The 70,957-nt window shown below is 43.3% G+C and overlaps 4 protein-coding genes across 4 annotated transcripts; all 4 read right to left on the bottom strand.

Moving 5' to 3' along the window:
- Positions 1–21,492: 21,492 nt before the first annotated feature.
- HOXC8 (homeobox C8) lies at positions 21,493–24,128 on the bottom strand. Its single transcript, XM_032210982.1, has 2 exons — positions 23,621–24,128; positions 21,493–21,942 (listed from the first exon to the last, which is right to left on the bottom strand). The coding sequence occupies exons 1-2, from the start codon at positions 24,054–24,056 to the stop codon at positions 21,650–21,652; spliced, it is 729 nt and encodes a 242-aa protein (XP_032066873.1). The 5' UTR covers positions 24,057–24,128; the 3' UTR covers positions 21,493–21,649.
- A 7,561-nt stretch (positions 24,129–31,689) lies between these two features.
- Positions 31,690–34,716, bottom strand: HOXC9 (homeobox C9). Its single transcript, XM_032211247.1, has 2 exons — positions 34,158–34,716; positions 31,690–31,949 (listed from the first exon to the last, which is right to left on the bottom strand). Exons 1-2 carry the CDS (start codon positions 34,714–34,716, stop codon positions 31,690–31,692), a joined length of 819 nt encoding a protein of 272 aa, XP_032067138.1.
- A 13,226-nt stretch (positions 34,717–47,942) lies between these two features.
- HOXC10 (homeobox C10) lies at positions 47,943–52,647 on the bottom strand. The gene is made up of 3 exons (XM_032211393.1): positions 52,074–52,647; positions 51,774–51,962; positions 47,943–48,220 (listed from the first exon to the last, which is right to left on the bottom strand). Exons 1-3 carry the CDS (start codon positions 52,645–52,647, stop codon positions 47,943–47,945), a joined length of 1,041 nt encoding a protein of 346 aa, XP_032067284.1.
- Positions 52,648–64,882: 12,235 nt separating this feature from the next.
- HOXC11 (homeobox C11) lies at positions 64,883–67,315 on the bottom strand. The gene is made up of 2 exons (XM_032211911.1): positions 66,616–67,315; positions 64,883–65,115 (listed from the first exon to the last, which is right to left on the bottom strand). The coding sequence occupies exons 1-2, from the start codon at positions 67,313–67,315 to the stop codon at positions 64,883–64,885; spliced, it is 933 nt and encodes a 310-aa protein (XP_032067802.1).
- Between the last annotated feature and the right edge of the window lie 3,642 nt (positions 67,316–70,957).

Here is a 70,957-nt window from a genome sequence, read left to right as displayed (position 1 = left end):
AGGAAAAGAACCATAGAGAACAGAAATCAGGATATTTATTCTTTTGAGTAAATACCTTGCTTAATACCTCTAACAACTAAACAGCGCAGAAATTATAGCCATAAATCTGAAGTATGCATACAATATTAAACCATAAATTCTCTTTCCCTTCATTAATTTACTATCAGTCAATAAATGGGGAATTAAATGCTAGTGCCCCCCCCCAAAAAAAACAATCTTGAAAAGACAGGCAGGGAAAAAAGTGACAGTTGGATAGAGACCGTATCTTCTTGGAGAGTATTCCTGGACTTTGGAATGTGAAGAACTTTTTCTGCAAGCTCCTTCTTTCATTCCTTCTGGCCCCAAAATTCAGAGCTGGCTTTATTAATCTTTACATTTAACATAATTTAATCCAGTATTACTTTGCTTCAAGGGGGAAAAAAAGGGAGGAAGAGGAAGAATTTGTCATTGTATGATCCTGTTTATGTTTGTAGCAAACCCCCACCCCCCTTTTACATTACCTTCCCTTTTATAGGGAACGATGTGGGTTAGAAGGAGCACCTCGTGTTTACATTTGCAAAAATAAAAGGTGGGGAGCAGAATTTATGGCTTCAGATATCTGTGGCTGATTAGAAAACTTCCCCTTGAAATATTTGCTTAGATTAGAGAGTGGACTGTATTCTACTCCTTTGGTGGATTTGCCCCGACACACTAATTGAAATGAAGACAGCTAATCTCATTTTAATTTCAATCCAGGGCCATAAATTGCCCCTTAAATGTAAAATATACCTGCTGATGTGTAAACGAAGCAAGGCTCCCTCGTCCTGCTATTGGTTTAAAAAATTCAATTAGGGCTAGGAAACCTGGGCCTGATTTCCGCGGCTTTTGTTTAGCTGCATTAAAGGGAGAATCATAATACTATATGGAAGGGTCCATAAAAAGAAACCAGACCCACCTCCGATTGAATATCTTTACATTTGCTTCCTCCCCCCCCCCCCCCCAAGCCAACACTTTGAACATCCCTTGTTGGGATGAAGTAACTCTCCTTGGTGGGCTGAGAAAGAAGCAAATCCCTCCTTCTGTGATCACCCCTCGGCTCCAACAGGAACCCGGATGCCAAAGGATGCCAAAAGCGTTTATGGTCTTTTTCCTCTGTTCAACAAAGCAAAGTAATCAGAGGCAGTAGTAAAGCCATAAACCCGACCGCAATAGACAAAAAAGAAGGCAGAAGTAGAAGTATTCATTGTGTCCAGCATTAGGCGTTTCTGAAGAGCTAGCATTTTTTAAAAAAAAATAATAGTACACTTCTTGCATAAAGCCGTGGAAAGCTTTAAAAAAAATAGGAAGAGATTGGTTTAATGGGCAGGAGACTTACAGATGCCCACTACATTTCCCCCCACTTTTCCCAGCTTGCAATAGTGTCCCCCAAACTTTACATTATAGACTAGGATGTATTCTTTTTAAAAGTGGGGGGAGGGGGAGGGAAGGAAGGAAGAAGGACCAAGATGATCCGTTTCCTACCTAGATCCACCCACCCACCTCCTAGGAGGTTTGCTTTGCAAAGCATTTTATACGGGGCATACATGGAGGAGGATGGGTAAACCCATAATCTGAAGGGATTTAGTGAAATTAATTTCAATCCAGGATTATTTGAAAAGTTCCGAGGTGGCCTGTAAACTAAATCAGTGTTCTAGGCACCCAATCCCCTGAATTGACAGAAGTAACTCCCTTTCCACTTCCTCTTTAATAAGAATTCGCCTGTGAAGACTCTTCAGTGAGTGAATTTATATTTATATTTAGAACGGTGGTCCTTTAAAAGAAAATGCTCTAGTATAAATCAGGAATCCATTAAAAGTCACAAAGCCCCCATAACTCTCTGTCCTCCCTTAATATTTTTTTCTCTCTTATAGCAAACGCTATTTTTTTAAAAAAGGACTTCTTTTTAAAAGTGTTGTAATACTCCTAATCTTGGTTGAAAGAGCTGAGATTATGTGATGTAAACAGGTTTATGGTTGGAGGAAGGGAGGGAGGGTATAGTGGGCTATTTAGGTCCTAAAGAGCTGTTTTAGAAAGACCTGGGAAAGGATAAAGGAATTTGGGTTTATTACTTTTCTAAACAGAAGAGAAAACCTCAAAGTTTGGTTGTGTTATGAGGATGAAAAAACAGCTGGCACAAAGAAATGTGTCACAAAACCCTTCCTCAACATTTGGTTGGATGGATTTAGGAAATGCTAAAATGCACACATGTACACAGTACAGAAGCAAGCGCATGCACATGCACACGCACACACAAAGTTCAAGATTTTAAAAACTCACATTTTGTCAGCCATGTATTTTAGTGCAAGTGAGAACTTACTGGCCTGAAATTTTACACGGGTGTCTTGGTCTCTCGGTCTGCGGATGGCTACAATGCATTTAAATCAAAGGTGGTATCTCTTCCTTCCCACCTTCCCTGCAAACCTATGTAGCAAAATGCCTCGGTCTCTTTCTATACAAATTAGTCTGCAAGCAATTGTGTCATCTCATCAGCAGAAGCAAGAACAGATGTTTTATTAAAACTGCTACACAGCAGTGAAAATATGCACAAGTCCTGGAATAGTTCTTGAATAGCAGTTGGGTCTCTCCCCTCCCCACCCCCTGGAGCTAAAGTGCCCAAAGAAAGCTGTAATAACATCTCTGACTCATAAGCTATTTTTCCCTTTTTCTCCCTTCACCCCTCCTCCCCTAGAGTTTACCTCTATCTTGATGCTAAAGGAGAAAAATATGTCTCATTATGATTCTCTCCCAGCAATAATTGGCAAATTGATGGACTGATTTAGAGGAAAGCTTCAACAATGCACACTCCACACATGTTTCCTAGCCCAGAATAATGTCTGAAAGGAAACAAGTGTTACACCTTTGAGCTTTTCCTTCCTTCTTTTTCCTCTTGCCAGACTCTGATTTTGTGATGTGATCTTGAATGGAAATCCAGACGCATTTGTTTACTTGACTGTTTGTGGAGCATGGAGGGGAGAGGGAGGGATGAATTCTGTGGGATGTTAATGACTGGAAGATCAGCTGTTCACGCAAGGGCAAGGGGGGGATCCACAAATTCTCTCCTAGGCTGTGATACCTGGGTGTTGAAAATGGATTATTCCTAAATGCAGGGTTTTTTTTCTGCCTGGTTCGATTTAAATATGTATATATTAATAGTTGCCTTAAGTCAAATGCGTTGGTTTACAGTTCATATGTAGGATTAGGTTGAACTTCTGTGTGGAAAATAGTGTATTATTATCCCTTGATAAATAGATTAGAATCCTTCACTCCTCCCCTAAACACAAACCATGCGCACACTGATGAAGCACAGATACATACAGCCCATGAGTCTTCACTCTTGTCTATATAGAGAGATCAGTGTGGCTAGTTATGTCCCCTTTGGGTTCCTTTTATAGGTGGATGAGACGAATTAGTGCAGTAACCAGATCCAGGACTACATATCCATGTGATTTCACCAGTGCTGTAAAACCCTGTCCACATCCACGCATGTTTTACACGTCATTTCATAAGTCACACGTAGCCACGTAGGGGGAAAAAAACCCGAAATCCTAAAGGAAGATATTATGTATGCATCTCTTGGAAACAGGAAATCGATAGATAATCAGAATACCACATAAGCATATAGCATGAGATCATCCTTTATGTGGAAGTAACATGGGTTTTAAGGTGCTCTATGTGAAATGCTCAGGGCAGCATAACCCGTCTTTTTTTTCCATTCGAGCTGATCTCACCTTAGATACGTTATCTCGGCCATTTTGGACTTGACATTTATTACAGGCAAGGCTTCTTGCTTCCCAATTATTTATTTAGAGAGATTACACTGCCCCTACCAAATAAACTTCTTAATCAAATCTTGACTCTTCCCATAAATAACACAACAACAACAACGACAATAACAACAATGATCGGTGGATAAAAATGCCAAATTCAGACTAAACCAGTGGACTGGGTAACTAACCATAATAAAAATACGACTAATAAACCAGCAAGCAACCAACATCTCTCTATTGCAGGTCCTTGGGAAGGACTAGGGTTAGGTGGATAAAAATGCCAAATCCAGCCTAAACATCTGGCGGACTGTGTCATGAACCATAATCATGTTTGAAAGCTAACCCAAAATACATGGCACATAAATACCACCAACCAATTATGTCCGAGGAAGATATTCGCCTTGTTTAAAAGTGTCCACTGCATAACAGTATTTACATCTTGATTATTTAAAATACATATACTTATTACTTTCCTTTAGTTTGACCCCCTTCTGATGTCTGCCATTACAAAACTGAAATATTTATTCCAATGTCACCGGAAAAACCAATCTAGAACAATGGAGTTAAATGCCATCAAAAGGATTCTTGTTGGTAAATTATCTAGACCAGCGAGAATTGCAAATCTGGGCTTTCCTTTCTCTTTCTGCCTTATTTTATTTTCTTGCTCATTCTCCCCAGATCAGTAGCCTTTTCACTTCGTTTATCACCGAAATCCCATTTCTACATTTCACAATTCAATTGTTTCCATGTGAAGAAAAACAACAAAACATGCAGCTTTATAAGCAAGCAGAATATAAATGCCTTATATTTAAACCAAGTCCTGCTTGGTTATGATTGTGTGGTCCTACCAAACTAATGAAAAGACATACTGTAACTTCTGTTCTTAGACAATCGGATCTGCAGTTCTTCACACTATGGTACAGGACAAGTTCACACATGCACAATTACCCAGTATTAGGTGAATACTAGTATGCGTATATATTTATACATGCACATACAAACAGATATAGTCATATACTGGGAAGATAACCAAGAGGTTTAAAAAGGAAGCTATTCCCAGAGGTGGTGGGGAGGGGAGGGAGGGAGGAAGCCAGGCAATGTGTGGGAGAGGCAAAATCTAAATATTGCTTGCATTATGGAGGATGGGAGATCTGGGGATAAGCAAAACTCTGCAATGATCAAAAGCAACACTAATTGGACCTGAAGCAGGGTGAGAGAGACAGAATACATAGTTTTTAAACAAGTTGGAAATAAATGTATTACCCTTTCTTTACCAGATTTCAAGTTCTTTTCTGATTTTCTTAAGCATTTCTGCAGATTTCCTACCCCTCAACCAATGTTTAAAGCCATTGACAGCATGGTTTTCTCCACTGATGTTTTTCTTTCCCCCCCCCCCCAGATCTTCTTGCTTCGCAAAATTTGAAATCTCTCACGTCCACAAAGGAAGTTCGCCTTGAACCATATCAAGTAAACAATACAACTTCACTATCTCCAACATTTACCTCCCCCCCCATCTCACCACCTTTAGCTCTCTTGAATTAAATCTTAATTAATTAAAGGCATGTCCTCTACAAGCAACTCAAACTAAAGATTTCTCTTGGTTTAATTAAAGCATGTTACTGTCAATATGTTTGTGATAATAATTTAATATCATTTTGAAATAATATGAAACATGTCTGCTGATAGTGGGGAGGAAAGGGAAATGAACTTTTTTTTTAAAAATGAATTATGTAGTTGGGTTCTTCCACATAACATCCACGGCAGTCCAATAACATTGCACATTTCACCAAGGGATGTTCAGGTTAGAAAACTTTATGGCTAACTTTGATTACATTTTATGGCATGGAAATGTTCCCTCTAATGCTTCCCCTCTTTCATTTTGACATTTAAAGGAGCAGGGGCCATGACGTCACACTGTGCTGTCAAGGACAATAGTTACTGTCTTAAAATTATAAAGCATAATATTATACAGTCACATAAAATATGGTTGTAAGCAACTACTTGTGCCTGTGAACAAATTAAACAAAGAAGAATAGGAGTTTAATATGTTCAGGAATAATAATTCAGCAATGAGAAATGGTTGCCATTATCTATGAGCTCTTATTTTATTTTATTGTTTGCACATGGTGGAAGGGGTGAGGGAAAATTCATCTCCAGATGCTTCAAAAAAGGAAGGGGGCAGGGAAAGGCAAGGAAGAAAAGAAGGAAGGGAAAGAGAGAGAAGAAAGAAAGATGAAGGAAGGAAGGCAGAAAGAGAAAGGGAGGGAGGGAGGAAGAAGGGAGAGATAAGGGAGGTAGGAAAACAGAGAGAAAGAGAAGAAAGAAGAAGAAAGAAAGAAAGAAAGAAAGAAAGAAAGAAAGAAAGATAGATAGATAGATAGATAGATAGATAGATAGATAGATAGATAGATAGAAGAAAGAGGAAGGAAGGAAGGGCAAAAGCATCCAAACCACAGTATTAGTTACTGCAATGTGTGGTTTTAAAAAAGATAAACACTTAAATAGAATTAAACTATTTATAAAATTCTTTTTCTGCATTTTTAAGAAACTACAGTAGTCGGTTTACATTGCCTTTCAAGGGAGCGCAGCCTGATATTTTAGGATTGCTTACGTGCATTCATTTTCTTTCTTTCTTTCTTTCTTTCTTTCTTTCTTTCTTTCTTTCTTATTTCTTTCTTTCTTTCCGCTAGGAAAGTGATTGGGGGCTGGGACAAAGAAAAGAGGGGTGTCTCGCAGCTGATGCGCCGTATCTATTTTTATGAACACCCTGATCGTGTAGTGATTTAAAATGCCGTGTTCCAGAGCGAGAGGGGAGTGTGTGCTGCGGCCGGCCGGTCGAAAATTTCGACAGCAGCCAACCGAGGAACTTGCAGTCAAAAGACACTCCATTTCAAACAGCCGACTTCCAATAGCTTTGGCAGTTCAGACTTTTCCTTAGTTGCAACTATGCAGCCAAGATCTTACCAGGAGGCTGCTGAAAATTCAGCAATAGGGGCTGTCTTGGGCCCTGGCTTGGCTGACCTTTACAGCCGGCCGGCCGGTTCTTCTTCCTCCCCTCAAAGCCGTTCAACTCCCTTCATTTATGAAATAAGATTATTTTGGGTTTCGTCCTCCCCCATCTCATCTTCTCTTCGGGAAGAACGGGGGTTGTGGGGGCGGGGAATGAGCGTGGGGGAGACGGATCAAAAGCGAGAGAAGAGAGTCTGGATTGGAACAATGTTGGAACAATGTTGGATTGTCAGCTTTCAGTCACTTGGTGGCAGTATACAAAACAAGTAAACAAAAATTGTGGTTTAAATAAAAGAATGAAGAAGGGGGAACAGAAATTACTACCAGGATTAAATAACACAGCATAAAAATGTATGCATTTATCGGAGTGCAGGTTACTGCACACTCACGTTTGCACACTCACCTTGTCTCTCTCTTACCCACAACCTCCGTGATTATTTAAATCAAGGACAATATCTAAATAATGCCCAAGCAACCCTGGTACGCTCTAGATTAGACTGACCCAGTAGGGAATCCAGTGGCCAAAACAGAATTATTTTTAAATGGAAAGCCGAGAAACAACCTTTGAACTGAATTCACACAGTTGAAAACCAGGGAACCCTGCTTCCCTACGTTGAGGAAGGCAGCAGAAGCAGCCTCGGGTTTCTCATATTAGATTTGCATATATTAAAAGAAGAAACATTGACCAAAGGAATGGATTGCTATATAACCTACCCGGAAAATTATGCTCCTGGAAAGCTGAGCAATGGAGCCAAGAGACAAGGGAGACTGCAGAAATCCCATGGAGATCAACAGAAGTATTCCACTAGAGCTACTAAGAAGTAAATTGCACCCCATTGTTATGGAGTAGTAGGTTCCTCCCTTATATGCTTAGGTAATGTAATCACATCCCCTATAGCTTAAAAGATGGTGAATTGGAAGGAAGGAAGGAAGGAAGGAAGGAAGGAAGGAAGGAAGGAAGGAAGGAAAATACAGCCAAACTAGAGGGGAAGTCAGCAACCTGTCCCATGGCTTCTCTATTTGGTATATTTTAAATCTCTTTGTGTCCATTGAACCACCAGATTTCCTCTCTCTGGGACAGAACCAAAATCAGAACATCAGAGAAGGAAAAGGAATAATCCCATCTGAGCACGCCAGAGAAGATGTTGAGAAGACGTTTCCCAGCACCAGCAACGAACATTCCTCCATTCCCAGTCAGCCAAATAATGAAGGAGAAAGAACCGTAAAATCCGTATCAGATTGAAACTCTTAATTTAACTCGGCAAGACTGTTCCAAGTAAGACACTGAAAGATGGAGGTGCTGCTAAAATGGCCAGACATATAATATGTAGCATATATCACACAGACGCATGAACATACATGCATATCCATTGAACAATTATTAGAACCATAGATGCCTTCTGCAAATACATACACACATACAGCTATACGTAGAGTTCCATATTTCCGTCTCTGATTAATCTTTTCTTTTACCCAGCTTTCGTTTTGGCCTCTGTTGTTACCATTTTGCTTAAAGCGCCTTTGGGGTGACGTTTCCTTTGGTTTTCTTAATTTGATTCCTCTCTAAAACCTCTGGGCTCATCTTGAGACATTAAGCAAACATTTCAGCCCTCATTCAGTTTTAAAAAAGAGAAAATAGCTTTCCGAAATGAACTTGCATTGAAAATAATGGAGGTTAATAATGCTGTATCGCAGAAGAAACACAGGCCAAATATTTATATTCCCAAAGCCCCAAATACACAGAACCAATTCCAACATACATTTTAAAAAAAAGAATGCAAGTCCCGATAGCCATAGACAAGGATACACATTGCCAAAGGCACCCACGCTAACACCCCGATGTTGTGTGGCGCACACAAAGAAAAGCGAAAGCTGTCTTCTCTTTGCTTTTTCTCCTGGCTCTTCCCTTGATACGCTTTAGAAAGGAAAAAAAAAAACTGAGGCCTTATGATTTTGGATATGACCCAGCCTGCTTTTCAGTCTGCACGTCTTCCTTCTGATTGTTGTTATTTTAGAGGCCCTGGATTTAGTGACATTATCTAAGTCCCAAAATCCTGACTGCTCATGTGCAGAGCTCTAGGCTCTCACGCTTTCTCTCTCTCTCTCTCTTTCTATCTATGGAATGGAATGTAAATCGGTATATGACACCCTTCAAAGTGGATTGTGACTCTTTTTTTCCGCATTTATTTATTATTTTTTATTAACAAACATGTAAAATACACACACACAAAACCTAGACGTACAGTGGATTATGACTCATTATTATTACAATTGTCATTTTACAAAGCTTTGCAGTTTATCATTCCCCCACACACACTCTCAGCCAGCATTCCAACTCCCAGTCAGACCCTTTCTTCTCTTTCTCTGTTTCTGAGCTACAAAAGAGCTACCAAGCATCATTTGAAAATTATTGTTATGGTTATTGGCTATAGCTGTAGCAGTATTTTCTCCCGTGGGTTTGTTTTTGCAATTGTTAACGAAACATGTGAGGTTTTTAGTTGTGATGGTCTGACCGTGAAGTCCTTTGCATTATTTTAATGACTGTTGTTGTTGTTGTTGTTATTGTTATTAGCCTGAATAAATCCACTTAGAACAGAGGCTTCACACTGAGGATTTTGATAATCCTCACTCTAGTTCAGTGTGGATTGGGAGATTAACCTTAATTACCCTGACAAATCCATGGTTTTCAATGTTCACATCCCTGATACTGTTTGTGGCACTTCCCTACTATTGGGTTTGGCAATATCCAGTTTCTGGCATTGCCAGAAATCTATTCATCCTCTTCACTACATGTCAATAAGGGTTGAGATTCCTTTAACTCTATTCCTTGTCTATCTCAATGATATGGGTAAAAGAAGCCATTTATTTCCTTCCCTTCACGTCTGTAAAATGCTGGGGAAATAAATCAGCTATTTAAAAAAATAGAACCATCCCTTTTATATCTACAAAAATCTCCTAAATTTATGAACCACGGCCATAGGTCAATCTAAAGAACGAATCGATCCATTATAAAATGTGTTTTGGACTTGCACAATCCCGTAACAGAGAGGAAGGAGGTCTGTTGGTCCCAGAAAAAGACACAACAAACGACAGGGGCGTAACGAAGAAATATGAAAGGGGGGCATTGATCCCAACCAGTGGACCTCCACGTGAGAAAACAGTGTTCCTGGGAAACAGGAAGAGAAGGGAAGCGCCGGGGATAGACAACTCAACGGTTCTTTACGCCCTGTACTCCGATCCTTTAAAAAGAGCTTTGATTCCAATCCCTTTCTTACAATCCCCCGAGCACCAACCCCGGATTTTCTCACGCGCCTGGAGAGGAAGGGCGGCTCGCAGACGTTCGCCCTGGCAAAGAAAACCTCCGGATTGGTTTTATTTTATTTTATTCATTTTTTTTCCAACATCCCCCTACGAAGCGCGCTCACCAAACGACCAAGGCACATCCCCCGGCCCCAAGCTTTGGCAAGAAAGAGCGGGGCCTCTTCCGCTCCAAGCTCCCTTACTCTAGAGGAGACGTGCTGCCCGCACTGCCGAGCCAAGGGGGGATTCCCTGGCAGCCTCTCGCCACGCCACGCCCCAGCCAGGAAAACCGAGACTCTGGGGAGCTGGGGCTCAGGGCCACCACTTCTCCTTCACAGACGGACATCCCTCCTCCTCCTCCTCCTCCTCCTCCTCCTCCTCCTCCTCCTCCTCCTCCTCCTCCTCCTCCTCCCAGAGGCCCCTCGACTCACCGTTGCTGGCTTTTCTTCCTTGGGACCTAGAAGCGGATGTGGTGACGATGGTCGTGGCCGTGGTGGCGATCCGCTGGCTTCGATTGTTGTTGTCTCTACGGATAAGATGGCTGGCAAACACCGGACGTCTTGGGATTCGATTAGTTCTTAATGCCAACCCATGGGGTGGGGGTGGAGAGAAAGAGGCACTTGGCGTTTGCCACCTTGGTCGGTTTCTGTGGCGGGCGCGGCACGATCCAGTCGGAGCCCCTTGTCTCCTGGGGGAACCCCCCCCCCCGCGCAAAGACTCGCGCAGGCTGCTCGGAGTCAACTTCCACCCGGGGGAGGGGATGGGGGGGCACAGGCAGGCCTTTATAAACTGGGGTTGCAGAACACGCTAAATATTTCATTAAGGAGTTAGACTGAAGGCTCTAAAGATCCCCCCCCCCAGACGAACAGGAGGGTGCCATTCCCCAAGGCTTGCATTTCCACCTATTGTATTCATAAGGAGAAGGGGGAGCTGTTGGTAATAAAACTCTAGAATGGGGACCTTAGTCATTGTTTCCCCTCCCCCACCTTTTTTATCTTAGGTCCTCGCCGTTTTCTTATCCTATGATTCGGATCTCTTTGTTATATGGAAATATATAATTTGGACCATATCACATCATGGTCAAATTAAATCAAATGTTTATTACTGCCATAGATCAGCATAAGCATGGGGTACAGTCAATTAAAAAGCACAGAAGATACTTCAGAGTCTTACAAATATTTAAAAACCTCATAACATATAAAAATATATGTATTAAAATAGTGTCTGTCTGTGTGTAAAAATAATCAAAGGAGAGTAGCAACATTAAAAGGGTTTGAGGAAACATAGCCAGTCAAGCAAAAGAAAAATAGGGGTGATAATATTTTCAACAGCTTTAATTCAGACAGTGCACGGTTTTTGATAGAGCCTGTCACAATTCTTTGCTAAAGGGCCACCTCTTAATCAGAATTAGAAAGCCAAGAAACCAAGTCAAGATTCCTGAAGTGAGCTGCTTTCAAACGGTTGCAAACCATCCAGCCATGACTACTGGAACGTTATTGGGAACAATCAAAACAGAGCAGGCTTATATCACAGGGACATTTCATAAACATTTCGTAAGCAAATCATCACAGCAGGCGATTATCAAAGCCCGTGGAAGCACAAGGTACATTGTTACACCGAACAGCATTTTTCACACAAAGAGGGCGATGGGCGGGGGAGAGAAAGGGGGGGGGGGTGCGAGCCGAAGGTAGGCAGGTGAAGTGAGGCGGACCCAGTAAGAGAGGCACACTCTAAAAATGTGGGAGGACCAACTTCTAGAAATAAATCCGCGTTTTCCTTTCCCCCAAAAAACAAAAACAAAAAACAACGCTTCGAGCAAAGCCACCATAAGCCAGATGTCGGCAAGGTGAACCTGAGGGGGTGGGAGGAGAAATCAACAGCAAGCCGAAGGAGAACCTCCCGATGCCAAACAAATAGAAGCCACCCGTAATTGCTAATTAAAAATGGCATTCCTGTTTGCTTCGTCGTTGTACGCCAGGGGGGGTTTACGGTGGCCAGGACTAAGGAGGCGCACTGCGCATGTGCCTTAAAGCACCCACCGCCTTCAGTCGTCCTTACTGAAAGTTGCTCCTGGGTAGCCCTCCCTCCTTCGCCCTGGCATTTTTTGGGGAAAAAATAACAACGCCAAAAAAAAAAAAATCCCAGCACTCACTCTCTCTCTCTCTCTCTCTCTCTCTCTCTCTCTCTCTCTCTCTCTCTCTCTCTCTCTCTCTCTCTCTCTCTCTCTCTCTCTCTCTCTCTCTCTCTCTCTCTCTCTCTCTCTCTCTTTTACCATTCATTGGCTTCTGTGCCCGTCCCGAGCTTAAGCTCTATCAGGGCTTCTCCTTGACTTTAACCAATGGGCTGCACTGTCAACAGACCTTTCCTCGCCTCCGCCTCCCGCCCAGGCGCTTCCTTCCTTCCTTCCTTCCATCCTCCACCCCCCCCCCTTTCCTCCACCCCTCCCTCCCCAAGTAAACACTGAACCCAGCGCGCAAGGGAGGCCGACTGCAACCGGCTTCCTCCGTCTCCAGCAAACCAGACCGCAGTGACATCATCGCCCGCAACCCCTCACTCCCCCCGTCCCCGAATTAACCACATTTGCGCCGCCGACCCTGCCTGATCATATTCTGTCATAACCAGGCAACACCCCTTCTTTTCCTCTATTTCGCGAAAACGAGGCATCGTTATCTTTGCCACCCATCTCCATGGATCATTAGTTACACATTTTAGCCAATAAGGGAACACTTACCCGATTCTCCCTTTCTTTCTTTCTTTCTTTCTTTCTCTCTCTCTCTCATTCTCTCTCTCTTTCCCCCCTCTCTCTCTTTTCTTTTCTGTCTCTTTTTTTCCTGTCTCGCTGAGGCTGAATTCAACTCCGGAGAAAATATGTATATATTAGGTATTTAAAAAAGAAGAAGGGAGAAAAAAGGCAACACCCAAAACGAAGAAAAAAGGAAAAAAAATCAAGAAAGCAAACCCACGCGTAAAAATAATCCTTTTCTTTTTGAACAAGGCATGGGGGACTAGCATCTTTCTCCTCCCCCTCCTCCCCTCTTTTTTTTTAAGGTATTTACAACTCCTTGTTCCCCCTCGTTATTGCATCCTCCGGAGGAAATGTGTTGCGTTTTGCCCCTAGGGGTGGGGAATGGGAGGAGGAGGAGGAAGAGGAGGAGGAGGAGGAGGCAGCCAGCCGCTGCAGTAAACTTATTATTCCTAAAATGCCCAGAATAATCAACAATTTCAGCCCTAAGGAAAAGAAAAAGAAATAAAGGGAAAAAAGCCACAGCAAAACACTAGAAGAGAACAGAGACAATATGAGATTTCCTCCCAATCTTTCCATCCACCCCAACGAAAAAAAAGAGAGAGCTTAATAATAAAGGGAAAAAAATACAGATACCATCGTACCCCCGTTTCACTGGCACTGCTTGGACTGTTAAAGGAAGGACTACTGCGAAAGAGTCATAAGAGAAACCACAATAAAAAGTTCACGTTCATGGATGGAGTCCACATGACTTCCTGTGGCCAATCCAACTTGTGATTCAGTCGTAAACTTTTATTGCTCAGCTGTAAATTTTCTGCAAACAACCAAGAATGCGTTGCATTTTTTTTGTGACGAGTGCAAATGCTCTTCTCTGTCGCCATGTTAATAGAAGTCTCCTTTCTATGCATCTACATGTGTGTGTCCGCGTTCATGCAATACACACACACACACAAATACACTCACACGCATTTGGCTTGAGTCATTTTTCTTCTCATCCAAATCTTCCCTCACTATGAGATATTAATGCGAATAAGCGAAGCCAGAGAAAGAACCTCCCTTTCTTTCTTTCTTTCTTTCTTTCTTTCTTTCTTTCTTTCTTTCTTTCTTTCCCTCCCTCCCTCCCTCCCTCTAGTTTTTAAAATCCAATTCATTTATTTATTCATGTTTGAAATCCAACTAATATGCAGAGGGGGCAGGACTGAGGAGAATAGATGTTGGCGTCCATCATGCAGCCCTATCATTCTTCCTATTATAGCTGCTAATTCGCTTATTATTTCCAACCTAGCTCCCATTTGTTTACTCCAGTGGCAGCAAAAGCCGTCTGGCCATACTCCCAACTCATTTTCCTACTTGCCTCTTTAATCAAGCAAATAAACGGGTGGACAAAGTGATGAGGAGATCCAAAAGGAGAATGGGGTGTAAGCTAAGCACACCTCTGGACGCTCTTGCAACCCTTTTCTCAAGGCTTCAGTTCCCCAAGATCTGAATTAAACTTGTAGCAGATTTTTCTCCCTCCCAAAAAGGTTTTGAGTGTGTGTGTGTGTGTGTGTGTGTGTGTGTAATACACACACAAAAACACACATATCTGCATTTCATATTACATTAAAAAATTCTTGTGAGAGGGGGAAATCTGCTGCATGTGTGTGTGTGTGTGTGTGTTTGCGTGTGTGTAATGTATGTATGTGTAGATAGATAGATAGATAGATAGATAGATAGATAGATAGATAGATAGATAGATAGATAGATAGATAGAGACAGACAGACAGAGACAGAGACAGAGACAGAGACAGAGACAGAGACAGACAGACAGAGTAGATAGCTAGATGGATATACTCTCTCTCTATCTAGAGAGAGGGTGGGAGTATATCTATCTAGCTATCTAGCCATCTACTCTGTCTGTCTGTCTGTCTGTCTGTCTGTCTGTCTGTCTGTCTGTCTGTCTGTCTGTCTGTCTGTCTCTATCTATCTATCTATCTATCTATCTATCTATCTATCTATCTATCTATCTATCTATCTACACACACACACACATGTTCTCTCTGTTTGTGTATGTATGTATGTGTGTATACACACATGTTCTCTCTTTGTGTGTATGTATGTATGTATACACAAACATATCATCATCGTTTTAGCCATTGTCTATCCACTGCAGGATGAAGGCCTCTTCCATATGTTTCCAACAATACTGTCCTGAGCTTTCTATATTTGTATACACACACACACACACACACACACACACACACTAACAAACACACACACACACCTGTGTGTGTGTGTGTGTTACATTTCCACATTTTCATTGTTCCAAATTCCTGCTATCACCAACAATGAAACAATATCTCTGTTCAATACCGAATCTGGAAACCCACAAGATTTGCCCCCCACCCCCCAAATGGATTTTTAACGGATGCAAATAATTTGCCCTCCTTCATACAAGTATGGAGAACAAAGCAACCCAACACAAGACACAAACCAGCTACCGAGGTCTACCTCAGGCTTTCAAATCCCAAATACGGGTCCCTCCGAGGCGGCTTTGCAAAAATAAAAATAAAAACCTGCTTGAGAGGTCGAAGAAAAAAAGGAGAGAATTTCTCCCCGTTCAATCACGGAGTTTTCGGATTTTGTTTTGTTTTCCAGCCTAAGATTTCACCCTCGGACAGGCCGTCCCCGAGCCATTAATACAACGACCTGGAAATGGTGGGATATTGCTAGAGCCATGGGTTTGATTCTATTTAGGGGATCCTTTCCACACCTTTGCAAAAGCCAAGAAGAAGCCGTGGAGGTTGGGGGGGGGGGTTGGCATCTGAAGGGCGAGTCCTTTCTGAGGGCCCCGGGACCGCAGGGACCGCTGTGAAACGGGACATCACCCCCCTTTTTTCCAGGTACCCAGACATTGCAAAGGAGGGATGATACTTCGGCTCTTTTAATTCCCAACATGCAGCTGTACCAATGTTGATTGCGGGGTAGTTTTTATTATTATTATTTTAATTTTTTAAAAGGGTCTCTTGGAAACACGAACATTGCAGAAGGCAAGAGAAGCCCCAGAAAAGGGTGGGATAGAAACCGTATTGAAAGGGGCAGCGGGAGAGAAAGTCAAGTGTGCCTTCGAAGAATATTTCCCGGCTTTTACCTGCCTCTCAGTGGATCTGAGTGGGCCGGATAAACTTATATATATTCTCGGCTGGACGTCCAAATCTTTCCTTCGTGGGTTGGGGGGAAGGCGGCTGTATTTCTCAGACTACGTGTGAATATGTGTCTGTCTGAAATTCCCATTATAGGAAATGGTCCAACCGGATGAGAGGGAAATTACTACTCTTTTTTTCTCCGCCGCTTTACAAACCGACAATAAATTTTATAACAGGTAGTTAAAAGTTACGACGAGGAAGGAACGATCAAACCACAACGGAGGCTTAGAAGGACAATGGGACGGGCCCGTTTTCTACAGAGAGAAAGGCGGCCCAAAATCAGCTTCCCCGGAGCAAGAAGGGAACCTGCGGGCTCCCTCCTTCGGTACCCTATATCGCCCCCCCCCCCCTTAATGCCACCGTTCCCAAGTCAACCCTTCCCAGACAAGGTGGCGCGTCCTTTTCCTTTAGGAGCGGGTGAGAAAACCACTTCGCATCTGATGGCCCGGGAAAGAAATCGCACTTCGGTTTTTGCGAGAGGAAAAATAAATAAAAGGCGTCTATCAAATCAGGAAGCGAAGGAAGAAAGACGCTCTGGGTGAGAAAGAGAACCCTTCAATTTCTCCCGACTTTCCCCAAGAAATCTTCTTCCAGGCTAGGCCCAAAGAGTCGAGGCTTCAAAGTTTTTGTCTAGGCGGGTGAAATATCATTTGTGTACATCTCCAAGGACAAAACTGGACCTAGTACCGAACCCTTCCCCCCTCCCTTCCACGGATAGAATTTACTACCAAACGGCTGATGGTGATGAGAATAATAAATTCAGAGAAAATGAGCAATATGCTTCGATGCAGTTTTTTGAGAAATTGTATTTTCTTTTTTCGCAAATCACAAATGGAGACTGGTAGAAATTTTGATTGGCTAATTAAAAAAAAGGGAAAAGTGCAGAATAGAGTGGTATTTCTTACTCCAGGCGGGTGGGTGAGCCTCATTTCAGAAAGACTGAAGTAATGATCGTTTCCAAAACAGCAACTTTCTGAAAAGCTTATCTTCTTTTAAATTACTTCCAACAATAAAAATGGCCATCGCCTCTCCTTTCCTCCTTTCCTCCTCAAATGACGAAGTGATTATCCGAAACCCCCCTTACAAATAAACGCATATTGTCTAACGATGTTTATAAGCTATAAACATTTCTGTGTCCCCCTATGTAACAGCTTTTCCTTGCAATTTCGATAATTTAGCTTCTACCCCTATGATAGATAAGTCTCATTTGGGAGATTCCTTCAAATCGAGCCACTCAAGAATGTAGGCTTAAATATGATGGATAAAGTGCGGATGCAGCTCTCCCTACTTTTCTTTTTTCTTTCTTTTTCTGCCCTCGCTTTTTCAGATCCCGTCTTTGAAATTAAATTAAATTAACTTTCCTCTCCTTGCAGGGATTATATTATATATAATATTATAATATGCATATATATATATGGGAGACTGTGCATTCCAATTATTGCCTTAAACTTTGGGGAATAAGGTGGAGGAAAGGAAATAAAGAGAAAATTCTTCAGGGCTTTTTTTTTTTAGGTGTCAGTTCATGAAAGGATCAGATGCTTTCAAAGCGTGGCTTTGAAAGGTGTGGGTTTGTATTTGGTTCATTCCTTCAGGGGAGAAGAGGGAAGGAGGCAATAGCTGGTGAGGTGAATTACATTCTGAATGCACACATACACACACATACACGCAAAATTTCTCCCTCTCCTTCTCTCTCTCTCTGTCCCCCCCTCGTCGTCGTCCCCCACACACTTAGGCAGACAGACACCGAGTTTAAGCAAAGGTGGGTTCTCTTCCAGTTTTGAGGAGTAATAAAACAGCTTACCTTTCTACTCTCTGGCCTGCTAAAGTCGACCCGAGGCAAAGCTTTATGATCGACCCCTTGCAAAGACCAGGCGGATGGAGGGTGGGTGGGTGGACACTAGGGTGTCCACTCAAGGAGATGCCCTTTAACGATAGGGCGGGAGAGCGTGTGCTCCAGGGGGGCAAGAACTTTTGGTTGTGGGTTCGAATTATTGCCGCTGGGATTGAAGTCTGCCTTTGGGACGGGACCTTGAAGTGAGGAATGGGACCGGACCTTTAAGACCGGAGAGGGGTTTTCTCCCCATGCTTTCCAATCCTCAAAATGTGGAAAAGGAAAGCACCCCGGGCCAGGTTCATGAGAGCTTGCAGCAGTCAAGAAGGAGTGGGGGGGGGGGGGGCTGTTTCTGGTGCATTTGGGAGTTGCCTTTGCCTCTACAGGCAACCTGAACTCTGCTTCTATTACATTTTCCCAAGTTCCTGGGAATACTTACGCAACCTACTTTTGCGGTACCAAACAATATTGGAAGGCAGTAACATCGGATCCTTCATTGGCGCCCAAGCACAGAGGCAACCACACATCTGGACTGATCATAAACCCAATGCAATCCTAAAGCACCATCTATGGATGCAAAATAAATGTATGGATGATCTTAGGGCCTTTCCCCCCCTCTGCCCCTACCTTCCCGGAGGCCCTTCTATTGTATCCAAAGTTGCTCAGGCATATAGGAGCAGACCCCTGCACATCCCCTCCCTCTGTACATTTAGGTATTCTGGCATCTTTAAGCCTCTACACATTTAAGGTTGGAAGATAAAGGATTTCTCCCAACCGCCCCCCCTCCCCCAAATGCAGGCCCGTATCTTTTCCAGATTCTGCACACTAAGCCAAGATGCATCTTAGGAATCTTCTCGTGGCTTATCAGTGTAAACAACCTGTCCTCTTTCATACCAAATACTGAGTTAGGATAGAGTCCATTTCTCAACAGATGAGATGTTGGAATATCCTGCAGAAGCTGAATGCCTTTCTTGTGCAGGCGGGAGCTCATGCACACAAATACATATCAATATGTGGGGGAGGGGCAATAGAAGGAGGAGAGAAGAGCTCAGAGGAAACACATACATGTGTGTGTGTGAGTGAGTGAATGAGTGAGTGAGTGAGTGAGAAAAAGAGAGGGAGAGAAAGAGGGGGTGGGGCGAGACAGCTTAAGTATACCTATGCATGCATGTTATGGACAAACAGAAGACCCACAGAGATAACTCATAAATGCTTAGTACAGTGTGTAAAGTGTGTATGTCTGTGTATACTGCACACATGTATGTTATTCCTTCAACTGGCTGCTACTGCCTTACAAATAAGTACATTGCACCACAGACTACTTTGTAGCTCTTCTGCTAAAAATCTTATCCTACTTGTTTTATTTTCTTGATAAAGAGCAGAAAGGCTGGTGGTTCCTTCCGCCCTTATTTTCAACCTTAGCGTAAGAATAGAGAATACAAATCAAAATAAGATTACTCAAAGCAGGAAACTATGCAAGGACCTGACCTGCGCAATAAAGAGATTTCCAAAGAGAAATTCTTTACAGGAAGAATTGATTTGAAAGGAATGAGTGAGAAGATCCTAATGAAGGCCATACGTTTAATAACAAAGAAATGAAGTGGTATTGTAAAGGCAGTAATTGGGAGCCCTGGGGGTGGTGGTGGGGGGACAGTAATTGGGAGCCCAGAGCTATGTTTCGGTTTGGGTAGGGGGCGTTGTCCCCCACTCCTCTGGAAGAGGAGGAGGAGGAGGAGGAGGAGGAGGAGGAGACAATCCCTGGATCCATGTGTAGATTCAGGATTTGTTTGTGTTAACCCGAAGCTCAAACCTTAACGCGTGTAATTTTCTTTTTTCCTGGAAGAAAAATTCCATTGTAACTTTTCTAGCAGAATGCAACTAAGAAAACTTCCCCCATGACACTTAATTCCACCAGTGAAAAAACTGGTCAGGATATTAAGGGATACACAAATAGAGGCTCCCCAACACTCCTTTGGGCTGACTCAGCTGTGGTCCATATAGTACACAGGATGTGTGTTCCCACATTTCATATAGCTCCATCTTAATCCAGGATGCAGATATTGGAACCTCAGACTCGGATTTTCTTTCAACCAAAAGCTGGATCTTGGTTTTTAGGCTGTCAGTAATTTGAAGGCACCAGTAAGTTTTAGCAGGTGAGTTTATAGGGGTGGGTGGATCTAAAGGATTGCCCAGCTATTAAAAAGCTCAATCTAGTTATTTCCCCCTTAAATTTTATTGTTTATTTACGTAATATCTCACGTATACAATACAAATCCACGGTCAGCCAGAATTGCATTTCCAGCCGAAATTGCTACATTCAGAGTTTTGAACACGTAGAAGACTATGGTTGACATAAAACAGATGACATTTCTGTGTGGGTGTACTTCGAGCATCTTGCATTAACAGATAAGTCAAGACAAATAGATAACTATACATTCAGTGCAATTAAGTCCTAACTACATTATAAGCACAATAAAATAATACAATACTGTGCGTCCTTAACTAGGCAGTTTCAGTTGTTGGGAATTTTTTTTTCCAAAAAAAAAACAAAAACAAAACAAAAACAAAACAAAAACGAAAACAAAAAACAAAACGTAAGCAGCAACATACGACAACAAAACCGCATTACAAATACTTTCAAAGCATGATTCCTTCTATAGGTAGTGATAAGATACATTACAATGGTTTTGATCTTATTAATTATTATTAATAATATTATTATTATTATTTTCTGCTACTTAGTAGCTTGCATTAGGGCAATACACAACTCTTCTCAAACGGATTATGATGCTGTGGTTTTTGCAGTTCTTTATTACGTTATTTTACTACTGTATAAGCCCCCATCTTGTTGCTAATTATTGCAGGTTTCCCATTAGGTAGTACATGAAGAATGCTCACACAAGTGATCTAGCAAATAAACACATCGCCCCAGAAACCTTAATTTAGCTCCCTCTCTTTCACGGGTATCCTAAGTATATTTATTCCTGGATCAGAGTAGAACTCGCCCCCCCCCCATATGAGGGTGTTTAGGGGTACACCCGTGTCCTGCAAATCAGAGGGCGCCTTGTAGGTAAGTTCTCCCTTAAGTCCGTAGAAACCCAGTAAGCGTGAAATGTTTGTCTTCAGGAACCTGCCGAGCCTCCACCTTTCCTAAATGGACAACTCGCCAACATCAGGATAACAATTGTCCTTTAGGTGGTTGTGGCCGACAGCTAAAAGCGAAATCATAAATGTACCTTAGCTTGGAGGAGTAGATGAGTAGATAAGCTTGTTGCTGTTGTTGCTTTCCTTTAAAAATTAAGATAAACCTAAGTGATTATCCTGCTCTCCCTCACAACCCCCTTTAGAGCATTAAAGGATGGGGAGGGACGGCTGCAAGAGGCATTTCCAAAGAAGTATAGACGATGGCTGTATTTTTGTTCTTAGAACAGGGGAAATTGCAAGGAGTTGGGTTGGTGGGAGAGATGCTGGTGTTACTGGGGGGGGGGGGCAAGGTAAATGGTACTCAGAAACCTAACTCTGAGTTTCAATGTGGTTGCAATCAATCCAGTTCTCTCTTTATTTTATTGGGAGAGAAAAAAATAGAGTGAATAATAAAATAAAGAAATATCCGCTGCTATTGGAGTGGGGAGAGAGCAGGGGAAGTACTGTGACAATAAAAAAGGGGGCTGCAACTGTTTGACAGGTAGTTACTGTTGTGTGTGAGTCTCTCCGTTCTATACTCTATAAAAGCGAATGACCGTCGTAAACATCTCGGATTTATCATCCGCCATAAAATGAGGACTTCAAGGAGACGTCAGTCCTTGCTTTCTTCTTTTTCCTCCTCTTCTTTTTCCTCTTCCTCGTTGGTTTCCTCCTCTGTCTTCTCCTCATCCCTGGCTCCCGGTAGCTTATCCTTGTTGTTTTCTTTCTTCCATTTCATCCTCCGGTTCTGGAACCAGATCTTGACCTGCCTCTCTGTCAGTCCGAGGGCGTGAGAGACCTCAATGCGCCGCTTTCGTGTCAAATAGGGGTTGAAGAGGAATTCCTTCTCTAGCTCCAAGGTTTGATATCGGCTGTAAGTCTGCCTGCCACTGCGCCTCCCGGGAGCTGTGTGACACCAATAATAATAATAATAATAATAATAATAATAATAATAATAATAATAATAATATACAAAATGAATATGAATAAGAAGAACAAATACATGTTAGAACCTTTTTTCCCTTCCTTTTTAATTTTTCTTTCTGTTTTTTTCTCTCCTACAGGAAGCTCCTTCCTTCCTCCTTTCTTCCTTCCTTCCTTCCTTCCTTCCTTCCTTCCTTCCTTCCTTCCTTGCTTCCTTCCCCCACCCCTTCTCTTCTCTTCAAACTCCTAATGTCCTACTCGCATTCCTACCTGCCCACAGCCAACCCTGGCTTGAAATTAAAGGCAACTTCCTAGACAGACTCAGGTCGGGCAAGCTTGCTTCTTTCCCTCCCCTCCATCCTCGGTGTGGCAAACCCGGAGTTTTCTGACTTTCTAGCACACAATGCAGCCTCTTCCTTTCTCCATCTTGGCTGATGGAAACCCTCAGGATAGGCGTTTCACTCCCGCTTCCTTTTTTTTTGTTTTCCTGCTTCTTGCTTGTGTGTGGGAGTGTCTTCCCAATACATCCATATGCATGGCTGTGGCAACCGAGGCGTTGAAAATGCAATCCAACGATTATAGATTACAGTCAAAATACTCGGCTGTATCCGTATTGGCTCTCCATAATCTATGGTGTCAAATGCCACAGATGATAGGGATGTATTTACCCCATTCTTCTAAGTACCCCACTAGAGGTTTGCTTAGAAGTCAAAGCGCACAATCACAACAATAACTTTTGATCTTTTATTCCACCCTACATGTTTGATCCTAAGCCTTTCTGGGCCTCGTTCTAGTGATCTTAACAAAACAACTGGGTTTTAAAAAGCAGGGACGTTTTGACTGAAACTGTCCTTTCATTTCCCTCTGTAAAACAATCAAGACTCCACATGTTTTAAATTAAAAGGCCTTCTAAAATAATACTCTATAAAAGCGAAACTCGCCCTAGGTAGGTATGTTCTAGCACTCTGTGGAGCATCTGGGTGTAGTTTTTTATATCTAACAACATATAGGAATTATAATTATTAGTAGAGATTTAAAAAAAAAACCTAGAAAAATGAAATTTTAAATTGGACCACACTGCCTTTCAAAGGTTTTAAGTTTTAATTGCAATCCCCACTCAAAACAGCCATCTCTTCTCAAGCAGTATCTCTCTCTCTCTCTTTTTAAGCTCACCTTTCAGCCCAAGGCGCCAAGCGGTTAAGCAAAGCTATATGACATTTTAGAAAAAGCAGCGTATTATGAACATGCTAATAACCTCGTGGGAGCTGTTTCTTACTGCTCTCCTCCCGGCAAGCCATAAAAAGAAAGTTTTACTTTATGGTGATTCAAACCCAGAAATCACCTTCCTGACTTTTCAAAGACAACGGCAGCCCTTCTACTTTTTAAACGAGAAAACAACAACTCCCCACCACCACCACCCACTCCGGTCCCCGCCATTGCCCAAACAGGAAGGGGGAGAAAAAAAAACACAAAAACAGGATTATAACCGACCCCTCTGTTTCTCTATCTGCCTTTCCCTGTCGCTTCAAAATACAGATTAGACTTTCCCCTCCTCCCTCCTTTCTTTCTTTTTCTCTCTGCTTAAATAGGGAAGGAAAGCAAAACAGAACCACGTTAAGAAGGAAAGAGAGAGGGGGAAGGGGAAAAAAAGGATCCTAACCGTGCGGTCTCATCCATGGGAACATGAGACTGGGAGAAGAATTTTGATTTAAATGCCCTTGTCCCTCGCTAGAGTTACTGTTGGAGGAGGATTTACAGTCAGGATATTGAACCACGGCCGTCTCTTGCTGGGCACCATAAAGCGACTGTCTTGGTAGTGCTTCGTATCCATAGAATTTAGACGCCTCTCCGTGGCACGCCAGGGCGCAGGGGTTTTGCTGGTATCCAGAGTTAGAGATACTGGAGGTTCCGTGGTGGAAGAACTCCTGGACGTGATGTGACGGGTGTTGAAAGCTGGGAGCCGTGGTGCCCGGACCGTACACGAGGGCATGGCTTCTGCTCACACTTTGTGGAAATCTGCAGTCGTAGTAAGTTGGTTCCAGGGACTCGCCGCCTTTGTACTTGGAGAAAAGAGGATTTACAAAGTAGGAGCTCATGGTAGCTCTCGCATGAAAGGGAAGAAGGAAAGTCAACCTTTAAAAAAAAAGTCTTTAATTCTATGAGATAAGTGCTAAGGACTCTCGTCCTCCCCTCTCCCTGGACTCCGCAAAGTCCTGGTTAGTGGCTGCTGGTGTTTTTTTTTTTTTAATGCGCTCTCCCTCTCTCTCTCTCTCTCTCTCTCTCTCCCCCTCTCTCTCTCTCAGAGACGTTTCATAGTGCCTGAGTGGGTATGGCTGCTTATGGCTAACGCTCTTGACTTCTCTTATATCCGTCGATAGGTAGAGCTCTCTCTCAGTTTCTCTTACTTGTTCCCTTCCCCTTAACACCACAGGCAAATTCCTCAAACTCCCGGTGGTGAGGCTCTCTCACACGCGATCTGGATTCATCAATCCAACCCGCCAAGGCAGGCTAGGAAGAAGAGACTGACAAGGGGAAATCGCGGGGTTCGCGGCGAGGTGACGGGGAGGTGAGGGAAGCAGCCCTTCGGAGGAGGAAGGAAAGAGGGGGGAATCAGGCGCCCTCATATCGAGTGGATGGAACAGGGTTATGAAAGGTGCGCAGTAATACCCTTAGGTGCTCGCTCGCGCGCTGGCTGGGTCTCTCCCTCGCTCCCCCCTCCCTCTGCTACGAGCCTCTTCACTGATCTGAGCAAATACATGCGCGGCGAGGTCAATTTAGGTTACTTCAACAGGTAATAGGTAGAAAACTCCAATCCGGATCATTTTCGCTGGGGAGAGTGGTCAGCAGAAGGGAAATGCCAGACATCCATACCGCAGGCCATAGGACTTGGTTAGAGCAACCCTGCCCCACCCCCATGCTTTTCAAAAGATGGAATTGTCCCTACATAAGGAGGGTGTGAGTCAGAATTCAAGAGAGGGGCCACGAGTCCCATTTCAGAGGAACAACCACCCCCAAGTGGATGGAGGCAGTGTTGGTGTTGTTTCCCTCCCCCCACCTTTTGTTACATACAAGTTTGGTCCCCAAAACAAAGATGGCGGGGACAATTAGTGTATAAGCATTTATATTGGGTGGGTGGGTGAGACTGAAGTGGTCCACAAGGCATCCCTTGAAGGGAAACTCATGGACTATGGGGTCCATGAGGAACAGCCAGGTCTGAGTAATGGAAAGAGATGTATAAGGGGAAAGGGATGTATACATTTGTGAAAGGATACTGCTGGGAATAGGAAGAACTTGGGTAACAGAGGCCAGGACCTATCCTGCCTATTATCGAAAGTTGGGGGAATGGTTCACATATCTTATGCATGTGGTATGTTTCCAATGTGTAGCCTTTGCAAACCTCTCCCACACCACATTTCCACCCCCCTCCATACTTTTTTTTCCCACTGCACAGTGACCATTGGCTGAAGACCATTGGCTCAAAGCATTCAGTTGGGAAATTTCCCCCCCCCCCTTTTTAAATGGCTGCATTAAAGAGCTCAGGCCATTAAACAGAAGCATAAAAATCAGCAACCTTCTCTTTTCTAAAGTTTGTGGGTACATATTTCCTGTGCCTTTTAAAAACAAAACAAAAAAGGATTTAAAAAAATCAAACCCACTGGAATAAATTAAGTGTCCTCTAGGCCCTTTCATTAAACTTACCAGAGAAAATTTTCTTATATTCCCTCCACCCTCAAAATCTTCATAGTATTTTTCTTTTCTCCTTCTCTTCCCCCCAGAAAATGGCAACTAAACTAAATTTCAGGAGGGAGGGGAGAGGAAATCGAAAGTGCTAGGCAGTGTGCAGAAAAGCAAAGCTAGGCTGGCCTATGACTGCAATAAAGATTGAGTTGAATTTGAAAGAGGAAACCACTGTGTCCACCTCTGAGAATATTCACCCCTCACATTTCCTTTTCTTTTCCTGAAGCAAACAGCATTAGTTCCTAAATCCTTTGAAATCAGAGGAACAACTACCACACAAGGTGTCCCTTCATTATACTTTTTCTCAACACACACACACACACACACACACACACAAAAGATGGAACCAAGAGCCAACCATTCTTCAATACAACCGGATGGTCTGAATGGTGCAAAAAAAAAATGGTGGTGGAGTGGATCCCCTCCCTTTTCCCTCCCACAAAACACCAAGTCTTAATTTAATTTAATTTTTCTTCTTTCTATTTTTATTTAATCAGCACATTAGATCAAATACGATTTAAAATGATAAAAGTCCTCTACATTTATTTCTACACTGGAGGCAAGAAAAACCTACCAGATCTTAAATCAGAGAATCCTGAAGCCCAACCTCAGAAACTCTGAAACAGCAGAACAATTTTGGGGTTTTCAACTTGTCTTAACTTGGCAGATTTTAAAGCTCAGAGTCATCAACAGGATAATTTACCATAACTGGAAAGCAAAACATTTTTGAATTTTGAATTTTTGGCACGATTATCTTAATTCTATAGTAGAATATATTGAGTGGTGTGGTATGTGTGTATGTATGTATGTATGTATGTGTGTGTGTATAACATATGTTCTTATGTACTATTACTAGAAAGTTCTGTGATGATAGAAGGTTGGTCCTTATATATATCGCTCTCAGTCATACAGATTTTTATTTGATTTTTTTTAAAAAAAAGATTTATCTTCATACACAAAGAAAAAGGAGAAAGGCAGTACAGAACAACCTGTTTGTCATACTAGGAAGCAGAGCTACCAGAGACAGAACGCATCCAATAGACAGAAAAGTAGGAAAAACTTCTAATAAAATTCATCTTATACATTATTTTATTGTAAAGGCAGAATCATTTTGGGGTGTGGTTTTTTTTTTTGAAACGCTCATAGAGGACGCCACGTTTATTTCTGCCCGGATGGTTCAAACTTGCATCAGTGTTGATGAAATATAGCATATAAACTACGCCATATGCTCTCATTATAAATAACTGGATTCTGCAGTGCTTCGGTTCAGGCTATAAAACGTTAATTGCTCGCCTTCTTTGATTACATAGATCTGTATTTTGTCTTCCTGCAAATAAAGGTAAAGACACGGAATATCTTTTGTGCAAAATGTGCGTGTATGTCTACTAGCCAAGGAATTAAAGAAGAGTCCCCCCCCCCCTTTCTGTTCATAACGCCTTAAGGGTAGGGCTGAGGGACCCTCCTTGTTTTTACATGCAGGGCCCAGCCATCCCGAGCTTGTGCTCCAACCTAACTTTGACGTTGTTTTGCAAGTCATCGCTGACAGAGGCACATTCAGCCCCTCAGATTCTGGAGCTCGGCTTTCCCCCCCTGAAATCGTCCTGACAGGCCTTTGGAGGTAAGGCGCCGCTTTTTTTGTAAATAAAGCGACTCGGGAGCGTCTAAAGATTGAGCAACAGCGCCATCTCGCGCCAGTTTGTCCCCAAGACACGCGCCCTGCGGAACGGGGCCGAACGGTGGGAAGGAGGAGAGTCCCTTTCGGGGGGTCAAAAATAGAGAGAGAGAGATCTCCCAGCACCACCTTCTTCTTCTTCTTTTCTTTTCTTTTTTTTACTCCACCCATCCCTTCCTCCCCTCGCCTCTCTCCTCCCCCCCCCACCCCGCATTCCCTGTCCATGCATACTATTAAGTCCCATAGGAAACAAAAGCCGTGTAAAATTTCCCATTTCTTTTCTTTTCCTAAACAACAACAACAACAACAAAAGCACGGAAAGACTTAGAACATCTGGCCTTACTCAATCAACAACAGATTCCTAAAGCTTGGAGGAAAAATAGGTTTTAATTATTGGAGGCGCACCCTTTGCTCAGGTTTCTTCTGCCCCCCCCCCCCTCCGCCCTGCCCCAGCTAAAATCCCGGTTCTCGGAACAATAACCCTCGCGCACCCCGCTCGCGCGCGGGCACACACTCACACCCCTTTACACCACCGCCCGAGAGAAAGGCAGCCGCTTTCCCCCTCACCTCTCCTGTCAATCTTCCCCCTCCCCCCACCTTCCCGGTTCACAACCTTTAAAAATAAATAAATAAATAAATAAATAAAATAGGGCTTGCTCCTCTGCCAAGCCCTAGGAGGGGGAGCGAGGGTGGGTTGGGGGGGGGACAGAAGGTGGGCGAGGGGGGGTGGGGGAAATGCGCGTCTGTTGTTCGTTGCCGGTAGACAAAACATTCCAATAATCCGGTTTCAAAGGGAAGAGCACCCCACCTTATTAAAACCATAAAACGATTAAGGCCAGACGTCTAGCCGGTTCCGTGGTCCTGTTTTTGTTCAATTCTATTCAGCGCGGAGACAATCAAAGTTGTAAAAGCTGGCATTTTTTGGGCTGCGGAAATGTACCTCTGGGCTGCTTTCAAAGCTGCTGTATCCTGTCTTTTTTGTATTGACTACAAAAGGATTTCTGTTTGGGGTTTTGCTTTTGTTTCTAAGGACATGATGGGAGGCCCACTCCTTCCTTCCTTCCTTCCTTCCTTCCTTCCTTCCTTCCCTCTCTCCTTCTCTCCCTCTCCAATGCGTATACACATTTACACCTACCCCCACCCTTATATAATATCCACAGAAGCAACACCACCAGAAGAAAAACGGAGGTGGGGGTTTTATTATGGAGATTTTTAATTTAGAAACAAAAGAAAGCATAACGAATCTGGCTGAGGCGAGAAGCAGGGTTCTCCAACGAATGCAAGGGTGCTTGCACAGTCCATCCTGTTGGGTGACGATGCTTGAAGATACAGTCCTGATATGCATATTGGACTACGTTATTCACAGTTACTTCTGGGAAAATGTACAGGCAGAGAGAGAGGGAGGGAGGGAGGGAGGGAGGGAGAGCGAGGGAGGGAGGGAGGGAGGGAGAGCGAGGGAGGGAGGGAGGGAGAGGGAGAGCCATCCATATATGCCTGCCTTTAAATTATATCTATGAAAGGAGATGCCCTGAATTTTGCGTGGAAGACTTGTACAGAAACTGACACTATATTCCTCCATAAAACAAAGCAGGCTAGAAAAAAACGGGGGAAGGAAGAGGGGGGAGAGAGGGAGAGGAGGAGGGAGGGAGGAGGGGAGAGAGAACAACAGTCTTATGGAAACAAAGGAAGCATAACTTACATTCTTTTCTTCTCCATTACCTCCAATGGGAGCTCAGCTCTGCTGAAGACTATTGGGTAGGGGTGAGGAGGAGGGGTTGGGGGAGAGAGAAAGGTGAAAGAGGCTGCATCTTTAGTCATCTTGAAAATGAGGTCTGGTGGAACTGGAAGGATCTTCAAACATGGGGAAGGCTCAAAGTTAATAAAAGAGACACAGGCACTAGTCTATCACAGAGATGGTGAGAAAAGGAAAGAAGGAAGGGAGGGAGGGAGGGAGGGAAGGAAGGATTTTAAAGATGGATATTCTTTTTTGTTTTATCTTTCCAAATTCACATTGAATACAGGGTTGTAACTACCAAATTGCCTCAGCCAGCATTCCTGTTATCGCAGACAAAAGGAAGACGAAGGGAGGGGGTTTATACATATTTATTTATTGCCCTTTACACGGAACTTTTCCAATCTTTCCTGCCCTTCCGCATTGCTGAGTGCTCGGACCCTCTTGAAAAACACTGCACAAAGCTAAAGCTTAGCTGTTAACATTTTTTGTTCCAACGAATAAGCATTTCTTTTCCTGCTCCCAAGTCCCACCTCCCAGGTCTTATGCAACCTAGAGAAACACACAAGCCTGCAAACTTATTTTCATAAACGAAAAGCAGACAAAAGTACGAAGAAATCGTTTGAGGACATCAGAGGGGCAAAAGGTTCCAGATTTTTTTTCCCTTAAAAAAAAACACCACCATATTTATTTTGTTGTTCGTGCCTAGAGAGGCTTGGAACGAGCAAGCCGCGATCTGTTTACCATTAAAAAGTAGAAGTTATTTGGCTTCGTTCTTTTCAAGAAAAGAAAAGCTTTATATAAACAACTTGGGATGAAGCATCTCACAGGCGTCTTTTCCCTTTTTTAAATAATAATAATAAGAAGAAGAATAAAATCCTTTGACTTTCATTTAAACGGCCCTGGCAACAGGAGAGCTGCCTTTGTAGAAAAAGATTTTTAAATGAGCTAGGAAAAATTAGAAAACCCTGGCCTGCTTCCACCGTCCCGGAGCCCCCTCCTCGCGCTGCCACCTTTCCCGCCGGCCCCGTGTCATTTAACTCGTTCCTAAACAGAAAGACCCTCGGAGTTTTAACACTCCCAGATTCCCTTTCTCCCTGCCCGAGAGAAAGCGGTTTTAAAAGGGGGCCAAGGGGCTAGGGGCGGGGAACCTTCCGATCCGAATTCCACTCCCTTAGGCTTTATAACATTTTAAGCTTTTTATTATTATTTAGATGATGCTCTCTCGCTATTCAGTCCTAACACTACCATTAGGAGCACACCATCCCCCCCTCCTCTCCCCCCTCCCCTGTGGTGGTGGTGGTACATTACGAACCTAATTCGTAATTGCTTGGGCCCCCAAGCGAGGCACTAACAAGTTTTTGGCACTTCGCTGATAATCCCAAAGCGTTCCAATAGAATAGTCTCCGAGCGATCACAAAAGTAAAGAGTAAACTATCTGCGAGCAAAACCGGACCGAAGCCCGTATTTAATCTGGTACACATTCTTTGATTGCCCAGGGTCATAAATTAGTACAATTAATTACCCCAAATTAAAATGCAGAGCACCCTGCCGCCTTTTACCCGAATCTTCTCTCTCTCCCCCCTGTCTCTCTATTTTACGAGCAGTGGCATTAGGCAGATATTGGTATATTGAGAGACAAGGAGAAAGGTTCAGGAGCGGAGAGACCGAGAAAGGAAAATAAAATAAAATAAAATAATGGTAAACATTGGGAGCCGAAGATCTGTTCTTTTCCTACAACTTCCCGAGAGAAGATATTCTGGTCTTCTATTTTCCGAAGGAAACCAGCTGTAATTAAATTGACCTTTTTTCTCCAGAATTTGTATCAGTAAGAATCCCAATCAGTGTCTCTCTCTGCTCTTTCCTTCCTTTACAACTTACTCGAGGGAGGGGTATTATTCCTCCATAGGAGTTTACAGGTTGTTGTTTTTTAAAAAGACACCTTGATTACCGATGGATTTTTTTCCTCCTTTTTTTGGGTGATGTTAGGTATATATTTACAGAAAGCTGTTCTACTATAGCAAAACATAACAGTGTTACAGAACGGTTCTGTGACAATCAGAGAAGACACAAATAAGTACACCAATTCCACACGAGGACAGAAACATTGTTTTGAGCAATCACTCCCCCCACCACCATTTTTTTTCCTTTCTCCTTCTTTCCACCCCCCACCCTCTTTTATTCTTTCCATTGTACAAAATATGCAACCACAACATCATAAAATAATAATTAAAAAAAACCACTGGATAAATTTAACTTACAAAATAAAATACTAATCCAAAAATTCAAGTACTTTGTTGTTTTTCTGAAAAAGAAAAAAAGTTTATTTTTAGTTGCAATTGTTAGGGATGTGTGTGTGTGTGTGTGAGTGAGTGTTTTTGCATTTTGTAAAGAAAAGCACTTTTTATGTTTCTCTTTCCCTCTGTCTCTGTCTCTCTCATTTTTTTGTTCCAGAAAGGTTTGCGTGTTTAACTAATTCTAAACACTCATCAGCACATTAAGGGGGAAAAAGTCAGGAACAATTTCTTTCTTCGGAAAAACCAGCAGCGCCTTGATTTCTCCACAGACTGGAAGGATGTGGCCAGTTTCACTGCTGCTCTTTGTTATTATTATTATTATCGGTTTTCTCTTTATTCATTTTCTTCATTTTCATCCTCCTGTTCTGAAACCAGATTTTGACTTGGCGCTCAGTGAGATTAAGAACCCTGGCCACTTCGTAACGGCGGTCCCGAGTTAGGTACATATTGAATAAAAACTCTTTTTCTAGTTCCAGCGTTTGATACTTTGTATAAGGACATCTTTTCTTTCTTGTAGAACGCGCATGAATCCAATTTGCAACAGGATTATCTGCAAAATAAAATTGGGAGGTTTAATTTATTATTAATTGTTTATTTATCTACCCATCTCTGTTTATTCATTGATGGCAGTACCTTCCAATAGAGATGCCCTAAATTCATACCCCATCCTTATAATCTTCCTATTTATCTAAACTCTCCCATCTAAGTCTCTTTGGACAAAAAAGCATTCCCTTCTCAAGCCTGATGTGACCTTCAGGATTTTTAAGGGCACATCTATTCTTTTATAGGAACTGAGTGTGCACTGTGTTCATCAGTGTGCAAGCAGGGAGGCACCAAACATTAGTGAGATTAACTAGTTCTGTTCTGCACCCTGTTTATGACTATCATTTGATTTTATTTAGCGATCATTCTCTCCCACAAGCTGCAATTCTAAAATAAAACTAGGGCCAAGAGATTGTAATAATAATAATAATAATAATTACTATTATTATTATTATTATTACTATTATTGTTGTTGTTATTATTATTTTAATAATAATACTAGTAATAGTAATAGTAATAATATGCCTGTCATCTCTATTAAGGGTAACCCAAGAACACTATCATGAAAAGTCTAAATTCCCACCACTTCATAGGCCCATAAACTCTGTTTACAACCCTTGGCTCTCCAGCTCTCTCCCTATAACTTCCCACTGAGGGAGCTGCCAGCAATTTTAAAAGGAATGAGAATATATATATATTCAGACAGTGCCCCAGAAGAAGTCTAGTGGTTGCAATAATAATAATAATAATAATAATAATAACAACAACAATAATTCTTTCTTTTTCTGAGCACTGAAACACCATCCCTTGCACATCCTCTTTACAACTTTCTCAGAAGGAATTAACTCATCCTTCAGATTGATTATTTCTTGGGTGAAATTTGGATGTAATGAATATGTTATTTATAGTAGTAGTCTCCTTTAGTCCATGACCTATCTCCCCCTCCCTCTCTCCCTTTCTTTCTCCCTCCATGAATTTGTATAAGTGCATTAGCCTATGTGGCACAAATACAATTAAAATTATCAGGATGAACCAGTATTTGACCAGCATATCAGGCCTGGAAGGATTTCTATACACCTGGCATGGGAATCTGTCTATAGAGCACAAGGGGAGGGGAAGGGACCAGCTCTGTTTATCTCTAGATGGGCACAAAATATGCACACACATCTCTTTTGCGGGGCATGGGAATCAATAAACAAGTGGGCATTAATTATTTCTTGGCACTGGGGTCATCTTAATTCCACCTATTTTGCTTTCTGTTTCTCCCCTTCCACCGACTGCACAAAAGGAGGAGAAAAAATTTCTCCCATGTTTAAATGGCAGATGTCCACTAGGAAATGAACATTTCACTGTGCAGAAGAATGATTACTTTAAAAAAAAAAAGCAAAGCAAAGCAAAAGCACAAATCCCTTGGAGACCCTTTCAGCTGTTTTAACAGTGTTCAAGGTTATTTCTTCTTCTCTCTCTTTTTTTAAAGTCCCTTTACTAGTAAGTTACACTGTAGAATTCTTTTTCTTTTGAAAAAATGGAAAGGGGGGAGATGATGTGTATTATTAACTGTTCTTTCCAACGTTTGGACTTTCTCTCCCCCTCTGCTAAACTCCAACAGCGATCTGTACTTTTTCCTAAAGCCAATTATTTGTTTTCTCATCACCTCCCTTTATTTGCTGCCTCCCTAACTTTTCGATCCTCGTTCTGGATGGAGGCAAAAATATCTAGGGGAATTATTGTCTGGCGTGGGGTTTGTTTGTTTGTTTTTCCCCCTCTCTAAAGCTTTCTCACCAATCCCCCCTGCTTTTCAGTACACACCAACATCCCTAATATTCTTTCTCCTCCCACATACCCCTGATGGCTTTTGCCAGACTTCTTCCTCCAAAAGCAAGGAAGAGTGGGGCAAAGCAGGTTAGGGCTAGTTTAGAAACAAACAAAGTAGCCAAGATGCGAAGGAAAGCAAGCGAGAGAGAAGGAAGCATCCAGATCCCGTAACAATAATAATGCTCATTAAAAACAAATCCTTTTTTCCCCTTTCTTTCTTCGCCCCCCTGCCGCCCTCCTTTCCCAAATCAAATAAACCAGCTTTTCCTCCAGGTTGGTCAGATCCAAGGGAAGGACGCCAAGAATTCTAAACAGTAAAGGTAATTTCATTTTATTGAGCACTGTGCCAGGAGGCTGTAATATGCCTTCCCGGTTGTAAACAAGAATGACTTCGACTTACTAGGGTCCAATTCGGTCTTTTCTTCTTTGTGTTTGTTGGAAGCGACGGCCTCGGATTCCGGAGAGGGTATAGTCTGCGGGGTTCTGTCCCTGAGATCTCCCGGGGATCCGTACATATAATCCGGGTAACTACGTCCATCCACGGGTCCGCAGTCCCTGCGGCCGTGGAAGGCGTCGGGTTTAAGCCCGTAGTGCCGGCTGCTGGCTGGAAAACCTGGGAACGAGACCGCGCCGGAGATAGGCTCCAGCCAAGTGCGCATATACCGAGTGTCAGTTCCAATGTGTGGCTGGTGGGTGTACGGGTGGTAAACCACGGACGACTGGGAGTGCACGGGAGCCCACGAAGTGGTAAAAACGGCCGGTTTGGGGGCAAAGCTGCAGGACGGAAAATCTGCACACTCCGGTACCAATCCTGACGGTCGGGCTGCAGCAGGATGAGAGCCAGTAGCTGGGAACCGGGACGCCAGCAAGTCGTCGCTCTCGTGGCTAATCAAAGAATCTACATAATAGTTGCTTATGGGACCCGAAGCCGACATTGTTCCCCCCTCTTTTACATTCATAAGATTATTGTATGAACTGTATGTGTACTTTTTATCTTCTCATAGAACAATCAGGGCAGGTAATTATTTTTTCAGCCTTTCCTAGCGTGCCATTGGCTCCGAGGTCCCACGTGATTATATTTACCCAAAATACAGTGTAGATCAATCCGCAGGTCTTTTTTCTCTCGCTCTCTCTCCCCTCTCCCTTTCTATTTTTTTTTTTTAAATAATGCCTATGCGACTTGGGTTTTCATCAAACTCTTGAAATAATGCCGTTATTAGCAGCAGCGGTGGGATCTTACGTGTCGTAAGCTGAAAGGCGATTCGCTCGAGGGCTTGGCTGGCTTGGCTTGGCTGGCTGGCTGGCTCGGCGACCTGGCTTTTCCATAGCCCTGCTGCTAATGAGGGTGCAAGGTAGCTGCCTGGTGTAGCAAGGTAGTACTAGGAACTATTTCTTGACGCAATTTGTCTCTGTCTATTCGCTCGGCTTCTACAGCTTGTATTCGATAATGGATACATTACATGGAAGAGCTTTAAAAGGGGAGGTGGCCGATGGAAGGTCCACACGGAGTGATCCTGCTTGGCTCTCAGCCTCTCCGGCACCGGCTACTGAATTTTAATTACATTCATGCATGTATGTGTATGTGTATGCCCACAGATACATGTATACATACACACACGCTCCTATTTTATTTTTTGCCAGATTAAAAACCATCCGTTTCTAACATACATGTATGTGTATGTATGGAGGGAGACACTGGATGAACACACACACACATGCATGTACATACATACGTACGTACGTACAAAATGCAGAAAAACACACGCATGCACGCGCGCACACTTTCTGGGAGGAGGACGAAGATGACTTTGTAAAACCCAGAGACTGGAAAAATAGCAAGAACTCCCCCAAAAAAGTGGCATTCATCTTCCCAAGAGGCTACATTATTCGGCAAGTAGTCCTAGATGTTTTTTATGTCCTTCAATAAAAATTTTACGAGGATCATTTGATTGTTCATGAATGTGTCGTTCACTAAATAAAACTGTACGAGTAAGTTTCAGTGATGAGGCATAACTGGGAGTGAGGGAGTTTGTTTTTGCAACTGAAGACAGAAAGCTAGGGTGTGTTTGTTTAAAACAATTTATTCTGTTTTCCTAGATTACTCTGTGTGTGTGCGCGCGTGCGCGTGCACGCATTAAAAATATCTGAAACTTTATGTCGATTAAATCGATTTGCAGAACTTCACTGAAAACACGTATCTCTCCGTGTGTGTGTGTGTGTGCGTACGTGTGTGTGTGGGTGAGTGGGTGGGTGGGTGGGTGAACGCACGCGCGTGCGTGTGTTAAAAAATATAACCTTGGCTTGGTAGAGTAAGGTGATCGGTATAGTTTATTACCCTTAGTGGTCTGGAAGGGTGGCTTTGGTCCCTGGCTCTGGAAAAGAAACGTGCAAAAAGGATGTATCCCTCCCCCCCCCCCTTGCGTTCAAGAATACGAGAACAAGAGAGGCAGCGGCAGCTACTACTACAACAATCGCGTTGTTCCTTTTTATGGTTTTTGTCCAAGAAGAACCAAGATTTCCAATACAATCACAGCAGAGGCGGCTTGGAAGTGAGGTACAGTTTCAACCCAGTGGAGGGAAGGGGGTTGCAAGGCTTAAGGAAAGTGGATGCTATGGGGCTGAAGGGGGGAAGAGAAAAGGGACATTCAGAGGACAGAAAAGGAGGGGGGAAAACGCCTGCCCCAGGGAGATGGAGTAACCACTAGGGACACACTCAAGGCTCAAGGCTCAGGTCTCCTCTTGATACAGGAGCAGGCAGTGGGTTTATTTTTAGGCAGCTTGTTGGGAAAAAATATCTGAAGGTGCATTTGGGCAGGGAGGCGAAAGTAGCAGGCAGAGCTCTTTCCTCCCCCCCCCCCAAGACTTCTCAGTTAGTGCTTATTCACTGGTTATTGTCCTCCTCCTCCCCCCTCCTTCTTTCTTCTCCCTTGAAAAAGACGCTGGAAAAGTTGTTTGATGGAATTGATTAAAGATTCCTGAATGGGTATTAACTCAGGAGTTCTTGACCGGTGTGCCATAGCCTGCTCTGGCGGGAGTAGTAAAACTGTATTCCATTCCATATGGAGCAGACTTGAAATAGAAATACTGTAAGGTTTGGACGTGTGCCCTAGTGTCTCTGCATCCAAGATTTGAAAACAGTCTTGCTGCAAATTCTGTACTAACCCTCTTCTGCCCACAGTTCTCCTGTTTTCAACCTTGCACTTTCTGCATGAGAAAGTGTCCTGTAAGGAACCGAATGTGTTCTTTGGCCTGCCTTGAGTTCAGTTTGTCTGTCAATCACAATTCTCTAATGACCTCTGAATCTTGGGGGGAAAGTTAGTACCTAGGATGCTTCGATGATCTTACCTCTGGGCTTTATGCGGGTAGAAATATAAGAGCATGTGGGTGGGTGGGTGGGTGAGGATGCAAAGGGGGATATGAAACATTGGAGGATATGAAATCCTTGCTTAGTTGCACTGAAGAAATATAATTTTCTTTGTAAAGAATCAACCTTCCATCTGATTGACAGATTGAATGGGTGAAGAAGCTGCTTTCTTTTGAATATATATATTCAATATATGTGTGTGTGTGTTTGTGTGTGTTTGTGTGTGTTTGTGTGTGTGTGTGTCTATCTCTATCTCTCTATCTATCTTATACAGAGAGTAAACAGAAAGTATAACATTATGCTTTATATATACATTTTATATATATGCTTACATACATTTTATTTATGCTTAAATAAAAAGAGGGACTAAGGCATGAATCCCAGTCAAGAATAACAGATTATGAGTAGAGAAGGACGTAAACGCCAGGGCACAACCATAGGAGAAGCCAGCAAGGTCATTGAAATATCCTTGAAAGAAGCATTTATGGAATGAAAGCGCAGACAGCAGTTGAAAAGTGAAAGTTGCCACTTTTATTTACCAGGGATCCTCTTATTCCCCCCCCCCCCCACATACACAGACAACAAAAACAACAGCAATTTACCCGCAGGGCTGCAGGTTGTCCTGGGGCAATGATCCTTGAGGGCTCATGGTGCAAAGATCTTGGTTGCAAGTGCCCTCTGGAAGTCCTGCTATGTCAGAGAACACAAGATAATGAAAGAGACAGAAGGATTCTCTACAGATTGTCTACAATAAAATCAAATGAAAGGCATGCCTATCTATCTATCTATCTATCTATCTATCTATCTATCTATCTATCTATCATCTATCTATCATCTATCTATCATCTATCTATTATAATATTTATTAAAACTCCTCTTTCCTAACCAGAAAGATGCCCCCCACCTTTGAAATGGGCACCATTCTGGGAAGGGACAATTTTTCACTTAACCTTGCCAGAGCAGGGTGGGAGGCGTGGGTGTGCGTGTGTTCATATTTTCGAATGTTCTTCTTTGGGGACAAGAATTTCCAGTTACAGAACTCGAACGCGTTGGCTACATTTCTATGCACTCTGCCCAGATTCTGCATCAAGTTATCTAGGTAGCAAGGCAAAAATCTAGCCCCTCATAAGGCAAAACCCTGCCTTTCGATAAAAGGTACAGTAGAAAGTCCTTAAAGAATGTGGTGTGTCCAGATTATTTTCTATGTGAAATCATATACATACATACATACATACATACATACATACATACATACATACATACATACATATTAAAGGGAGGAAAAACGAAGAGAGGAAGAGTCGTTTTTAAAAAGGTGTGTTTTTTTTAAAAAAAAAAACAATTGTCATCTGTGACGTGCATGGGAAAAAAGAGTAGCGTGAAGCCCTCTGGAGATTTTATCGATCCTCATTTTAAATATGACACGGAAGAATTATTATTTTCTAAGCGATTTCTGCCAGTTTTGTTAGGTAGAAAAAGCTGACATTTGGCGAGCAGCCAGCTACCTATATCCCCCTAGCGCACACTTGCACATCAGTGCACACTCACACGCACGGTTGCACAGTTCTTCTTGCCTCCTTCCTTTAGCCCACACACACACACAGTCCCGCATCGGTCTGATCTGGATATCAACTGGGGGCATTCCGAATTCTGTGCTCCCCCGATTCTTTCTTTGAGCTCCCGGGGGAAAAAAACTTTTCCCTAATTTGAGAGACGGACTCAAAGTCTTAAAACCCGGATAGCCCCCTCTAAGCCGCCGCCGCCAGCACTTTAGTCCTACACTTCCGTTTGTCCCTTAACAGCTCCCAACCTGGTCTACTTGCCCACTCGAGGCCTAGGCCAGGGATCCGTGGAAGCAACCGCAACACCCACAACCCACAGGGGAGCTCCCAGAATTCCCCTAACAGCCGCTGGATTCAGGCTTGGGAACCACTGGAGGAGAAGGTGGAACCGGAGGAGAGCCAGAGAAACCAACCTTCTTCAGCGATCTCTCCCGAGGCTCTGGAGCTAAAGGCACCCATTCCCCCAAGGAATCAAAAGATATCCCACTCGCCCCCCTCCGCTCCGCCACCCTTGGGGCGCATTCCTTCGGCCCCGGTTGCCCAGTTATCTCAATAAACACCGTCAAGTTCGGATTTAAAAAAGAATCCGTTCCCCCCCCCTCTCCAAACTCCCACTCCCTCTTCCGGGGAATTGCTGAAGCCGCTTTCTCCTCCCCTGCAAGGCCCCGCGGTTGTAAACTGAAAGCACCGCGGGGTTGACAGCCCTTCAACGTCCCCGCCGCTTAATATTTTCCCCGCGTGGGGACGTCTTTCTCCTCTAGTCCTCTCCCCCAGCCGAAGCCCCCGAGTGGAAGAAAAGGTAGATAGCGCTGTTGAAACCAAACGGGCTAACTAACGTCCACGGAAACCGGCGGCGATGAGGCTTGTGGCCTGGCTTGTGGCGGGCTATTCTTTAGGGTCCCTTATTTTGGGGGTGGGGGCTGAATTCCCGGCCTTCCCTTCCCACTTCCCACCTCCACTTACTTTTATGGATAAAAAACCGCGGCGGACAAAAAGAACTGGGCTCCCCGAGATTTCTCAGTCATCCAAATGTTTTTTTTTTAATGCCCAGAGCAATGGAACCCTACCGTTGTTCTAAGAGGGACAATGGGAGAGGCGGTAATTAATAGTAGCAGTGGTGAGGGTGAGGAGGAGGATGGTGCTGGTGAAAACAGCAACGACAGCTGGGCAAAGATATCACGGTTTTTAAAACTCCATTTCTTAAACTGCGTGGCTCAGGGATAATTCTGTACAAGCAATGTATTTGCAGGGATAATGGGCTATAGAACTTTACTTCCTGTGGGCATGCTCTCCCCCCTATTTAACCCAAGGATAAAAGGTAGGGAAATGGAAAGAAAGAAAGAAAACAAAAAGCTTGCAAAATGTACATTTGATTTTAAATGTAGTCTCCAGGAGTGCCTGTACCTGTTTAATCACCTCCTCTTTCCCTGCCCTTAAAAACTCTCTTCATTGTTGTCCAGAATTTTGTCAGATGTTATGACTTTAGATGCCAGACTTTTTAGTGCTTTGGTGGCGGGGATGGAAGAACAATAAATTCCGAAGCTGCAATTAAACCTCAGGACTAATCCATTTCACTGTGTTGTGGGTGTTTTCCTTGAACATTTCAGGTTGGAGGAGGAGGAGAATGAAAAGGAAGAAGAAAAAAAAGGAGCAGGAGAGGAAGAGGATGGAAGCAGCAGCAGCAGGAAATTCACAAACGCAAGATGAAGTTGGGAGACATCAAAGGGCAACAGTGTTTAAATGAGACGTAAAACGGTCGGTTCTCTGCACCATTATCTCAAATCTCCCTCCCTCTCTCTCCCTCTCCCCCTCCCCCTCCCCCCCTCCCCCCCTCTCTTTCTTTTTTTACAAAAATACCCACAACCTATAGAATTCAAAACAGAATGCATTGGAGACAGGAAGGAGCAGGAACCACAGTAAAATAAATGAAAGCGCACACCAGACCTCCCCAAATGGAGTGCCTGTTAAATAAATAAATAAATAAATAAATAAATAAATAAATAAATAAATAAATAAATAAATAAATAAATAAATAAATAAATAAATAAATACATACATACATACATACATACATACATACATACATCATACATAAATAAATACATACATACATACATGTATACATACATGTATCAGAGGAGACTATCCCCACCTATTTCTATGTTTTAAAAAAACAAAACAAAACCCACCCTCCCACCTCCAGCATTCTCTTTCTTTCTATCCAGGCTGCTCAGAATGGCAGCACAAAGAAGGCAGCTTCCTTGGGCTCTGTTTCAGCCCCACTGCTATCAAGGAGCTTTGCAGCCAGCTAGGTGTTAGTTAGTTCATATAAACGGGAGGTGGGGGGAAGAGACAGCATTTATAAATAAGGGCAAGTTTCAGCCAAAGGCAAAGACGGCATGCTAGCCTCACTTTTCAGAGCCCCCCCCCCCCCAGTCCCAGGACTAGGCCTTGTCTTCAATTAGTGGTACCTGCTGCCCTCCCCTTAGCAGCCCCTCTTAGAGCTGAGTCAGGATACCTTTCCCTTGAGAAACACAACACAGGCAGAAGCGGCTGCCTGCCAGCCAGCCACTCGCTCGCCTACGCTCTGCTTTTCCTGAAACAGTTCAGAATGTTCCTTTGAACTTTCCAGGAACTGCTGGAGTATGGCTCAAAGGTGAAGGCGAATGGGAAGCAGAGCAAAGAGCCCAGGATGGAAGCGAATGTGTGTTGCACAGAGATGATAGATAGAGATACAGATATGCCTCCCTTTCATTCCCTGCCACGCTGTTGGAAATTCATTTTTATGAATGCCCATGCACCCATGTGAGAGCATACCATTGCACACAGCAATGAAAGAAGCCAAAACCTTCACCAACAGTACATGTTTGCAAATGCATGCACTTTTAGAGGTCAAAAACCCTCCACCTGCCAAATGAAAAACAGTTTATTTCGGATTATTGCCTTCCCCAGGTTATACATGGTCTTTTTACAAATTATTCTTCCTCACGCTCTCTTGCTGTAAATACTTCTAGGTATATGTCCATATACGTGATACATGTTTATTTTATACACAGAATAGAATACACAAGATATTCACATGACTCGGGGAAAGACTGTGTATTGATGCAATACAACACAGGCGTAACAACAGTTATACTCTTTGTGTATAAAAATAAAAAGGCATACATGCACAAAACTTTATTTGGGAGCATCCACTGAGCAATCACTGTATTTAGATAGGTATACACATTTATTGTATCATCTTATGTAGATTGTAGTAACTTACAGAAATAGTTATACATGACATTGCATACATTATATTGTACATAAGACATGTGCACCCCTATTCCATACCAGCATCTTCCATAAATGCGCAGGGGAAAAACCCAGACCTAGATAAAACTGGAAGAAAGATTGCATGTAGGTTTGCACATCAAACTCTAGGTAACAAAAGAGAAACTTTTTCAAGTCACACCTGCTGTGAAATGCAGAATTACAACAACACAGACACACGCAGGCACATACACACAGGAGAAAAACAGGAAATGCACGAGGTTGCTAATATTTTATAAGCATAACAACAGCAACCCCCTCCCCAAAACGAAACATATATAGCAAGCAAGGAAAAACAATATTTTTCTGAGAGAGGAGAGGGAGAAATGCACAAAACAGCAAGAAATCTTTCTAATTACATCTGTTCTGACATTGGAGATTAAAAAGCAGGCTGCAATAATGTTTAAGTCTCTAAATTCTTCACTCACACCCAGCTCTAATAGAATCATTTAAAGGGGGAACACACAGTAGGGGTGGCTTTAATTTTTATTACATTTCTTGAATTGGGTCGATTAAACATACATTACTTTAGGTCTCCCCACCCCCACCCATGTGAGAGGAAATGTGGGAAACACATAGAGATAAACACATATAGGTGTATTCACAGATGTACGGATACAAAGATATACATGTATGTCTGTGTGTGTGTGTGTATATATATGTTGCATTTGTGCTGATAAATAAATATACATATACACACACATATATACATAAAGATACACACACACACACAAACAATCACACTACACATGACTGAAGGATACAGTACCATTACCCCATTCTTCTTTATGTTGCTATAGGGGGTATATTTACAAGTAGACGGAAAAACGTTCCTATCTATAGCACACAATGACGTTATTCAATTATCACAGGACCTTGACGAATAATTAAAGCCTTTGACGAATAATTAAAGCCTTTGACGAATAATTAAAGCCTTTGATCGAGCCATTTATCTGCAGACCCCTGACTTTACACTAAGCAAGCACAATAGGCGCACTCCAGCTTTACAGTTTACTTATTAAAATGTTTCAAAATCGGAGGGCGTGCGTGGTTGTATTACTTAACATTAGGGGTAGCGAGAGGTTTCGAAGAACGTAGCTCCCAGTACATTCGCTGGCACCCCAAATCGGGGCTTTGGTTTTCATATCAGAAATAAGAGAGGAGAAAAACGATGAGCTGACAACTTACAGTCGCCATCCTCCCCCCAGCCCCACCCGTTTTGTGGTATTTTGTCAAGACCAGGTTGCGCCTCTCCTTCGAGAAAGGGAATCCATGCACCCCAACCCTACCCACCCCACCCGTCAATCTCAGAGATTCAGGTCACCCCAAATCGACTGCTGAAAGTTTGCTAAGGAGCTACTATCAGAAGGGACGGTAGAGGAGGGGGGGACAGTGAAAACAGTGGCGAGAATCACAGCAGTAGCAATGTAACCTTTCTCCAGTGAAAGAGCAGAGGTACATCCTCCCTGGGGTGGGGGTGGAGGGGGGAGAGATTTTATTTATAATTTAAAAAAATTGTATAGAAAGGAGCCGTCCTAGCGCTTGACTAGGAATCATGGTTTCCCCAAAGACATCTTTGTACTTAAGCTGCGGGAATGTATTTCTTGTCTGTTAGAAGTATACAGCAACCTCTCACCCCAGGCTCCTGCCCTTGTCCCTTGCTCTCTCTCGCTCTTGTTTCCTGTCTTTATTCAAGAATCTTAGGTTGCAGACCACTGGGTGAATTCTTCCCCAAATGCTAGTTTGCCTCTTTCACGCTTTTCTCCTTTTTTGGGTCTGTGTGTGTGTGTGTGTGTGATGGAGGTAGTGGAATAAATCTCCATGAATTTCCCCCCGAATATAAACCTGAACCCCATCTGGAAGGATAAAGCTAATTTAGCAGCAATTTGCTCGGTGGCCAAAAATCTCTCTCTTTCCACTTCGATCCCGGTATCTTTGGATTTTTCCTGAAAAATCTCCACGCTCACGTGCGCGCACGCACACACAGCCCAGTTCAAATCTCAGCCCTCCGATCCACCAAAGCAACAACAATCACCATTACAACAACTTGTTCATCCCAACACATTCCCATTTTTCTTCGTTCTGGGGCTACTTAGCTTTCCTAGCCCCCGGTGGGAATGGAGGCAGGAGTAGATCCTGAGCTCACGGTTTTGCTCCCCCTGCATTTTTAAGAGGCGCCGTGGTTAAACCTGAACACGATCTCGAGGAGGGTCTGTGAACCTAGAGTACCGCTTTCCCGCTTTGTTCTTCAAGCCATCTTCAAGCCAAGGAGCATAATAAGACTATAATTTATCTAAGTGGATTCCCAGAGTCCCGGGCAGGTTATACCAACAATAGATTGCCATTGGGAGTCAAGAGGCCGTGATTTCAGTCTTCCCCGGCCATTTACCGAACACCTGCGTTCAAATAAACGGGGCTCTCGCACACACCATAGCCTCCGCTCGCTTCTCACCAAACTCGGATCATTTCGGAAACCAGGATGCCGAAGAACCCAGGTGGGACTTCCGAGAAGGAAAGCAAAAAGGTGGCACCCGATCCCGAAAACCTCTAAGGGCTACAAATTCAGACAATTCTTCCGATCTTAAACTTAGAAGCATTAATCACCCGAGAAATGTTCAGAAAGGGACCCCCTCCATGTTTGTCCGTCTGGAGAGCCCCGTCGGCCAGAAACAACAGCAAGCAGCGAGAGTCATCTTAAATCCAGACGAAGCAGATCATAAGTGCTTGGGGAATTGTTGGGAAGTATAGGAAGCCGTGTGGTGAGTTGGAGACGGTTATGAGGTTTGGCGAACCTGCGTCCCTGCCCCCAGAAATGTCCTCCTGTCCCCCCTTCTCTCTCTCTCTCTCTCTTCCTCTTGCTAATTCCCCCCCCCGGGGGGGGGGCGAGGAGTCTGTCTACGACCATTTGCTCGCTTTGCCGGCTCCCTGCCTTAATAAAGGCTCTTTCGTCTGGCTGCGTCTGAGTAGCAAAAGGAAAAGGAAAAGAGGGTCAAAATTAAAAGCGGGGTGGGGGTGGGGTGGGGGGGAAGGTTGCCCTTGATGAAGACTAACTGACGTAATTAAGGCAGTTTCTTGTTGCCGAGTTAAAAGCCAACCCCAACAACATGAAACTACCTAAACCACGGAACAGCTGCAGAAAAGGGCGAAAGATCCTCAGTCATTTCTGCCAGAAAGAGAGAAAGACAAAAAGGGATGGAGGGGAAAGAGAGAAGGAGAGAAAGAGAAGAAAGAAGGAAGGAAGGAAGGAAAGAGAGAGAGAGAGAGAGAGAGAGAAAGAAAGAAAGAAAGAAAGAAAGAAAGAAAGAAAGAAAGAAAGAAAACATCTTAAGTCCCTTCGTAGGTTATGCTTCAGGATACCTTTCTCATTCCACGTTAGAAACTAAGCACAGGAATAACCAAGCCCCTAAGAAAACATACTTCGAATTAAGGCCACATCTTTAATCTCTTCATTAAGATTCCCCCTCTCCTCCCCCTCCTCTTCCCCCACCCCTCCCCTTCCTCCCTCTTTAATAGAATCTGCATTCAGCTCTCTCTCTCACTCTGGTTGTCTGTGTGTCTGCGGTTGAGCCGCTAGTGTATACTGAATTACAGCACAATCCACTATCCTTCATTGGCAAACTGGCTCCGGTCCGACATTATTCATTTTGCGTTGCATATTGCCATCGCAGCTTCTGTTAAAGAAGGAGGGGAAGAAGAAAAAAGGAGGTGGGGAAGAATTATCCACAAAGGGACGTCTCTGCGTGGGCGTGCGTGTGTGTCTGTGATCCCACAACATTTCAAAATGCCACCAAACGTCCTTGCCTTCCCCTTCTTTGGAGTCCATGTCAGCCAAAACTGTGAAACCGAAAGGGCACGTTCGGGGGAATACCCAACTGTTTGGGGATTGCCAAAGTCCTCTGGCGACCAACAAAAACCAAAAACCTCAGACTCTTTGGTGTCCCTTCTAAAGAAAACTCAACTTCATCAGAAGTAAGTTTTTAAAAAGGGGAAAGAGGAAGAAGAAGAAGAAGAAGAAGAAGAAGAAGAAGAAGAAGAAGAAGAAGAAGAAGAAGAAGAAGACGACGAAGAAGAAGTAGTAGTAGTAGTAGTACTAGTAGTAGTAGTAGTAGTAGTAGTAGTAGTAGAGGGAGGAGAGGAGGAAGAGGAAGAGGAAGGGGTGTGGTGGTGGGGGTGTTGGTGGCCAAGGGGATCAACATGGAAATCTATGCACCACCATTCTTTAGCCATGCATATTCTGGTCGAAAATGAGCTGTCACAAAAGGCACAGGGAAGCCCCCTTGATCCAACCCCCCATGTCCTAAGACACCAAACCAGACGCCCTATCTGGATCAAACCTAGATCGCCTCAAAGTGGAGTTCACATCCACGCTGCCTTTACCTTGAGTAGACGCAGGAAGAGGGGGGAGGGAGGGAGGGAGGGAGAGAAACTCAGACACACGCGATCTCACACACACACAGAGAGAAATCCACTTGCATCTCAGCCATGTATCTCAGCCAAGAAATCGTCTGTCTTACCTTCTGCACGCCTTCCGCCGTGACATTCCCTCGTTCTCTGTGCTAGGCTGGGGAGCAAGAGGTGGCTTTAAAAAAAAAGTGTATTCCTTCTTTTCTTTTTTCTTTTTCTTTTTTCTTTCTCTTTAATAATAGAAAACGATTCTTCCAGAGGAGGAGAGAAAAGGAGCATGTCTTTCCTTTCAAAAAGAAAAAAAAAGAAAGGAAAGAAAAAAAAGGTGGAAAGAAAGACAGACAGGGGAAGAAAAAGGACCCCTAGCTATGAGGAGTGTGCATCCCAAGAAAGCTGCTCTGCTTCTGACTTGCTTCCCTCCTCCACAGTCACCTTTAAATGCATCTTTTACTGCTGCGGCACATTATATTTGCAGATCATAAAATCCACCTCCAGCGCTTACCAAGACTGTCCTGACATTACTGTTTTATGACCTTGACTTATTGTGGTCACCTGGATAATATTTAAATCAACGTTATGGTCTCTCACTTATATTAAACCCGCTAGGATACTCTCCTGAAAGCCTTAAAAGGAGGAGAACTAGGGGGAGAAAATACCCTAGACGGAGAGGGTGGGGGGGAGGAGACGTGCTTTTTGGGCGCGGGGGGGGGGGAGAGGAGGAAATCACTTTGAAAAATACCCAGTTGTCCAGCGTTCTAAGAAATTTATTTGGCTCCATATAGAAAGATACATGCACAGATTCCACATACAGGATATATTTAAATAACAAGTCACCAAAAGAAGAGCACAAGCATTCCCCCGCCCGCCCCCCTTCCCCGCGATAAGATAGCGGTGCTGCCTTCTTCTTTCTTTTTTCTTAAATATAATAGGTGACAGCACCACCTCACTGGAAGGAGACTGCATAAACTACATTGAGTAAGCATTTCTTTCTCATTTCTCTCTGCTATGTCCACATATTCACACGTATGAAATTCATTGGCGTCATTATATCTTTTTTTTAAATTATTGTACAATAGGCAGGCTACACTAAGGTATGAAAAGCAAACTTTGCAACGTAGCTAGTGTCCTAAACATAAAAAAATGGCATAGATGTAGATCCTTCCGTCTTACAAGCGCCCAACACACCCTTCCCTTTGCTTTGTGCTGTTTCTGAATAACTTAAAAACATCTTAGAAGATGTTTGAAAAGCTAGTAAGTAACTATATACATATATATATATATATATAAAATCTCCACATGCTCATACTGATGAATGCATCTCCGCTGTATAATCTGTAAATATCCAAATTACAGACTTTAACACTTAGCCTGAGGTCTCTTCATCCCCCCCCCCTCTCCCCGTCCTCCCTCTTATACTCCTTGCAATTATACCCAGGGGGTGGGGGTGGGAAATAATAATGATAATAATAAAAAAAATACTGCACAAGATTTGCAATAGTTCTCCCCATATAGCCCATCCCTTCCTTCCTCTGAACGTGTTTCAAGTGAAATTAAAATTGGAAGTCAGTTCGCGAATTCGGTTCTCTCTGTTCATTTTCTTGAGTTTCATCCTGCGGTTCTGAAACCAGATTTTGACTTGTCTGTCTGTTAGATTAATACTCTTGCTAATCTCCAGGCGGCGCTCGCGGGTCAAGTACATATTGAATAAGAATTCCTTCTCCAGTTCCAACGTCTGATGTTTAGTGTAAGGGCATCTTTTCTTTCTTCCGCTCTTTGCTGTCAGCCAATTTCCTGTCGTGTTTTCTGCCTTTATATCCTCTGTTAAAAATAATATTATTAAATAAGTATCTATTGGAATAGCAAAGCGAGCTTTCTAGATTCAAGACTACTTTTTTTTCCTCCCCTGCAGCTTCTTTTGCTAATGGGAAATCGCTCTGTCCACTGCTAAAATATAATGGGCGTTCAACCTCCAACTCCTTTTTTTTACTTAACATTTAGTTATTATTATTATTTTTGTTTTAAAAAGCTTGATTAAGCATTTGGGCAAATAACAGGAGCTAAGGGGTCTCAGAAAACTGGGGCTGAAATCCTATTTTAAACAATATTTACCTGGACATTAGCTACATAATGCCAGCTCTTACGGGACCCCCCCTCCCCCCCCCACACACACTTTACCTCTGACACATATGGAAAAACCTAATAGGACTTTCCTCTGGGACAGACCGATTTTTTTAAGCGTCAGATCTATCAGTAGACTCCTGCAGTTCCAAAATTCCATCCAGGTTTAGACAGATTTAAAATAAAATAACTCCAGAGGTTTAAGGATTGTCCCAATTAGCTGCTTGCTTGCACGCCACAAAGCTCCCCAGCTCAGACCCTGCTCTGAAACTGTCTCTTCATATTCAAAACTCGCCAAAAGCCAAACAAGATAGGGTGGGAGATTCAGAGGGTGGGTAGAGATAAATATTTTGCCTGTCTAGGGTGCTTTCTCTCTCTTTCTTCCCCTCCCTCCGTTCCCAATAGTCCAGACTCCATTTTCCTTTGATGTGAAAGCTCTGGGTAGTTTTATTCTGAGTGAAGGTAAACTTTCGATATGACTTTTAAAAAACAAAAACAAGCCGACCAAGATTCATTTGTACCTTTAAAATGAGCCATCTTCCTATCTGTCTGTAACACAGAGACAGACAGACAGACAGACAGGCACATACACAACACCCCGACTTTTTCCAAATGTCCCTTTTTCACAACTCCAACTGTTCATTTCAGCCCCCAAATTCACAAACACCTCCCCAGGTTTCAATTTGGACCTTCTACGACTGGTGGAAGAGGTAATGAGATCTCCCCCTTGAAATGTGAGGGGGTCTACGGGAGTCTTCCTGTCCTAGGATCCGAATTCTTGCCCCAAATTTAGAAATATCAGCAAGCTGCTCCAGAACCGACCAGCGAATTCGGCTGCATGGGAAAGCCTTTCACATGCTTAGCCCTCTGCCATTGAACCCTGTTAATTCTAAGGGTTTGCCTCCCTCCCATCAAACCTTTAACTCCCTTTCCACACCTTGCATAGGGTGTGCTGGATGTACAGTAATAGAAACAGAGAGGAAGACTCCATATAAGACAAAGAGAAGGTGGAAAGATGATAATAATAATAATTATTATTATTATTATCATCGTCATCCCCATCAAAATTCATCCCCCTGCTGGCATAATACACAACAGTTTTGGATTTCCAGCAAATAGCTCTCTTCTTCCGCCAAGGAAGAAAATTAAATAAAACTTTGGAAAAACCGAGGCGGGACATTTCAAACCCTTCATTAGAACTGACAGTTGTGATTAAAAGAGAGTATGAAGTTGTTTGGGTTTTTTCCCCCTCTCTCTTTCTCCCTTCCGAGATCCTAAAAGCCAATCGTATTTTATTATTTTTATTCATTTTACTTTTGTGAATTAAGGAGGCTGGAGAAAGTGTAAGTAAGAAAGCGTTTTGGGACGAGATTAATTTTCAGAGATTAATGACACTGCATATTTTCTTATTTTATTGGTAGATAAAATAATCTATTCTTGGTTGCGCGGAAGAGGATTGGAAAATCCGTTTTAGGCCATTTTCAATAATTCGTACTTTAATTCTATATAAACGTATATATAAAGATGTGGGTGGACTGGAGACATTGGTAGATGTAGATATATACATATTGGCTGTATATATATGTGTACACATGCAAAGTCATGCACGCATTTACATACAGTACAGACACACATATACATGAGATCAGATGAGAGGACGAAGTGCTTGCTTTCTTTGATGGAATTCAAGCAACTTATGTATGAAAAAAGGACTTGGTGAAAGCATGCAGACTAGCACAAGCATGTATGCTTAGAAAATGTACAGGACTCCATATAAACCAACTTGTCTCTATTTGCTTTCTAAGTCCCCCCCCCTCCAATTCAAAGCTGGGTTTTGTGAGGCTATGGAGTCCTACACGCCAAAGTAAAAAACGCCTTTCTTTTTATCCGTAATTATTCCCAATAGTTTTTGGGGAGGCAAAGGAACACTTTGCGTAAAGTTAATCCTATTATGAAGAAAACAAGCTCCACATTTTTAATGCTTCCATTCTCCTCATTCCTTCTCTTCCCTTCCTTCATTGGGAGTAAAGGTGACATAAATTTAATAAATAATAATAATAAATAATACATATTTAAGCCCTCTCCAACCGTTCTATCCACTGACTCCTTTTTTTTAGGCTTCACCTGCAAGATAAATTTAAGTATCTTCTGTGAAAGCCCCTTCTTCATCTCTTCACCAGCTGTTTTTGCTCAGAACACCTTAACTTCAAGCAGAGGTTCCTACCACCTTCGCAAATGGAGGAGGAGGAGGAGGAGGAAAAGGGTGGGGGAGAAGACTTTGTTTCTGCGCAAAAACGACCCTCGAAGCAGCAACCTCGGGGATTCGCGGGGGGGGGGGCATGCAGCTTTGATAATGGAGCTCAACAATCAAGTCCAGTTTGAAGTGTTTGGCAAACCGTTCCCAGCACACCTCACGTCCCCTCCCCTCCGGTCACCTTCGCCCTCAAGCCCGCAGCCCAGCCTTCGCCAGTCAAATTCTCCTCAAGACAATCGCCACGGCCACGCCACCACAACACACAACATCCCAAAGAACTTTTAATGCCTGCTTTTTCCAAGGCTGGGGGGGGGGGGGGAAGGAGAGGAGAGGAGAGAAGGGGGCGAGCTCATCCAGAGAAGCATGTTTGAGAAGTTGCAACCGCTCCTTGAACCACTCCCTCGCCCCTCCGAAGGGGGTCGTTCAGCGCCAGAAACCCCTTGGGGTCTCTGCCTGAGACAAAAAAAAAGAATCCACTTCGTCAACGCAACCAGACCGCGTCGCCTGTCCCTTCCCCGTCAGCCCCAGTTGCTGCCCCCATGAAAACCACAGCACGCCAGGCAGGGCCGTCCACTTCTGGCCAGGATGACCGAGCCACAGACACTGCGGTGCCTCCTTTCCAACGGATTTTAAGGCGGTTGTTGTTGTTACTGTTACCGTGATTATTCTTGCTGCTGTCATCGTGATGGTTTCGTTCTTAAGTGCTGTGGGTGGCGGGGCGCTTCCGAGAGGGGACAGCAAACGTCGCCACAGGTCCCAACGAGAAAAGTTGATGGAGTTGGACTGCGGGCCCAGAGGCTAAACTAGGGCGCAGCTTCTCAAACCATAAGCCTCATCATATTAATAATAACAATAACAATAACAACAACAACAACCACGGCCACCACAATAACAAATAACAACCAGCTCCAAATAGCACCGACCACTAAACCGCTGTCCATTTCCTCCGAGGGTTCCTCTGCCTGGGCAGCCAGCAGAAGGGATCCCCTGTGACCTTACCTTTTGCCTCGTGGTCCGAATTGTCACTGCTGCTCTCGGCACGCTTCTGCCCGCTTTGCTCCGTTTCCGACGGGCTGAGTTTGGCCCCGGGCAGATTCTTCTCGGTCTTGACGTCGCCGGCCGGGCTGTTCTGCAGGTTGGGGTCCGGCTTGGCGCTTTCGGGGAAGCTCCCTGGGGCTCCTGGCTGGGCGAGGGAGGCGGGTGTCGGAGGTGGAGGTGGGGGTGGTGGCCGCTCGGGCGGCGGCTGGGGCTGCTGTTGCGCGGCGGCAGCGGCGGCCGGCGGCGGCGGGCCCGGGGGCTGCTGCTCCCGTCGCTCGCTGGCTTGGCTGAGACCCGCCCTGGGTTCAAAGCCGGCCTCGTAGGCGCTGGGGCTGCTGCCGCTGGGCGCCTTCTCCAGGGAGGAATAGCCTGGGGTGGCGCGGTAGTAGCTAGGCAGGGGCACCTCCTGGTCAGCGAGGCAAGCTTCAGGCATCTGCCCCGGGTAGAGACTGGCCTCGGGAGCGCTTTTCGCCCTTTTCTCGGCATTGTACATGCAACAAGCATTTTCTTCCTTGACACTGGTCGGGAAGGAGCAGGAGGGCAGCTGCCTCGCAACAGGTTGCTCGATTCGGTAAGTATTTTTAGGGTCACACCAGGCGTCTAGCTGAGACAGGTAAGGTGGGTAGGTGTTGAGGGACAGCCCGCCGGCGTGGTTCACCTCGTCTCTTTTGGAAAGAGCCGGGATGATCCCACAGTTCCTCATCATTCCACAGCTGAAGTCGTTCGTAGGCTGCATATACATTCCTTGATTAGAGGAATAATTCTCTCCCCGGCAGGTACCAGCCAACGAGTCCATCAAAAACGAGTTAGGAGTCACATTGTTGGGACATGACATTTTCAGAGAAGGATTTTAAAGAGGAATACTACAGCCAGGGGCTGACATCTTTTTTTTAGAGGGAAAAAAAATATCAGCACCATAATTATCCACGCATCGGTCCCAACCACGTGATAACTAGGCCAATGAGGATTGAAAATGGCCTTGATGATTCAGACGCCAGTGACGTCACCGGGGTCAAGTTGTTTCGAGAGAAGAAAACCTGCGTGGAGCAACAGCGACATCTATCCGCTTCTGGAAGGTAGGGAAGCCAGGACCTTCACATTGAACAAAGGAGAGCGACACGCTTTTTCCTCGAGTTTGTTTACCAATGAACGAACGCGTGTCTGCAAAGAAGTGGGGGAAAATAAAGGAAGTGAACCCGTAAATAGAAGCAAAGTCAAATTCAAATTAAAAGGTCAGCAAAGAATATCTATCTATCTATCTATCTATCTATCTATCTATCTATCTATCTATCTATCTATCTATCTATCATCCATCTATCATCTTTTAAATAAATACAAAAATTGGAAGAAAAACAAATAAGCCAGGAATCGAACACTAAATGAGCTTTTGGACCCTTTGAATTCTTCACCCCAATTAAACTCGAAATGCACAGAAAAATGTTTCTTCGCTACCCTTCTAATTTCTTCAATACTTTGTGGACTCAACATTAGCCGTGGGGCAGCGAGTTTACTTCCCAAAAGTCTTTAGAAAAATCGTTGTCATCGTTATCATCAACTGGAGTCAAAGAAAGACTGAAGCCTTCGGGTGTTTAAACCACTCAAAAGATTTCCATTTGAAAATAGTTATTGACATTTATGCTGTTTTCGTGTTTATTCAAAAAGTGTGGTTTTTTGCCTTTATTGTACGAATTCCACCTTTAAAGGTCTTCTCTTCTAGCATTTGGGGGGGGGGGAAATTTCCTCCTCAAATATTGACCAAAATAACCTGTGTCGTTATTTTAAAGTAGGCATCCACCCTATTTACACTTCTTCCGAAATCCAAACATAAAGCACAAGTTTGTAAATAAACTGGTACGGTATATTAACAAAACTAAAACAGCATTCTTTTCTATAGGATTGTGTGGATTTGAAACCTACTTCTTTCAGGAAATTATCACAATTAAATGAAGTATCAAATTGTGGGGTGTATGAGGAATCTTTTATTTATCAGAAAGAGTGCTTAACCACAATTTTATGCACAATTTTAGTTGATCTTTATTTTTATTGATTGCACACTAAGTTTTTTTAAATGATGGCTTCCTTTAGTTAATTTTCCTTTTCTAGGTTCATTTCCTTTACTTTATATGCTTGCTTTCTCCTTTCCGCCTCTCTTTCTCTCTTTGAACTTAATGATCTCAGAATAATAAATGTTATCTCATAGATTAAGTTATGTTGAACGAGATGTTTTTCTTGTGGCTGCTCTCTTTATTGGACATTTTCTAAATTGGGCTGCAATTAAGTCAAATTGTTCTTTAGCGTATATTAAATTGACTAACATGTTACAATCCCAAACTGACAATCTTGTTGATGATTGCCAGCTTGAGATGTTTTCTCTGTATTTTCCGTGTGAGTGGGCATGAATGAGTATAGTTAAGAAATACTTGCCATCTAACTAAAGATTTTGATACAGATATAAATAATGATCATCCTTATCATAATGACTACAAGAACAGATTCACTCAATGGAAGGGAACCTCAAGATCATTGCAAAGGAATTGAAACCTTTAGAGGGTTCAGAGTCATTTTCAAGGGGTGGATTGGGTATATTTAAAAAAAACAGATTAAATTTTACTCAAAAAGATTGAGAGATGTGGAAATGTGGAACTTAACTAGTTTTGGTTAAATATATATCTAGAGATTTTTAAATAGGCTGAATGGCTGCCTAAAGCCAGCCAAGCTTTTGAAACAACTTTTCAATGACCTGGTTTTACAATTCAATTTGGCTGTTGCTTTGAAAGGACTTGCAAAGCTGGGGGCCCCACCTTCAGCCCCCCCTCCTCCATCCGATCTTCAAGGGTGAGAAGTTTTAATATCTTTAGGCCAAGGAAGTCTTAAACCACATAATTCTATTTGTCTCAAGTCCTCCTTCACACACAAACACCCTCCTCCCCCGCCACACAATTCAAAATACAACATGCTAAGAGCTCTCCTGCACTTTAAACATTGTTTTGCTTTCTTTGGAAAGCTATTCCTGACTTTATAGCCTCTGCTTGTGTTATCTGCATAGGTCTTTTTTTAAAAACCAGTTTGATAGAAATCGTTCGGCTTTATGACATCCCACGAAAATTCCACATAATGTTTATAAACAAAGAATAAAATTTTAGCATGGGAGCCAAGGCTTCCTCATTTATAGGTGAAGAAATTAAAGACCAATATAGTGTGGCATTCTATAGCCTTCTCCCATTCTCTCCCAGTTCTCCCTGCCCCTCCTCCCCACCTCTTTATTTTTGCAGCTTATATAGCTAACTCAATCATTTTTGGCTCCAAAGCTCGAGAGATCCCTTCATGGATGCATTTTTGGGGAGAAAAACTGTCTAGATGAAAATGAAGTGACAATACATTTCAAAGTCTTTCATATCTATATTTTCCACTCTGGATTCTTGTCTGTATTGAATTCCATTCTTTCTCCCCCATGGGAAATAGGAAAAAGGAAGCCCAAATTGCACTCAGATAAAAGCCTGTCAAATAATATTATCCCACCCCCACCCCAGATCTTTTTCAGAGATTCATATATACAGCATTGAGGACTTTTTATCAGATTGAATATAATAGGAGACAGAATAGAAGGGTTTTGAATGTGTAAACCTGGTGGAAATTAAATATTGACTGCCTATTTGTCATTATGATTGCTTCATTAAAAAAAAAAAACCTAAGCAGATTTGTTTCTATCTGTACAAACACATGGAAAACTTTTCAATGTAAATTGGGTTGATAATTGAAGCTTTCCACAAACAGATTGTCCTAATGGCTAATGGAATGGCGAAAACATCAGATTCATTTAAAAGATCGAAGCACACTTCTTAGCTTCGGTTCAGAATATGTTTGTGTATGTGAGTATAAAGAGGTCTTGCTGTATACCAGAGCACGCGAGTGCACGTAGAAGTCCAAATAATACTTAAAGTAAAAAATAATTAGAAGTATGATAAACATGGGTCGTTAATGGAAAAAGAAATAAAATTCATCAGCTTAAGTAGAACCCCCATTGGGAAAATGCTTTGCTCTAATTGCGGAAAATAAATACCAATAAATGCTATTAAAACTTAAATGATGAGGAAATCTCTACATGCTTAACATCTCAATCTGGCTTTTTACATTTCTTTAGAAACGAAACGTGTAGTGCATATTAGGTTTTTTTTTTTTTAAAAAATAGTAATAAAATAAAACCACAAAATAAAGATTGAGGTTGCAGGCTGACCGAGGGTCACGGGGCTTACACCTAAGTAGAATTGATGCTGGTTTGTGTGAGTGCCTTTGGATTCATTAATGCATTTATCTTGGGCCTGGTAGTTATTTGGAATTATTTGACTGAAGTAAAAGTCAGGAAGTGATTAATTTTTTAAAAAGTCAAAGAAACAGGATAAAGTGCGCCCTGCCAGTTTTCTGCCTTCCTGAGTATATGGAGCAATCTGCAGACGGGCTCCCATTGTCTGTAGTGTCTGATTGCTCTTTCTCTGAATGCCAAAGGCAGACAGTTCAGTTGACCCCCCAAAAGAGGTCTTGAAACTAGGTCCCCTGCGCTTCCCTTGGAACAGCCTTCAGCCCCAAAGACACAGGGCACGCGGCTGCAAGGAAGGAATGGGCTGCAAACACACACACACACACACACACACACACACACAGAGGGAGGGAGGGAGGGAGGGAGGCAGACAAACAGAGACAGACAGACAGAGACAGACAGACAGACAGACAGACAGAGAGGGGGGGAGATATGCAGGAACACTGGCACAGTCCTGTCTTAAGCTTCACATTTCCCTTAAAAATCATATACAAGTGTGTGGGTGCAGGCCTGTTCGGTAACGGTAACTCGTACAAAAAAGCACCTACCTCAAACTTTTCATATTGTACTTGTTCTCTTTCCTCCCCATAATTATCTAATCAAGAGTAAAGCCACAAAATGCCTCTTATGCCCGCCATATGTTTAAAAACTCCCCCCTCCCTCTCCCTTAGCCATTTTTTTTATGATAAGCATTCATTTTCACTTCTCGGAAAAAAATTTGGTTAGGAACATTTTAATGATTATCTTAAATTTGTATTTCTGCCTGCTATTATACCCCATGTTGCGAAGGAAATAAATATTCTGATTTATGACAAAGTACACGAGAGTACAATAATAATGATGCAAAAATAAAATCCAACCCTTTAGATGTTGGCTTGGAAAGTGTAAACTATCACCATAAGAAATCTATCAAACTTTACAGTCCGTCTTATATTGTTTCCCTTCTTTTGGCGTAACTTAAGTCGAAGAATTATGGAATGATATTATATGCCTTGAGGTGGTATTGAAAATCTATGCTCTAGTTATTCCTACCCCCAACATAGAATGAACACACACGCACACAGGTATTCATTCGCCCTTTGTGCTTAAGCTCAGAAATTAAAGTTGACGTGCATAACTTCCTCCTACACTATTCACATTCCTGATCATATTACATTTATCCACACACTGTTTTATGTCTATAATAGATAAATATCTTACATGTATGCAGCTATGTACACAAAAAATATTCAATTTCTTCAATTAAGTAGATCAACTGAAGTCTGCGGGGAACAATGCAGCGCATTGTCATAGGATGAAAAATTATATATATATATATATAATTTTTCATCCTATGAATATATATATAATTTGCTATACAATATAATTCCATTTTCACGTTAGAAGTTAAGTGTGACTTTAATCTGGGGACGGAAAATAAACCTTTTAAAATGCTTTCATAACATAGAAATCGAAAGCACTTTGCCTAACTAGCATGCTAATGTTATTAGTATCAGCATTTTGAGACGTTAAGGAGTAATGCTAAAAAAGAAATTAAATTATCTAATAGGTGGAAATATATATATAGGAAGGTTTCCCCCCCCTGTTCCCCTTAAAATGGTATTTTCGTAAGCGCCGAGTCTTTTCTAATGAAAACTATTGTATAAAATGATTGTACCAGAAAAGAAATGAAAGCAAGCAAGCAAGCTAGACATGATATTATATTTTAAAGAAAGAACTGACACACAAAATAAAATACATAAGACTTGTTTATTTTGAAAGGAAGAACCAAAGATTACTGTGAATTACAGAAGGAGCGGCTTTTTTCCAATAATCCTTGGTTGTTCAATGTTTTGAAATACTACATATGTAAAAATAATTTCATTTCAAAATATATATTTCTTCCCTTTTCCTATTTTCTGTCCTTTCCCATTGTTCTCAAACTGATGATACTTTCCCCTATTGTGAGAGAGGATTGTTCACACAAAACCAGAATTAGCTACTTATTTATATTTTTCATTCTGCCTCACTATATTATAAAGATCAGCGGGACTAAGCCGTTGATTTCATTCAACCAAGTGGATCTTAACATAGAGGTGGCAAGTTGGATATTGTGTAAGTACACTGTTGGATCTAGTTGCCCTCTGTCCTTTTTAGAATTTAAATTGTCATGTGTGTGTGTCTGTGTGTGTGTGTGTGTGTGTGTGTGTGTGTGTGTGTGTAATGTAATTGACACACGGGGATTCAGCAATTTATTGCAAAATCATTTGGGCCAAGTCTTAAGATTTACATTAAAATATTGAAAAATAATGGCTCAAGACCAATGCATAAACCCCTTTTTTCCCTTCCTTCCTTCCTTCTTTCCTTCCTTCTTTCTTTCTTCCTTTCCTTCCTTCCTCTCTTTCTCCTACCCTACAAATAACTGTTTCCCCCTCTAAAACAAACAAAACACCAACCAAAACAAACCGCAGGAACATTCTGAACATCAGAGCAATAGTGATCTTTTTTTTTTAAATTTGCTGTAGCAAAGGTTCCAAGACCTTCTTGGGCTCCAAGCTGCATTCTTGTGATTTCATGGTACGATTTGTGAGTTATCACAAGCAGAGAAAGAGTGCTTAAGTCCAACATATGTTGACCAGCCATATATGATCCACCTTTATTAAAAGCATATAAAAAGGGCCTTAATGAGTCGCCATCTTGAGGGAGGATTGGGTTAGCTCGCTTCTAATAAGAAGACTAAAATTATGCCTGGCTTCTTTTCAGATTCAGAGAAAAGTTCAGATTTGTTCAGAAATATTACCTAAGCACGAAAATGAAAAACCTAGCAGTTTTTGTTAGTTCAGATCAATGTCACTCATTAACTGCAGGCAAATATCTTCCATCCATTCATCTATCTATCTATCTATCTATCTATCTATCTATCTATCTATCTATCTATCTATCAATCATCTATCTATCTATCTATCCTCTATCTATTCTCTATCAATCAATCATCTATCTATCTATTTATCTATCTTTCTATATCTTTCTATAGCTATCATCTATCTATCTTTCTATAACTTCTCTATCTATCTTTTCTCTATCCATCCATCCATCCATCCATCCATCCATATCTATCCACCTATTATCTATCTCCATGTCTATCTATCTTTCATTCAATGAATCTATCTCTTCTGTCAAAAAGTTTTGTGCCAGTCAGATGTTCAAAAATAAAAAAGAAGGCAAGAAGCAGAATTAATGGCACATTTAATTGTTGAGAAAGGGATTGTTCTAAAACAGGGGACTAAGATAATATTTTATTTACATACAAAGAGAGGGTTTTTTTTCTTTCCGGCTGCTTAAAGGTGCCTCCCGCTTACGTTCATGTGAAAAGAAGTCAGCTAAATCTCTCTCTGTCTATCTCTCTGTCTCTGTCTGTCTGTCTGCCTGCCTGCCTGCCTCTCTCTCTCTCACTCACTCACTCACACACACACACACACACACACAAACCGCTTCCTTCCCCCTCCCCTCAAAGTCCGTAGCCGAGCGAAGAGGGGCAAGCTTCAAGTCCACTTCCCAAAGCCACTGTCGCGGTTCTTCGGGCTTCCACGGGTCCAGCTTGGCCAAGTTCCCGAACCTAAACAGAAACTCAGCGGGCAGTCAAGTCGGACGCCTTGCCCTGGGCGCCTTATCTTGCAAATCTGGTGCGGTTGTGCTTGACACGTTGCCCCCCCCACCCCCCCGTCAAATAAGGGCTCGCCCTGGGACAGAGCCCGAATTGCTCGCTCAGTCAAGTTCCTCCACAGCAGAGCTCCGGCTCTCTTGCCCACGTTTCTAGCCTCCCGAATCCAGGAGGAAGTAGATACACTTGCCAAAGCCCACCGGCATCTTCTCGCACCCACCCGGGACGAATCCATTTCACACACATTCCCGCCAGCGGTGCTGAAGGTAAAGCTTACAGCTACGATAAGAACGTCGGAAGGGAGATACATTTCTTGCCCTCCAGCCGACCTAAAGGCAGCTGCAGGTCCTCCCAGTAGCCGGCTCGGAGCTCACTTCCACCCCACCCCCTCACCTTGCTCACTAGTCTCCCCGCCAAGACCGCCTCCAGTAAGTTCAGGAGGGATTCCTAGTAGGAGCAGGAAACAGGTTGGCGGTGTGTATGTGTGTGTGTTTGCATGCCCACGCGCGTGTGCGCGTGCGTGTTGGCAGCCAGACGGAGAGTTTCCCCCGCAATTAGCCCGAGGGTCATTAAAGTGCCTTTTCCCTGCAATCCTCGGCCTACGGGGAAGCTTTTCTCCTCCGATCTCTCCGAGCGAGAGGGAGAAAAAAAGAAAAAAACAGTTCCCTTCTGCAAAGGCTCAAAGCTGGTAGGAATGGTGGGGGGAGAGAGAGAGGCGGGAGTGGGGCGGAAGAGGAAGAGACGGCCGGGAAAGGAGAGAGAGGTCGTCGGGGAGGGGTTGCCTAGCTGTAAAACTTTTATGCCAAACAAAGTTATAAAAACTTTCCATGCGTTAAGCTATTAAAAGGTTTTATAACAATCATAAACCTCGTATGTGGCAACGGGTGTCTGGGTGTCTATGCGTTAATGTCCATCTTTTTCCTCTGGATACATGAAACTACTGAGCAGCTGAGTTAAATATGAAGGGTCATAAAACGCCGCGGCTGGGTTAGAAATTTGGGTGGCACTCCCAGACACGCACACGCGCGCGCACACGCACCCCCCTCCCCGTGGCCAGTCCACTTACTTGAACTCAGTAGGCGGGAACATTGGGGAAAAAAGCGACTAAGGGCCTTTCTGATTCCGGTTTATTACAAAAAGGTTAAAGGTGATGGACTTGACTCGCTTGAAGTTCAAAGACATCATATATTCACTTTTTCTCCGCTTCTTGCAACCCCCCTCCCGTTTTCTCCCCCTCCCCCGCAACAAGTAGACTCTTAATGCACTGCCAGGTTATTTGGTTCTTCGGATTTATTTATTTATTTGTTTCAGCTAGAATGCCCTGATTTTAGAGGAAGGTTAAAACGGAGCCGCTTCTGTGGACTCGAGTCTTACAGGACGCCTCTCTGCGGTGGCCTTCCCGATCTCAATTCCCGCATCCAAATAAGAAAGAAGGAAAGAAAGGAAGGAAGAAAGAGAAAGAAAGAAAGAAGGAAAGAAAGAAAAAGGATAGAAAGATAGAAAGAAGAAAGAAAGAAAGAAAGAAAGAAAGAAAGAAAGAAAGAAAGAAAGAAAGAAAGAAAGAAAACCCACCACCCTTCCCTCTTTCCCCTCCCCGGGAAAGCGCATTAACGGGTTAGTCCTACCTCGCACGGCTTCTTAATACCCTTGTAAAGTCCCACATGGTCTATAAACTTGGATTTTACAACTGGCATTCCATTTTAGCTGGAGAAAAACTTTGAACTAGGCCTCCAGTTTCATTGTGTCGCAGCCCTGGCAAAAAGATGTGGGAGAGGAGAGGAGGGGGCGAGTGGGGGAGCCATGGGAGGAAGGGGAGAGGTCGGAATGAGAGCGTGTGTGTGCGGGGCAAGGGTTGGGGGGGGGAGGAAGCTGGAGAAAGGCTCAGCAAAGGCACTCTTATTTGTTTACTATTTACTGCGGAAGTCTTTTTCTATGGCCAGACGGTGGTCATTAAGGAAAAGTAAGCTGTTTAGGGCTGCAGGCTTTATTACAATGTCTAGACTAGTCGCCTCCTTTGTCCAGACAAAACTGCCGCTGTGAAGGTATCTTGACTGGACTTTGGGACTGGGGGAGATGCGCCTTATTGCACCTTGGCTGAAAGTTTTCCTTAACCTTGAAAAGGTTTCCCCGCCGCCGCTTTGGAAAAGGAAGAAGGGCACCTTGAAGTGGCGCGCCATTTTGTTTTCTCAGTTGCCAGGATCGTTTTTTTTCTTTCTTTCTTTCTTTCTTTCTTTCTTTCTTTCTTTCTTTCTTTCTTTCTTTCTTTCTTTCTTTCTTTCTTTCTCTTTTCCTCCCTGCCTTCCCACCCATTCGTATCACCTCCACCCCCTCAGTTTTATAACATGGACTTCATCAGCCTTTCAATATTATTTTGGCTAGTTGTGAAATAATCATCTTCATATAATCATCTATAAGGCATCTTTATATTAAGCACATGTGCAGACTTTCTGAATCTTTGAGGGAGTTTGTTACTTTGGCGTTGGGGGCTCAAGTGCTGGCTGGAAAGAAGACAATCCCAAACAGAACAGAGAGAGAGCGGGAGGCACAACAATTCCCACCCAGTATTTTTGTGAGCAAAATATATGATAGACAGGCAGGAAGATAGACAGATAGAGAGAGATCGAGATATAGACAATCCTTACCTCATCTAATAGAAAACATTTCTGTTCAGATAATCCATCCTTGCTTCACGATGAAATTGGAAATGGATCTAACAAGCAAGTTAAAGTTTCTCACCCGTTTTAAACTTGAGCATGTACTTGCGGATGTCCCCATAGTTTGATAAAACCCCAAAGGTCCACTCGAAGTAATTTAATTGAATATAATCTGTGTTAACAGTTTATCAGCCACTGTATGAGCGAACATATTTTGAGCTCAGTTGTCTCTTTATCCAGAGACGTAATACTTTCAGGCACCGAAGAGAAATTATATAAGGACTGGCCAAGGTTCAGTGGCAAATGTAGGGCTACACATTGAGAAATATTAGGCTCCATGTTGAAAAATATTAGGCTCCTTTCTTTCTTTCTCCCTTTCTCCTTGTTTGTGATGCTCCCCACATCTGCATAATTAAAACATGCATAAAACTAGTTAGGCACTTTCTTCTTATTTATCTTGTATTTGTTAGCAAATTGAGGCTTTCTGAGCAAAGGCGGGGGGGGGGGTGTTATTGACATGCAAACATAAGATTGTGCTCCTGTCCCACGTCCTGGGGGTTGAACTTGTTTTGCTTAAGAGAAGGAATTAAGTACTTGACTTTGCATTTGCGCCTAGCACAAGGGGAAAGGGGGTGGAAAAGGAGGGGGCTAGGTACTTTATCCTTGACGTTAAGGAGAATTTCGACTTCTTTGTCGAGGCAGACAGAAACGCTCTCCTTAAGCATCGTCGCCCGTAATGACATTTGGGGGCGGGAAATATTGCAATATTGCTCATTAACCACCATTTCAGCATATTGCAATATATCATTGCTGCAGGAGTAGGGAGGGGGAAATAGTGGGGGAAGAGAGAGAAATAAAGAAACAAAAACATTACTAGATGGGAGAAACAAAGACATCTGGAGCCAAACATAGCGCGCCCCCCTACTCTTAGGCTAAGAAATGTCTATAAATGTAAATGCAGCGATGAAAAAAACGATGAACTCTATTACAAATGTCTAGTTAAACACAGAAGGTTCCTATTAATGTGAGTATATACCATGCAGGATGTTTCTCTGTTATGTTTCTATACGTCCGCATTTGTATATGTGCAAACACAGACACAGACACACAGACACACACACACACACACACACACAAAATGGGGATTTATTTTGCACAAATCTTTCTCTGTCACACAGATATCCAGGCCGCACGTGGACACCTCTCTGTTGTGGCATTGAAAAGTCCTGCTGGAAAGTGCACACCACACTGGCTGCAGTTTGTCTTTTAAGATGGAAATACTAATAAAATGGTCAAATAAAATCATAATATAGAACAGCTTGAAATCTCTTTATTTGCCATAGAATTTCACAGAGTTGCCCTGGATTCAGTTCTTTACATACAACCAAGATTTATTTATAACTGCGGTTGCCGGTTGCTGGAGCTGTTCTTGTCCTTGTTGCTGTTTGCTGGTCTCTTGATGTCCAGGGGAGGGAGGGAAATGCATTTACACACTATTTAAGAGACAGTTATTGCAAATTTATTGTAGTCCATTCCACTTCCTCCCGGTCCACCCCCCCCCCCCACCCTGACCCCCAGATGCAGAAACGGGAGAAAACTCAACCAGGGGCTTCCTGGGTATGTATATATCACAGGTCTACGAGGGAATCAATGGAACTTACACTATTATAGTGACGCCAATTCTGGGAAAGGAGTTTTAAATCAGTTTTCAAGCAGCAAGGCATGTTCAGCAATGGAAGCCCCGATGAAGAAGAGTGTGTGTGCGCGCGCGTGTGCATGGCGGGACGGGGTGGTGGTGGTGGTGTCCTCTAATCATCTACACCCATGCACACTTACCTACACACTCACCGCTCTTGTACACCTACCCACACACACCTATCCACGCAGACTCGCACGAAGCCTTTCTCCCAGCTGAAGACTGAAATTCTTTGGGTAAGGAATGTTTTAGAAATCACGCATCAACAACCTGCGTGTCAGAAATCAGGGCCACCACAAAGCGTTTTCGGAACAGAGCTCAGTGGGTTCTTCCAAAGGATTGGAGAAGAGGAAGAGATTTGAAGGATGGTAAGGAGAAAGGAGAACAATAATAATTAATAATAATAATAATAACAACAACAACGAATCGGATTCCCATTCTTCAGAAGCAAACATTCATTAGAAGTTCATAGAAATAGTCAGTCTTCTTCAAGGTTTAGGGAAAAGTAGACGGGACTATACAAGACTTTTTTTAAAAAATCATGTCCCAAACAGTTCCCCAAAATACAAATCTAAGGAAGGAGGGTGGGAATTTAAAACTCAGGGGTTGTTTCCAGGCTCCACTTCTCAAGTCAAACCGTACTTTGCCAACATTGTTTCTTCTTCCTACACAGAATACTTCAACGAGCAGAGGGGTGGTTGTTGGTGGGTTTTTTTTTTAATTTTTAATTTTTGTTTACAAAAGGGTAATAAAATAAAAGAAAGTTCACAACAAGGGGTTTCCCGAGAAATACTGCAGGCGGTCTCTGCTGAGTTTTTTTTCTTTCATCCTTCTGTTCTGAAACCAAATTTTAACCTGTCGGTCAGTGAGATTCAACATCCGAGACAGTTGCAGCCTTTTCTCTTTGTTGATGTAGACGTTGAAGAAAAATTCCCTTTCCAGCTCTCTGATCTGGAATTTCGAGTAGGGACATCGCTTCTTCCTCGTACGGGGGGCACCTTAAAGGGGGGGGGGAAAGAAAGCAGAGAGAGAAAATACCACCAGAAGGCAGGAAAAGCAGCTACACAAAGTAACCCCTGCAAAATCCTAACCTTTCTCTTCCCTCCTGCCCCCACCGCCCCCCAAATGAGAGCTCACTTGCACACAGGTCCTTCCACCGTCCACACACACACACACACACACACACACACACGTTTCTGCCAACACAACCTTCTGCAACATATTACAACTATGTGGATCGTCTTTCCCGCTCAGTTTTTAAACCTAGGACAATTTGCCACCCTGGGCTTGGCCCTCAGAATAAGAGCCAAGAAAGAGTTCAGGCTCTGCAATGCCGCTGGGAAACAGACTTTTTTTTCTTTTTAGTCTTGCCCTATCCACTACCAGTCGGGCTCCGAGTGGAGCAGAAGTAAACAAGGCAAGCTCTCTGCTTATGCTTCTGGTTAACTGGAGTGCCACCCTCCGCAGAACCCCTCCACACAGAGAGACGTTTTTCACGCACAAAGAAAATCAAAGCCACAGATCTTAAACCGAATCCCCGCCCTAAGGAACAGGGGAGAAAGGGAACACTCTCCCCCCCCCCCACAAGGCACTCGAGTGGCAAATAAAAACCTGGACGCGCGCAGGCAGCGGTACAATATTTTACCGTCCCATTCAGTTGTTATGAATGAAAATCGATGGCGTAAGGACACATGTCTGATCAATTGCTTCGATCCACGTTTTTCAAAGAAGAACCATAAATGTGTGCCTTATGCCAGGGTGGTGGTTGGGGGGGGGGCGTGTGCAGTTTCTGAGATGTCCTGTCTTTGGGGTTTTGGGGGGGAAGGGGGGCGGACGGGACAGACGCGCGTGCGTGTCTGTGTGTGATTTCAGAGGTCAGCAAAGTACTTTTAGCAACAAAGTAAAACTGCGTAAACAAATGAAAAAGGAAATTTAGCCGGGGCTTGGAGAAAGGTCAGTGACATCTTACAAGCAAAGCAAGGCTAACTTGTGCTCGTGAGGTGTTGCTCTCCCCTGTGTTTATACACATATACAGAGCACACGTGTATTTTTTTAAAAAAAATAATTATAATTATAATCATAATCATATCATCTCGACTATCACGCCGCCTGCGCCTTTCGGGAGGACAAGAAACTCTTGCTCTACCCCTCCAAAGCCCGGCCTCAAATCCCGTTAAAACCATCCCCATAAGTTCATGATCAAAGTTAATATTTGTCACCCCGGTGGGCTTTTCAAATCTCCCCGGCTGGGGGCTGGGTGGGGGGGCTGGGTCTTCGCCTCCCGTCTCCCTTTCTCTCCCAGAAGCCGTTCCCATCGTAAACATTCCTCCCGTTGCAAGACCCAGCTTTGCAGCTTATCATAAAATCCCTTTGAATGCTTATAAAACTCCACATAAAAACCTGGCCGAGGGGAAAAAAAAAAGAAAGAAAGAAAACCAGCGGGCTAGTTTTCCCTTCACCTTTCCCATTTACGGCCGCGGCGCTCGCTCGCTACCTACTGGCGCTGCTGGCTTTGCCGGCGTCCTTGTTGGCCGAGGAAGAGGAGGCTGAAGAAGCTGGGTTGGTGCTTTCCTCCTCGTCTTCCGGGTCGACGCCCTGCTCGCCGCGGGATGACAGGGCGGTGGGCTCGGCGGCGGCGGCGGCGGCGGCGGGGTCGCTCTCCAGCTTGCTCTGAGCCTTCTGCGGGCAGCCCTCGAGCGGGTTCTCGGCCGCGCAGTAGGCGTTCTCGAAGAAGCGGTCGAAGCCCTGCGGCAGGACGCTGTTTTTGTTCACGCCGGAGTAGAAGCCGGTGGGCGGCGGGGGGTTGCCGCTGGGGGGATGGTGGTGGCTGTAGGCGCTCTCGTTTTTCATCAGCATCTCGGTCATGGTGGACGGCGGGAGGCAGTCCCGGTGCATCAGCTCCTCGGCGGAGTAACACGAGGCGTAGCCGCTCCTAGGGTGCCATTTATTGGAGGGGTCCAGCCCGTAGGAGACCTCGCGCACGGGCTGCACTTGGGAGAGGTTGGCGGAGTAAGGGTAGGAGATCTGGCGAGACGGGGCCTGGGGCAGGAAGGAGGAGACGGTGGAAAATTCGGGGACGTAATAGGTGCAGCTGGGGAGGTAGAGGTTAGAAGCGCAACCTGCCCGCTCCCCGAAGTCGCCGCTCCGCTCCTTGCGCGACTGGGAGCAGAAGTTCCCGAGGTTGACCGAGTTAAACATCTTTCTCCTTTTCTCGCTCCTATAGATAGAGGTTGGGGATCCGAGGTGCAGAGGGGGAAAAATTTGGGAAGGCGAGATGACGCGCTATCCGTCTTAGTCGCGCTCTCCGGGACACGTGATCCAAAGTAGATATTGCCATATATCAGTTTGGAAGCACTTGGAAGCGTAGGAGTGGTTCACTTAGGTAAGATCTCAGAGGTTCAAACGATTGGTTTTCAAACACCGCAGAAACATTATGAAAATCAATCGCGGAATTTTGTGTTGGTTTTTTTCTGCCAGGCACACACCCCTCGTCAGCATGCAGAGCGGGCGCCAAGGGATGGCTCAGGAAGTCCTCTCTTCCTCTTCCTCTCCCGTTTGGGTTTGGCTTTCAATGGTTCGGGTGGGGGGATTCCGATGTGGGGTAGCTTCGTGGGAGTGAGGGGTGGGTGGGAGGGTCTATCCAAGGATTTAACTCTAATCTCCCCCTCGCATGTGTGTTCCTTCCCATGCTAGTCATATTTTAAGTGCTGGATTATCTCCCCCCTCCTTTTTCCTTTCCCCCCTTTAATGGAGATTGAATTACTAGAAGCTCAGAGGAGAGGATAAAGATTCTTCAGTAAGTTTTTCAAATATTTCTCAAGGTCTCCATTTGGGAGTGAGACTAGCATCCACATTCGCTCCGTGTCTTGCCCAGAAGGGTAGGGAGACAGAGAGAAAGGAGGGAGCAATTAGCCCCTGGCCTTCCCCATTGATGGATCACCTGGTTGCTTTAGCAGCATCTCAGGTAGGCGGAAATCACGGGGAAATCTCCTTTGGCAGCCGGAGGGGAGTGTTGGAGTGGTGGTGTAAAGTTTAAAACTTTTGCCAGAGAGGGAAATCCAAAACTGGAATCTAGCTGAGGCCTAGGGGAAAGATTGGAGTGAGCCCAGAATGAAAGAGGCCAGCTCAAAAGGAAGAACCAACGATTTAAGATAAGGACTGATAAAGGATCAGAAGCCTGTATATTTTTTTTAAATGTTTGGTTAAATATTTATCAGGTAAGAGAAGTAGAGTGAATATTTAATGCAAGTGTTTATTGTCAATCAATATATGTTCGCCGTGTCTTGTAAATTTATTTGGTCAGTTAAGTTGGGGGAGGGATGTGTGATAGAAATTAAGGAGTTTTATTAAAGTCATTTGTCCTAGTATCCCGGCTTCGAATATTGTTCTTCTTCTTCTGTATATCACACCACGATTTAAAACTGAAAGAAGATATATTTGGGGAGCATGTGCCGTTATTGACATTTCTAGTGACTTTCAAACAATAGTTATCTTCTCCCAATATTAATTCAGGAAACTATGATAAAAGATATATAAAACATATGGACAGTTGGAGGAGGTCATATATCCATACAAGCATCCAAAATAGATGTTTGTTTTAAATTGAACATGGACTTGATTTGCTGCTTAAAGTAAAATGAAGAATATACATATACAGTATATTTAGATATTGTCAAAGCTGCAGGCTACATTTGTTTAATAGAAAGAGCAGAGCTGTCTAATATTCTCTTGCCTCTTTGTTATTTCCTCTCTTTCTCCTTTCTCTTTCTTCTTCCCAAGTTTTAGGTTTATCTTCTTTAATTTACTTCTTGCTGATTCTGTTTGCTCCATTCTGTTCTTTCAGTCTGTTCCAGCGTTGGGCAGCGAGATGGTTTGGGAGGAGGGAATCTCCTACAATTTTACTTTGTTTAGATAAAATCCTCCTGCCTTTATTGCCGTCACTGGCTCCACTTTTGGACAGTTTAAAAGCCCCATAAGAAAATTCACTTAGTATCAGGAGAGTAAAAATGACTTTAGTAGTGATATCTTGTGGATACGTGAACTAAATTCACAGGAAGAAATCCAGACTTGTAGTAGCCAGTTTGGAAAATAATACATTAAGAATGTTGTCTGTCCACTGTTTGCAAGAGAATATTTTCCTCTGTGGAAGAGAGGCTGGCATGAATCTTTTAAAATGGACTTCTAATAAGGAAACAGGAAAAAGAAAAAAAGATGGCCTAATTTGCCCTTCTGATTTATTTCCACTGATGTATTTTGATTGGGATGACCTTCCTTGCCTTTCAAAGCAACAGATAAGGGCAAGTTGGCAAGGCAAACCTGGTTTGCATGGCTATATTTTTTGGGGGGAAGGATTCAGCGTAGAGCCAAATGGAACTGCAGTTAATAAGCAAGCTACTTTACAACAAGAGACAGATCAGCTTGATGGACCATGTCTCATAAAAGACCAAAACCTTGTTAATGCGAGGGGTGGTAGCAGTGGTGGTTAGAGGGGAGGGAGGGATGGGATGTGGACTGAAGTGTCCTTCCCAGAGTGGCACACCTGGCATTGAGGCATGTCATCTGAAGTCAAGATGGCACCATTGGAAGCCTTTTCTATTCAGAGCCTTCATTGATATTGTAAAAGGAGACCCCCTATTAGTTTATGGGAGTCAAAAATCAGGAGTCCGCAAGCACTTTTTAATCAAATGTGCGTGTGCAATGTCTGAAAGTGTGCCACCACATACTTTATTAGGGACCTTTCAGGATAAACTGGAGCAAAGTCAAGAGCTATGGGGCAGATGGTCTGTAGCATGTCCTAAGCCAAAGGATTAAAACTTTCCTTCAGTGCTGCCCTCACTCCAGATTTTAGTGTTGGGCTGTTTTACAAATCTCTTCCTCCGGACAAGTAAACTTTCCAATCTCTCCAGACACATCCACGTCCCCCTGTCATTTGAGGGCACCCCCTGTGCCAGGATGAAAAGGACGTCCTGTGTTTTGCCATTGATGCCAATCTCCATTTCTTCAGCCTTACTTTGAGGAGTTGGGAGTCTTCCTTTGGTCTCTCCCAGCTGTCCATTAAAGCATCAGGGAATCTTCCCCTTGCCTTTTATAGGGTAATATTCATACGTGCAGCACACTATTAAAGGTATTGTTTACAAGACTTATTAATCCCTCATCCATTCACGCCCTCCTCAACCCACACACCCCTCCAACACTCCGAAACCTGCCCGGGTGAAGATATTTTCCATAAGACTGACTGGGAAAGATGCTCCATTCCACATCTGATCCAAAGGCAGTGTGTCTGACCACACACCCCCTTTCTCCCCCTCCTCAGTTTTGTATTTGGGGTAGAATTACTTCCCCATTTTATTCAACTCTTTTGGTGGTGGTGGTGGTGGTGGTGGTGAAAAGAAGAGATCTAAAGGTTTGTGGCTAAAAGTATGCGGGGCGTAATGTCTGAGGCTCTTTCCTCTAGGTGTGTGGATAATTTACTGCTCTTAATAGGTAGATATAAGTTTGAACAAGCCCAGCGCTGTTGCCTGTTTTAATGCCCGGTTTAAAGTATAGGATTTGTCGGCTTCCTGCGAAGAAACACAGAGAAGACAGCTGTGGAGCCCTTGAATTTGAACCACCAAAGTCAATTCCCTGACTACCATAAAACAGAAGAATGAAGGCTGGAAGTCTCACATTCCTTTTGGTTTCCACTTAAACAAAAAAAAAGAAAGAAAAGAAAAGGGGAAAAAAGGACGGGGGGGGGGTAGGCCCAGTGCACATATATATGGCAAATAAACTGCAAGGTCCACTGACTGCTTTCATCCTTAAAAGATTTTATTTTTGCAACTGGCCAAACTTTTTACAAAC

Source organism: Thamnophis elegans, chromosome 2 (assembly GCF_009769535.1).
Source record: "Thamnophis elegans isolate rThaEle1 chromosome 2, rThaEle1.pri, whole genome shotgun sequence".
Lineage (NCBI taxonomy): Eukaryota > Metazoa > Chordata > Lepidosauria > Squamata > Colubridae > Thamnophis > Thamnophis elegans.
This window is presented reverse-complemented; position numbering and strand designations above follow the sequence as displayed.

Coding starts and splice junctions, on each gene's coding strand:
- HOXC8 (XM_032210982.1), bottom strand. CDS start 24,056: ATGAGCTCCTACTTTGTAAATCCTCTTTTCTCCAAGTACAAAGGCGGC. Junction 21,943..23,620: donor CCCATGGATGAGACCGCACG/GTTAGGATCCTT, acceptor GGTGTCACACAG/CTCCCGGGAGGCGCAGTGGC.
- HOXC9 (XM_032211247.1), bottom strand. CDS start 34,716: ATGAATGTAAAAGAGGGGGGAACAATGTCGGCTTCGGGTCCCATAAGC. Junction 31,950..34,157: donor AAAGACCGAATTGGACCCTA/GTAAGTCGAAGT, acceptor TTTATTTTGCAG/ATAATCCTGTTGCAAATTGG.
- HOXC10 (XM_032211393.1), bottom strand. CDS start 52,647: ATGTCATGTCCCAACAATGTGACTCCTAACTCGTTTTTGATGGACTCG. Junction 51,963..52,073: donor CAGCGAGCGACGGGAGCAGC/AGCCCCCGGGCC, acceptor CCGCCTCCCTCG/CCCAGCCAGGAGCCCCAGGG. Junction 48,221..51,773: donor TTCGGACCACGAGGCAAAAG/GTAAGGTCACAG, acceptor TATTTTTAACAG/AGGATATAAAGGCAGAAAAC.
- HOXC11 (XM_032211911.1), bottom strand. CDS start 67,315: ATGTTTAACTCGGTCAACCTCGGGAACTTCTGCTCCCAGTCGCGCAAG. Junction 65,116..66,615: donor CGGCAAAGCCAGCAGCGCCA/GTAGGTAGCGAG, acceptor CCCCCCTTTAAG/GTGCCCCCCGTACGAGGAAG.